Source organism: Plectropomus leopardus, chromosome 10, assembly GCF_008729295.1.
Source record: "Plectropomus leopardus isolate mb chromosome 10, YSFRI_Pleo_2.0, whole genome shotgun sequence".
Taxonomy (NCBI): Eukaryota; Metazoa; Chordata; class Actinopteri; order Perciformes; family Serranidae; genus Plectropomus; species Plectropomus leopardus.
The window spans coordinates 28930071-29002159 of NC_056472.1; the positions used below are offsets into that span (position 1 = coordinate 28930071).

General features: G+C 39.4%; 2 protein-coding genes across 2 annotated transcripts in view; both read left to right on the forward strand.

Annotated features, from left to right (window-relative positions):
• man1a2 (mannosidase, alpha, class 1A, member 2) overlaps positions 1 to 21410 on the forward strand; it is a 173657-nt gene extending 152247 nt beyond the window's left edge. The window contains exons 11-14 of the mRNA XM_042494453.1: positions 350 to 569; positions 4155 to 4327; positions 14675 to 14790; positions 19453 to 21410. Of these exons, the coding sequence (XP_042350387.1) occupies positions 350 to 569; positions 4155 to 4327; positions 14675 to 14790; positions 19453 to 19588 (645 nt within the window). The 3' untranslated portion in view covers positions 19589 to 21410. The remainder of the gene's footprint in view (positions 1 to 349; positions 570 to 4154; positions 4328 to 14674; positions 14791 to 19452) is intronic.
• Positions 21411 to 48968: 27558 nt separating this feature from the next.
• On the forward strand, positions 48969 to 54707 carry tent5c (terminal nucleotidyltransferase 5C). The gene is made up of 2 exons (XM_042494302.1): positions 48969 to 49115; positions 51040 to 54707. Exon 2 carries the CDS (start codon positions 51062 to 51064, stop codon positions 52211 to 52213), a length of 1152 nt encoding a protein of 383 aa, XP_042350236.1. The 5' UTR covers positions 48969 to 49115; positions 51040 to 51061; the 3' UTR covers positions 52214 to 54707.
• The last annotated feature ends 17382 nt before the right edge of the window (positions 54708 to 72089 follow it).

The window sequence follows — 72089 nt, forward strand, 5'->3', positions numbered from 1 at the left end:
ACCTTAACCCCATTAATACATTTACACGCACGTATACACTTAAAATTCCATTCATAACCTCCATTCACATTCTCTCTATAATAAACACTGTCATTCCACATTTCTGACCTTATCTCTTCCAAAATCCATATTCTCACGCAAACACACACATTTCACACAACTTGATGTGCTGTTTTAATCTCTACCTGCATACAAATACACACACACATACACCTAATATTTTATGTGTAACCTCTGTCCACATTCTCACTGAAAACATACTGCTTCATTCCAACTTATTTTCCAACAAACGTTCACACTTTTACCTAAATACATTCTCATTTAACCAACACACACTTTCTCCCTCAAGGCTATCGAGCGCCACCTGATTCGCAAATCTAATGGCGGTCTGACGTTCATTGGTGAGTGGAAGAACGGCCACCTGGAGAGGAAGATGGGCCACCTGGCCTGCTTCGCCGGCGGCATGTTTGCATTGGGCGCTGACGGCTCGCCCGACGACAAGGCCGGACACTACCTGCAGCTGGGAGCCGAGATCGCACACACCTGCCACGAGTCTTACGACAGGACGGGTGAGGAGGGAGACACACACACACACACACACACACACACACACACACACACACACACACACACACACACACACACACTTTGATTCTGAATTAAACTGGCATGATTGAACAGTACAGATCGTCTGTAAAGCTAAATATTTGGGAAAAAAAATACTAAACTTAAGATATTAGAAGGAAAAAATCGATCTTGAGGCACTCGTGTGGAGCAGCAACAAATGTACTTCTATTCAGTTTAAAAGCCTTTATTTAAAACATTGCTACTTGCATGAAAACACCGACCAGTTTCAACCCTAAGGTCTTCATCAGGGTGCAAAAAGGGGGACAAGAATAAAGCAAATGATTTCTAAACCTGGCAGGTCTCACCCAATCCTGACTGAAGTGAATGCAGGAGGTATGAGAGCAATGAATCACAATGAGGAGCCTATTTGAAGAAAACAAAGCTCCACAAGTGTTCAGAAAAACATCCTGTACAAAATGGGAAATAAATATCAAAATAACATCTATCACATTTATAAAAAATAAAAATAAAAATTTAAATAAATAAATAAATTAAAATTGCTTCTATACTAAAACATATCATAGATAAATCAAGGCCTATGTGTTTGACCATCTCTGTTCTATGGTGTTCAAAAATTGCTAATCTTTTAGGTTCTAAAATTAAAAATATATATTTATATAATAATAATAAGAATAATTTTTAAGGTGATAACAAGATGATATTATTTTACCTTTTATAACAGTGGTGATTCTTACATTTAAGCCGATATTGTTACTGCTATAATGCGCTGTAATTGCATGCCTGTGACCTCAAAACCTAATCCTCAGCCAAGCAGTGTGGTTTATATCAGTTCGTTACACTTTAGATCATCTATTTTTTTGCATTTCACAGTGTTTTCATTGTCAAAAGATGTGGATGTTATCAACAGAAACACTCTTTTTTGTCAGTCCTTGGTTTAAGTACCTAATACACTGATCTGCTGATTGCAGTTTAATGACAGAAGAAAATTCTGAAATTTGTCCTGGGATGTTTAAGATATTTAAGTTTCACATAAATACTAAAAATACAAACAAGAATCAACAAAAGTAATACAACAAATGCTGCAAATCACAATAAACATCACAAAAAGTGGGTCCAGTGCAGCATATCACTCACTGCCTTTTACATTCAGTGTCGACCAAAGCGATTTAGAAGCCACACTCTGATTTAAAAGGTTGACAGACTGAGGAACAAATTAATTTCTCAACCTGTTCAGCTGAGCCTGTGGGACTCTAAATCTTCTGTGTGATGGCAAAAGCTGATATTTTTCAAATAACGTGTGAGAAGGGCCAGAGGTAACGTTATCAGCCAGAAACAATTTTTGATGAAAACGCTGCATCAAATTAACTAGTGCTTCAAACCAGACTTTAGTTTTATTTGATTTATTTGAATCATACAGTCTTACAATTAAAACTATTTTTCCTTCCACTCTTCTTTTCTTTAACAACCCATCCCCTCCCACCCTACCTTGAAAGTCCATAAAAGCACAGTTCAACACTCAATAACATTGATTTGATATTAAAAAAGAGTTGAAAAAAGAGAATAAATAAACAAAAGAAAAGAAGGTTAAAAGGAGAGAAGGTCTTGTAGGTAAAACTTTTGAGAGTAAATAGTAATATTGAGTAATTACATAATATTTTCTCTGCCATTCAAGAGGGAGTGTGTAAAAGCTGTTGAAATAATTGTTAATTATTAAGCATTGACTTTTTTTTTTTTTTTTTTTTTTTTTTTTTTAAAATCTTTAGAGTCCCTGAGAGTGAATTTTAATTTCTCAAGTTTAGGAACTGATTTATTTTGTTTGATCCCCCAAAGTGATTTGTTGTGCAGCTGGAGTGATATTTAGAAAAAGCAATAAAACTACCTAAGGACAATAAATTCACTGCATCTGTCTCAGGAATACTATTTTTTCGAGAGCCTGGTAGGTCGATTGGTTATGTTTCTTTTCTCGTAGGTATTACATTTTCAGCTGCTGGAAGCGTAAATATCTCATCCATTTCAAAGGAGACCTTTAAAAAATACCTGCTCGGGATGTTTTCCCCGGCGAGGATCAATAAGTTGTCAGCAAAGAAACACCAGCGTGTGATCTTGCATCATGATTGTAAGTGCGTTAGACAGAAATCGTGAGGTTGCTGAGAGAAAGAGGAGGGGTTGCCATGGCAACAAATGAAGATGGAGAGGGGGGGGGGGGGAGGGAGAACTTTCTGGTTTGGTGGCGGGGAGTTTGATAGCAGCGGTCAGGCTGTCCAAAGTTGAGTTTGTTAGTTTTTAATGAGCAGTCATGGCAACCAGTGTGTGTGTGCGTGCATGCGTGCGTGTGTGTCAGTGTATTTTAGTCCTTTCAGTGACAGTGCTGTCTGTCACCACCTCCTTCATTTTCTCAGTAATTTTCCACAGTATTTTTTTTTTTTTGTAAGTCTCTTTTTATTGGTTTATGTGAACATGCAAAACAAAATACACAACCAAATGAACATGAAGACCTTTCAATCATGTAAAAAGGGAAAATAAGTAAATAAATAAGTTGATAAATAAAGAAAGAAATGAAATTTAGAAAATAAATAAATAGAAAATAAAATGAACGAAACAAATTAATAGATAGAGAAAAGAAAAAAAGGGTAGGGTAATTAAATAATAATAATAATAAAACATTAAAATAGAAAAGGGGTAGAAAATAAGTCAAGCAAAATTTATTAAAAAAAAAGTTCTGTAGACAAGGGTTATGAATCAAAACCTTCACAAGCAGACATGGGTGGCTATGAGTTACATCACAGTGTGCTCCTGATACTCACACACAGTCAGGTCTGACGCATGAAACATGCACTATCCATTCATTTTCCACAGTCTTAATGTCCATCGCACAATGGATACTTGGCCGATTTTCGACAGGCTTTGTACCAAAACTACGTGGGTAGTATGTGGTGATGTAACGTCATTTTATTTAGACAGGGACAATAAAACAATAACTCTATATAAAGCAAGGAGAGATGCAGTGTACCAGGTTTAAGCAATGTTGCTGTTGTCCACCCATAGTCCCTGGGCAGGTAGGTGGAATAAATAAATTAACGACACAATTTGATTAAATAAAGTACAAAACATCACTTCATAAAACTTTACAAACATTATTCTCCTGTATCCCACTTTACCTAAAAAATCTCAAATTTGTGCAAAATTGCTGCTATAAAATGATCAGGGCACAGTCATTCTTACATCCTAAAACCATTTTGCCCCCCTCCCACCCCCCAACATTCACAAATATGTGCACAATAAAAATTAAATATGTTACAATGCTGTACAATCCCAAGTCCTGAGCCCCATCTCCACTTAACTGGCAAATGTGTGCAGGTTTGCTGTGACAGTATCCGTAATCTGAAAGTTGGTACACGTTATTAGCTCTGTTGGAAGAGTAGATGAACTGTGGTAAACTTTCCTCCATCTAACCAGTGTCTTGTTGCCTCCGTTCCTTTCTTTTCCCTCCTCTGTGTCCCCTCTTGTCCCCTCCCCTCTTTCCTCTACTCTTTTGCACCTCCATCTTCCTCTTCTCCCCCCCAAAGTATTGAAGCTCGGCCCGGAGGCCTTTAAGTTCGACAGCGGCCTGGAGGCGGTGGCCGTACGGCAGAACGAAAAGTACTACATCCTGCGGCCGGAGGTCATCGAGACCTACTGGTACATGTGGAGGTTCACCCACGATCCCAAATATCGGCAGTGGGGCTGGGAGGCGGCTCAGGTAAATAACAGACATTTTATCATTTCAACTGCTGTAAAAAAATCCCATCTTCATTTTGTGTTGCTGAAGAATCTGGTGAGACATCTGTCGGATTTGCTCTGCGGCTCAAAACAAGTAGAGGTGAACAAGAAAAACGAAAAAAACAAAAAGGGCTTTTCAGAGTTGTGAACTAAATGAAAAACCAAAAGTCTAATGGAAAAGTTCACTCCATCGATCATCAGCTGTTGCTCGCATGTCACACTCTTGAAAACAAAGCACACAGAGCATCACAGGGGAGAGAGGGAGCAGGATTCAGTGAAGTTTATGGGAAACGTGGTCTAATAATAGTCAGAAATCCATCTACAATTAATTACACGGGGGTAAATGATGCATAACGGTTTAAATAAAGATCTTTAGGTACGGTAATGAGTGCTTTTTTAAAGTAGTATTTTATTTGCATCTCTAACTGAAATTTGAAGATCACTGACTTTATATTTTTCATTTCTTTTTATTCTTTAATTAATTATGTGTTTATTAATGTATTTTTTTATTTTATTTCTTAATTTATTATATACGCATGTTTGTAATGATCCAAAGGAAGCCTCCAGGATGGATCTAGTTTGTACATTTGATTTGTTGTTGTTTTTTGTTCTTTTTTTGTTAGTTTGTTTTTGAAAATTATATTTATTTGGTTTTCCAGAAATAAGAAAAACAGAAACATATACAAAGCTCTTACAAATAAACTGAAAAAAAGCTATTCTTGCATAGCTATTATGCTGAATAAATCATAGACTATATAAAATAATGGGCCGAGCCACTGTGACGTCCCCTGTTGGTTTGTGAACTTTTGTTTAAAGCCTTGATGCGACATTGTAGCTGTCGCCATCTTTGATTTTTTGAGCCAAAAGAGATAATATTTTAAACCAGTGTCCAGCTGTAGTTTTCTCTGTGCTGTTTCAGGCTGTTGCAGCACAGTGTGTAGCCTGAAGTGAGCGTAGAGAGTACATTTGTGATTTTTACTTACAGTGGGTGAATGTTGAAAAGTTCAGCTTTGGATGAATTCGCTGTTGATCTAGGAGGCACTTAGAAATATGAGAACATTCACTTTGCTTTGTGGCATTAAGTGATGTATTAAAAGCACAGTCGTAGATGAAATGAAAGAATCTTAACAGCTGGCAGGTTTATGCTCTCACCCGTTAGCGATTGCAGTTGCAGATAAAGTAATTTCATTTGCACCATTAAACTCTGGGCTTTATCATTAGAGAGGAAGTATTCTAAGGTAATATCCCCCTAAGAATGACTTTTTTTAAATATGATTCCGTTGCTTTGCGATCAAGTCAAATGTCACAGCTTCTTTATATTCCTTTATATGCTTTGTGTCCATTGAAAAGTATTGAAGCAGTGATCCAAGTCTGTTTTGCTGCATTTTAAACTGTGATTTAATATTGACTTTTGAGTCAGTAGATGAGTTTGAATCAGAGGGTCAGACTGCAGGTAATTGCAAGTCTTCATGTGTCTCTCTGGAAAAATAAAAAGCTGTTTTCATGCCTTTTCTCCCCCGTGCCCAAGACAGCCAGAGTTGTTTCCAGCTCCATTTGAGCTCAGAAACCAGATTTAGTGCAGGTCTCGTGAAGTGTTATCTTCCAGTTTCTTATCGTGTTTTCAGGTCTGTGTATGTGGAGACTGTAGCAGTGTCATACAGGGTTCATACGGTCATGAAAAACATGGAAAAGCCATGGAATTTGCTGGTAGTAATTTCCAGGCATTCGAAAACTAGACATGCCCAGAAAGTTTTGGAGAAGTCAGACTTTTGTTTCACAAACCTGTATAATAACACATAATGTGCTCAGGGATCACGGATTTTGTTTTTAGATTTTCTGGCTGTGATAAATAGTGTAATTTTTGTGATTTTTAAATAAAACATGCCTTTCAAAATTTAACAAAAAAGAAAAAGTTTCCTAAAATGTTTTCTATAAATACAGACAAAATATTTTAAGAGGAAAGAAGGAACCAACATTTTGAAAAAGAAGAAAAATAAATAAAAAATTTCCAATTTTTTTCCATTTCATTTTTATTTTTTAAAAAAAGGCAAGTAAGTAGTATAAATGGCTGTTTTAGAGAATTATTGGTATTTAAAATTTGCCTCAAAGTCATTAAAAAGTCAAAGAAATTTTTTGGTAAAAGCGTATGAACCCTGGTCAGAAGAGATTCTGACCTCACAGTGGAGCTCGCAGGTGAATGTGCTTCTTTCAGGTGTTATTAGTTATTTATTCTTCCCCTTGTGTTTAAAAATGAAATGCTTTCTGAAAGTAGAACAGAAATAAAAGCACTCTCTCCTTTTCACTCCTCTGCTCCTCTCCTAACAGAGGATTAGAGAGCTTGTCTTCTACACAGCAGCCGATGTGTCTGTCTAAATCTCAACCGGCTTGCTTGTCATCTTTTTTTTCTAACTCTCCTACTCTTTTCATACTCTCCATTTTTCCCTCTTTCTCCTGCCAATCTTCTTGTCACCTATTTTTCCTCCATTTCGAAGCAGTGAAACTACTTCTCTTTGTTTTTCTGAGTGGGAGTAAGTGCGTACGTGCTTGTGCGGAAAGCAAATACATTTGGCAAAGTGTGTTTACGATGCATGATTGTGCCGAGTATGAGTGACACTAAAGAGAGCCGCTGCTGAAGGGCTCAGCTTTGCCTCTGTTGCATTATTTAATTATGCACATACGCATGCATATTAATGAAGGTGACAGAGCCGACGTGTTGTGCTGATCTTATTTAATTTTTAGGTTGCTTTTTTTAAATTAATTTCACTGAGTTTAAGTAAAGTTCACGTTTCAAATTGTAGGAAAAGATTATGTCTGATAGGGTTTGTGTATTTAATCTTGTCTTTATATTATTTGGGTAAGAAAAAAAAAGCAAATTTACTTTCTGCAGATTTGGGATGCTGGAAACTTTTTTTTTGGGGGGGTCATAAATGATGAGGTATTTTCAAATCAGTTTTCAAAAGTTAAATAAAGACAATAAATATCTTATTGTTGATCTTACCATGCATGTAAAAGTTCAAAGTTACCTGCTTAACATAAGTTTTTGCCTTTTTGGTCTTGTTCAGATGATCTGGGTGGAAGCTGATTGCAGGGGAGAGAGAGATCACTGCTTTTGTTAATATGGACATGCATCACATCATCAGCTCAGTTAAAGTCTACAAAATTCAATGATTTCAGTGCATTTTACAGAAAACTAAAAGCACCAAATTAATTCTTTCAGATTCACTGGCATGGTAAAAGAGAGACAAAAAAAATGAATGGGAACTCCTTATCTTTGAAGTCCAAATATGTCCGTAAAGGTCGTCAGATCAAAGGAATCATGACTAATTTTGTCATTTAATGAATCCACGTTGAATAATGTCATGTCAAGTCCATTGCTAACCATGTACTCTAACTTTGAAAAAATATATTAATAATAATAATAATAATAATAATAACTTCAAATAAATATATATATATTTTTTTTAAATGTTGTGTTTAGAAACATTTTATTCAGTCTTTATTGTGAATTTGAATAATAAGGAATAAAAGTTAAGGGAAAATTTGTTCTCTTGTAGAATGGCCGGTTGTACAAGTTGGTGGGCTAAGGCCTGTTAGGCCCACACCTGAAAAAATACATTTGTAAGCATTACATAATTCTGGTTATCCAAATGTTTTAACACTACAAACGTGCAGTCTCCAGTAGGTTAAAACATCATCTTCTAGGAATTTAATAATGCTAAATCCTCCACAAAAATCCCTGGTTCTTCAGTTCAGAAGCAGCTCTAGATACACACCTTCACTGCTGTGTCCCCATTCCATACTGTATTAACTGTACACTGTATGCAGCAGATACTAATCATAATAGTCTACTGTTTTTTCAATTAGTGTAAAAACTTACTTACCTACCATTAACTGACTTTGTTCTAGTAGACTTTTATTTTGTGACTTTTTCAGTTTGCAAACTCAAAACCTGCCAAGAATTAGTATTTAGAATGGATTTGGGCCATCTCAGATTCTTAGCTTACTGCATGATCTCTGATAAAAATGATCTCTAAAAATCGTTCTTTTCTGTATTGGTTTGTCTTTTCATGTTTCTTTCTCGTTTCTTTCACAGACACACAGACACACACACACACACAGAGAATTTTCTCACACAACACCTGAGGCTCTCTCTATGTTCACACGAAGCTTGACGTCCTCCTCTCTTCTTCTGTTGTTCTCTTTATCCCCCACACACGCACGCACACATGCGCACACACACACACACACACACACACACACACACACACACACACACACACACAGGCACACACACACTCACACACACACACACTCACCATGCACCCCAGCTGCATCAATCTGCTGCACTGAACCTGCCTCTGTTTGTCACGCTTCCTCTTCTCACAGCAGCCATTATCACTGGCTCGCTTTCACTACTCTGTGTGTGTGTGTGTGTGTGTGTGTGTGTGTGTGTGTGTGTGTGTGTGTGTGCGTGCGTGTGTGTGTGTGTGTGAGAGTGTGTGAGAGAGAGAGAGAGATTTTGGTTTTTTGTATGTGCCACACATAGACCATGCGTCAGTTGTTTTTTGTTTGTGTGTGCAGTTTGTGTGTTTGAGTGTGTGTAGGTGAAGCCCAGCTGCTGTAATGTGACATGTGTCCTCCTCACTTAGCAGCTGCAGACACGCTGCTCCTCCTCCTCCTCCTCCTCCTCCTCCTCCTCCTCCTCCTCCTTCTCCTACAGGTAGACTTTTTATCGGATAATTTATTTAGAACAGATGGTCGTTGTGTGTGTGTTCGTGTGTGTTCGTGTGTGTGTGTGTGTGTGTGTGTGTGTGTGTGTGTGTGTGTGTGTGTGTTCTACATTTATGGGTACAGTTTTACTGGGAAAATACTGTAACCCAATAGGGTTATTTGAAGTTCCCACGCTGTATGAAATAATGGATGTTGCTACGGTGACATCACCCATTGGTTGGTTGGTTGACTTCTGTTCTGAAGCCTTGATTTCAGCATTTCGGCAGTTGCCATCTTGCTTTTTTGGGGCCAGTAGTGGCCATATTTGGACAAGAGTATGGAGCAGTGGAGGAGTCAGTAGTGCAGCATTCCCACCTTGAACAGGCGATGTAAAATGGGCTACAGACTGTGATGATGTCTCGTAGACAGCCTGTCAGTCAAAGCGGCGGTGACCTTAATTACACACAATTATAGAATATAAATAGGTGAGTTATATCAGATCTCACCATACAGTTGTCATGAAATTGGCAATCAGCTGAAGCGATCAAAACAATTTTCTCTACCAAGCTGCAAAATGTTTATTTCTTCTGTAAAGATGGGTACTTTGACATGTTGTTTCTGTGTGGATATAAGGCTCATTTATGCTCCTTTACATAAGGAAATAGATCTGTCTATTTATAATGTTGTAAACATCACCGCTCTCCTCCATGCGTCTTTTATTTTAGCACAGATATAGCCAATAGATGGCACGAGAAGATGGGGTGAAAAATTCACAACAACAAACGAGATTACGTTAATAAAATAAAGCCTTTTAACAGAGGTGGAGTTGTAGACAACGGAGGTCTGTGCAGCCGTTATATACATCTCAAAATGAGGACAGAGAATTCTTTACGCTAATTTCACCACATATTTCTATAAACCATTTTTTGTTTTTAATGTAAATCTCTTCATCATGCAGAAAATGTGCTCAAATGAACACAGAACAGACAAAAGTCTCCGTCTGTCTCCAGCTCCATGTGTAACATTGAGCATAATTGTGCCTTTATCTTTTTTTGTCTTTTGAGCCAGCCCCAAGTGGCCATTAGAGGAACTACAGTTTTTTGCACTTTTGCATTGGCATTGTCTTTTAAGCACCCAGACTTAATGAAGGATATACTCGGCTTGATACCGGTGTCTGAGTTTATGTGTGTGTTTATGTGTGTCTGCGTGTGTGTCAGCGTGTGTGTCTGAGTGTGTGTTGTGCAGGCTGTTGCGGGACATTGCAGTGTGGATCCAGAAGGGCAAATACACGTTGCACGCAGCAGCCCATGAATAACAGGCGTTAAGGTCCAAACTCCTTGCGATGGAAATCTGCTGACAGCAAAACGGTCACCCGAGGGCGGGATGGAAGGAGAAGACATTTATGTGTGTGTGTGTGTGTGTGTGTGTGTGTGTGTGTGAGAGAGAGAGAGAGACACTGAAAGACAAGGACAGAGATAATGCTTTCAATTACATGCGTTAATAGTGAAAGTCAATAAGGTATGAGCAGGAGTGTAATGCAGACAGAATTTTTATGGAGGCACCAATTTCACTGTAACAAGTTCTCATCGCAAATCAATAGAGCACACAGGTACAGTAATAGCATAGTGTCAGAGTCACCAGCTGGACGACCGCTGCATTTTAAATGAGGTATTGCTGACTCGTTATTGTGTGTGTGTGTGTGTGTGTGTGTGCAGAAGGAGGAAGCACCTGCTCACAAATTGAACTTGTTCTCTAGTAGAGGTTACATTTTTTTACTCCTCAGAGTCAAAACAGCCCCTTGACACTGAGTCAGTAGGGCATCATCGAGGTGTGCTCTCGGGGGAAAAAGTGCTATTATCTGTGAAGACATTTTCTTGCTTTTTGCTGGCGCACTCATTTGACACTCTTTTGGGGAAAATCCATAAGATTACTATAGTGCAGGGTCTCTAAACTTTTTACTACTTAAAGGAACAGTGTGTAAGATTTGGGTAGATTTTGTCATTTGTAATGTATTTGTTTAAGAAGGAACAATGTTAATCAATGTTAAAACAACATTAATCCACATTTAAATAGATGTAAATACATGGAGTTAGCTGGTGAGCTAGTTTTCATTGGTGGTCTCTTACCTGATGTTAATAGGCATCTAAACATTTTTTTAAGGCATCCTTAAATACTAAAAATATATATATTTTAAATAGGCTTCCTAAAATAATGATATACATAAAAATTAAAGCGGTGAGGTTGCAGATTGCAACAAGCTGAAACTTCTGGTTAGAGTTCACTCAGTGTTCATGGTTCAGGAGGTTTTTTATGGGTAGAAAAAATTATCCACAGAGGTCTCATCCTCTCCAAAACAAAGAGACAAGGTAAAAACTAAACTGGTAAAAACATGTTACAAATCAGTGTTTCCCCAATGCTGTTTGGCACAAACAGACAGGCGTTCACTCAGCGCCTCCTATTTGGGCTCACCTTTTTTCTCTGATAACTTTATGTCCTCACTTTATTTCGGATCCACACATTCAAGAGGTTTTAAGCCGGAGCAGAATTATCCACAGAGGTCTCTTTCTCTCCAAAACAAACAGCTCGTGATTCAAACCAGTGAAAACACTAAATAAAGCAGTCTCAGATTTTAAAAATCGTTGTTTTATGACACTCCTCGTTCCTTGCAGAGGGACTTCTGACTATGTTGGCCGATCTAAAAACACAAATCTATCTAGAGCCAGTGTTTGGTTTGTCCATTAGATGAATACTCACTACCTATGTAGATATAAACAGCTCATTTTAAGGTAACAAAAACACATCAATTCTGATTTTCAGGTGCTTATACACTAACAAAACATTTATTTTTTTTATTTATTTTTTCATTTCTGCCATTATATTCCCCAGAATCCTGTTCACTGGACCTTTAAGGCCCACTTCTGACTGAATAAATGATAAATAAAGCGTAACATAACATAAAAAAGGAGAAAAAATAAATATGCCACTGTTGGCTGTTGTGATGACTTCCTGTTGTGTCTGCAGCCCGTCCCTCTTCCTTTGGAAATATTCCCGTTGCTTCCCAGCACATCCCCACCGCTCTATGTTTAGGTGTCACTGGTACTTTGATGGTTTCAGCGCCTCATATGACAGGATTTCCACACATTCACCACACTGTATTTTCAGCTCAGCATCTCTGACTGCAGATATGAATTCAAATTTAATGTATTCAGGGTCATTTTTCCTCACCACACGCTTTGGAGCTTTTCCCGGCTCAGGGTTGCCTCCCACATCACTTTTACATTTCAGAAACTGATCCATTTCATGTCACTGCGTCTGACAGTATCAAAACACATTTGTCTCCACCTGATGATGTGTCCTGGTTGGTGTGGTGACATTTAAATGTAACAAACAGTCATTGAAGTTGTTTATTTTACTTTGACATTTTTATTCATACATCGTTTTTAGTACTTTTAGATTAAAAGAATTAGATTTGTAAATTACCATAAAATTAATTTTGAATTTGATCTGAACAACTGGCAGTACCTCAGTACCTCCACCGCTCGCCAGATGGCACGTTGAAAATCTTGCTATAGTGAATCTGTCTTGTAATCTGAATAGACTGGAGATTGAAATTAGAAATGACTCAATACACTCGGCTTCAGTAGATGCATCAGTCAGTCAAAATATAACTACAGTAAAGTGTGATCTTATAAGCTCCTTCAATTCCTGCATTGTAGTTTAGTATTTTATTTTTTATTTTATTGGCTACTTACATTGTTGGTGCTGCTCTGTAATTGTCCATGTTTCCAGATGGTTCTGATAATCTATGGTGATTTTGGAACGATTCAGCTGTAGTTTTGGGTACAGCTGCTTCCATTGTTTTACAGGTTAAATCCACCACATACTCTGTAAATTTATTGATGTCATGCCGTCAACAGTCTCAGAACGTGCTGCAGACTTGCATGGAGACTGCAGGGCGGCCTCTTCGTTTCCTGTCATTGGGTGCGTGCGTCACAGTTTGTTTACATACCTTGCAAGGTCACTCTTCCAGAACAAGGGCAACAAATTCACTCTGCAGCCGCCTTTGAAAGGCATATAGCAGTGTTTAGAGTCCTCTGCTCTGTCCAAGCGGCAACTTACGGGGCCAAATGTAGCCGAGGCGCCACGATTTCAGTTTCTTAAATGGCCACTTGAGGCTGGCTCCAAAAGGTACAAAAAATGTTTTGGCGACAATAGCTAATTTCCCCATTTGTGACAACTGTACAGGGGTGAATCTCACCTGTTTAAACTTTATTAAGGCTTAAACTTACGCATAATTAACAACGTGGTGGTCGGGATTTCTTCATGTCTGCCTCGAGGTTTGCTAAATCCTCAGAAATTTAAGTCCTCACTATCCGGTTAAATGATTGAATAATATATATATCTTTGATTTCTTTATCAAAATGGAAGTCAGCAGAAATAAAGTAATAATTTTCTAATTTGTGAAAAATGTTGTGAATCAATATCTAAGGCTAGTTTTGGTAGAGTATATGTGCTGTCAGTGCAGAATTTTAGTGCAGAGGTGTTTTCTGGATGCGACAGGTCAGTAACTTGCAGTTGGTCATTGTTGCTTATTCTGGATGTTTTTCGAGTTGCAATGAAGAAAATGAAACCGTTTGAATGGTCCAGGCTCTGCTGTTATCTGACTGTCTGGCTCTCCTCCATTTTTATTGTTTTTGTTGTCGTTGAAACATCGACATCACATCTGTCGCATTTGGGATCGGAGATAAACCCTCAAAAGCCAAAGCGAATGGACAGAGAGGGGATTTACATTACAATTCAAACCACCTACAAAAGTAGCTTAAAATTGTCCTGAAAAGGCTGGACACCATGTGTCTTTGTGTTGGGATTTAAAGACAATCTCATGTCCAAAGAAATCAGATTCAACCTCGCCCTGAATGTAGCTTAAAGCCCATGCATGCACAGATTACATGTTTTCTTTACTGCAGACAGCTGCTAAAAACTCAAAACTGAGAACTGAAGATGTGTTTAGAAAGCAACAGCTCATATTTTCCAATCAACTCTCATTTCATTGGAAATCTGCAGACAAAGTTGCAAAGACAACCTGATTGGGAGATTGTAAGAAGGCTCTGCATCGCTTAGAGGAAACTTTTACTTTGCCATTACGCCGCAGCTCCCTTCAGATCCAACGTTACGTGAAACAAATGAGCGTGTTCCCTCATTATGAAGCCGTTTTGTGTAGAGGAGGGACGAAACAGAAAATGTCAGAATAAAATGTAAATGCAGGGGAGGCGTTTGTGGTAATCTTCTTTTCCTCCCATTTTTCTACAGCTGCTGTTTCCTGTACGGGTCTCCCCAGGACCTGCTCTAATCTGTCACAAGCAAAGGAATTAATTATAGCATGCTTTTGTAAGCTTATTAAAATTGTGCTCTCCATTCCCCCCCCACTCTTTTCTCTTTGCCCTTTTCCTTCTTCTCGTTTTTCTTTCTTCATTTGATCTTTTGTCACTCTGTCGCCTTTTTTCTTTCCGCTTCATTGCTTTTTCTGTCTTCCTTTTTGTATTTCTTGCCATTTCTATTGCACTACTTGCGCATCTTTTTGCCTCCTTCCCTCTTTTCCTTTCCTCGTCTCCTCCAGGCCATCGATAAGTACTGCCGGGTGAGCGGAGGTTTCTCGGGGGTGAAGGACGTCTACTCCTCCAACCCGACCTACGATGACGTGCAGCAGAGCTTCTTCCTCGCCGAGACTCTCAAGTAAGCATTAATAGGTTGATTAATTTGCTCGATCTACGAATCAACAGCACCTTTTATGATTAATTAATGGCATTCATGGTGAATGCTATAATTTGGTGGGCAGGCGGTGGGGTTGGCTGATTGAAAGAACTTGTCAGTGACAAGTGATTGCAACAATTACTCGCTCATATTCTGTGGAATTTTTTTAAATAAATTAGCAGATTTCTTTTTTAAAGATAAAAGCAGCAGCATGTCAGTCACAGACCTCTAGCAGGCATCCTTTCAACATTTTTCTTATTACAGAAAATGAAAAATTAAATCAATTCCAACTTCAAAAGCAAGCCTCAAACACAAAATCTGGTTTAGTTTAATGTCCCAAAAACTGGTATGATTTCAGTCCCTGGCTGATTTCGAGATACAGTGATTACTGTTGGTGCTAGCAAGTACGGTCGAACACTAAACACTTGTTGAGCTGCTACTTTATCAGAAATCAACAGAACAATAGATTTATCTGTTCACAGCATAGACAAACACATTTAAGTTGTTTTAACAAAGAAGTCGATCAATAACTGGCCTTTTTCCATCGTGACATGAGCAACTGCGAACGGATTTGTTGCTGCCCGCCACATGAGCAGTTTTCCACACAGCAGCAGTGCACGGATAAAGGAGCGGGTTATGTAGCTGACGAGTTGGAGGTGTTCAGCTCTTTATTTAACAGTGGCTGCTTCCTCTCTGCAATATTTTAAAATGACCCACTTTTTAAAAAAGGCCAAAAATAAGCATTGTTTTGTAATGTTTCCACTTACCACACTGACAAACACACAATCCACTTCACGCTATGATTTTTGCTTTTTAAATGCTTTTTATAAAGAACAAGCAGCTATAGAAAATGTTTGGCTTTTTTGTAGCGGTGGAGGAAGTATTCAGATCCTTTACTTGAGTAAAAGTACCACCCTGTGAAAATACTCCATCACAAGTAAATGCCTTGTATTGCAAATGTTACTCAAGTAAAAGTCAGTAAGTATAATCTGAAAAATGTACTTAGTATGTATAGTACAGTATGAGAAATAGAAGCGCGCAATGCAGAAAAATCTTTTTTTAAAACACACCCCAAAAAATCAAAATTATAAAAAAAAATACATCCAAAACATAAAAAAACACCCCCAAAAAATATAAATTGTTTAATAAATCATTTTCCACGTACCTGAAGTGCTGTTATTCAGTCCATATAGTTTTGGTGTGAGTTGGCGAGTGTTTGGGACACGGTTGTAGAGATGTCAGCTTTCTCTCCAGTGTAACAAAACTAGATGGCTCTTGGCTTGTGGTGCTCAAAGCGGCAAAAAAAAAACTTTAAAAAACTCTACAGCAATGTCTCTTTCCAGAAATCATGACCTGGTTACTCAAGATAATCCACAGACCTTGTTGGGAGCAGTTTCATGTAGGAACTATTCTCTACTCTTATCTTAATGAAGCAGCACCTATTGGTCAGGTCAAAAACTTAGTGATTTACAGCTAAACAGTACACTGAAATGTTTCTGGAAACATCTGAGGCGAGAAAAAGGCAATGCAACAACAGAATCCTGCTTTATGTTTGATCGGCGCTGTCTAGTTTGAGTTCATGATTGACAGCTGTTACAGACTCCTTAGCTCTTATTGGACGTTTTCATTTAACAGCAGTAAATTCTAGAAAATGCCCATTAGAAGCACAAGGAGAAGGAGGAGGGACATGATTATTTTACAGATTATCTGTCTCATGTACTGTTGTGGGTATGGTAAATATGTAATGGAAATAAGATATTTTACAGTTTAATAATAACCTTTATTTTCAAACATTACACTGAAACAGTAAACTTTATATTCAGATTTTAACAATTATACATTTCTCTAAACATCTTTCTGCATTATGGTCTGTTATAAATCAACTTTTTTTTATACCATGCATATCGGATAACACATAAGGTGATTCTGATATATCTGTGATGGGTCAATACCGGCCGTTAAAATTTGTGGAGCTTTACAAAAGTTACCAAATGCAGATTTAAGAGCACAATTAATGTATATAAAACAAGTATAAAGTTGATTGTGCTAACATCATGTTACCACATCACAGTACAGTGTTATTTAGCTGCACAAGCTGTTGTTTACATACAGTCCCACACACTACAGCAGAAACAGGGGTGATAGAGGAGAAAAGGATCCTGTTGCTTAGTGACATAATGAACACAGATTTGTGAAAACTTTAAATTTATATACATGTAACAGAAGATTTAAAAGACGCATTATAAATCATATTGTCTGACAGTTTATTTTCATTTTCTGTTCATTTCTTCTCATTATGGAGGCAGTCATGTGACCACAAACACTTTTTGTGCAGCACATCAGCTTTACTCTTCTAAGGGTTATAATGAAAGTCAACACACTGGCATCTGTTGTTTCTTCTTTGTCTTAATTGCCACAATATATTTTAAATGCTGATTAATGCAAAGGGCAGCTCTGATGTCTCTGTGGTGCATCATCAGCATCATCACTGAAGGATGAAGAGTCTCTGTCTGCAGACCGTGACTCACTAATGTGGCTCTCTGACTCCCCCTGCTGGCCGCTCAGTGGATTTTTTTCTCCTGCTGACAGATTTAATTCATTGCACACAGTTGTTTCCATCAGTCACACAGTGTGACAGATCAAACATAATCATTTCCAAACCAAACTGGGCTTTATTAGCTGCTGTGCCAGCCCCTCTGTTAGCAGAAAAGCTGTTTATCAGGCCTCCGTTTTTACCTTGGATGTGTCTGAAATTAACACCCACGAAGCGTCAAACAGCAGTAAAATTTGTCTTTGGTGTAAAAGTCGTTAAAGGTCAGCTGCCACGCTGGCTCTCTGAGACGGTGACATTTGAATGTCTCGGTGTTATGCAGCCTTTGGTGTCCATCTCTGCCCTCAATATTTGTCCCCGCTGACTGCGGGCCGATCACATCAAAGCGATACAGCAACAGGCTGCTGATTGGCTGCCAGTCGCACTAAGGTGTAGCATCCAAACATCTGCTGATGTGAAACCTAATCACCTCAGCACTTTGTGTGTGTTTGTCTGACTTCTTTTGACGTTATTTAGATTTTATAAACCAAGTGAGCAGGTTTTAAATCAAAGCTCAAAATTTGAGCTTTACCCAATTTTTTATACACTGGAGTCTGTTCACAAAAAATGCATCAAATGTTTGTTATTTTTTTAATTATTCTAGCTGTATTAATGAATATATGTGGGGGGTTTTTTTCTCGTATTTATGTTCCATGTATAAAAACATTTGATATACCGTGCAAAGCATTTCAAGTTGCAGAAAACATCAAATACCTTTTCTCACAGAAGTGCGGACAGTGAGGGTCCTGTGTGGGCATTACTATTAGATGCAATCACGATGACCGCAGAAACAACACAAAGAAGTTAAACTGTGTTAAGGCGGACTCAAAGGACTCAGAATAACTGTATGTGTGACTAAGATAAACCCCCGAGAGCCATCTTTACACAAAACTGTTGATTTATATAGATTATTGGCTGAAATTCACACTGGACACAAATCTCTGTCTTCTTTGTCACTGGGAAAAACTGTCAGTTTTTTCGTCGTGCACGGACCAACACCTCACAGACGTCTGTAAGTCACCTCCTGTCAGCTCAGTCAAACTAATGAGAATAAAACGTCAGCACAGATGCTCATGTGGAGCAGAGTCTCCTATTTGGACCAAATGGTGATAAACTGGTTTCAGACCTGAAATCTGAACAAGGAAACAAACATTTTAGAATTTAGGTAAACAAAGAACATACTGTAAGGCATTTGCTCAAAAACAACATTCATGTGAATTCCTATATAACTACAAATTTAGGAAAAGAGGTCATTTCAAAATGAAAAAAACATTTTTTTTCTCTTACCTGTAGTGCTATTTATAGTCCTGTTGTGAGCTGCAGTGTTGCAGATATCTGCCTTCTCTCCAATATAAAAGAACAAGATGGCACTCGACTTATGGTGCTCAAATCGCCAAAAAAAAGTACATTTTCAGAAATCATGACCCAGTTACTTCAGAAATCCACAGACAGAGCTCACAGAGCAGTTTCATGTAGGAACTATTTTCTTTCTGCTGAACTACACCAAACAAATCACTGTGCAGAGGGAAGCGTGCATCTACTCACCTACAGTTCAGTCAGGGGTGTCAGCTGAGCTGCTGATACGGTTGGAGGATGTAGTTCGCAACAAAAAAAGTAGTTCCTACATGAAACTGCTCACAGCACGGTCTGTGGATTATCTTGAGTAACCGGGTCGTGATTTCTGGAAAGAAACTTTGTCGTTGAGTTTCACATGTATTTGTTTGGTGCTTTTAGCAAACCGAGTGCCATCTAGTTCCGTTATATATACATGTATATTATACTGGAGGCCGACATCTCTACGGCCGATACACACCAAAACAATCTAGACTGACAAATCACAGCACATTTTTGATTTTGGGGTGAACCGACCCTTTAAGCTGACTTTGTGCTCTGCTTTAACAAACCTGCAGAAATGATTTTTTGTTTTATGCTGCGGTGATTCACTTATTTCTTTTTCTTCACCCTCCTCACCCTCAATCCTTCTCATCCTCACCCCTTTTCCCTCCCTCCGTCAAACACCACCCCCACACATACCACTCACCCACCGCCCTCAGGTATCTGTACCTGTTATTCTCCAGCGACGACCTGATGCCGTTTGAGAGTTGGGTCTTCAACACGGAGGCTCACCCACTTCCTGTCCTCCACCTGGGCAACATCACCCTCCCAGGCAGCGAGCCGGCTCAGCGGTAGACGCACGCTGCCATCTCTCTCCGACACAACACCAGGGGGCGCCACTTGTACGCCTGCCTGCCTGTATGCCCAAAAAAACCCACCCGCCAACACTGGACAAACATACATTCAGCTCTACGGACTCTCACCTGCTTTTGGACTGCAGACATCAACGAGAGGAGACGGAGGGAGAGGACTTTGAGTCTCCCTCTCTTCTTCTATGTTTTACTCTCTGACTCTGTCGATCTCTCTGTCTTCTCTTTGAATCAGAGAGACGGTGGGTGTGCTGCTCAGCCTCACGACTGGCTTGAATTGACTCTGAAGGACTGAACTCCCAAAAAAAGGGAGGCTTGATTTATTTTTTTTTTATCATTATTTTTAGTGTTTATTTGAGATTTGACCAAACTTTCCTCCCATACAAACTCAAGCGGAGGCACTGAGAGTGCATTTCGGGGGTTTCTGTGAAGGATCAGGCAGTCAGTTTGACGCTGTACTGATGGAAGTGTCTTTTTTTTTTTCCCAGGCGGGCCGACTTAAGGACTTTACAGGGTCTGTTGGAGACATGTTTTGGGGGATTTTTTTGTTTGGACAAATCGTTAATGGGGACACAGGGTTGAATCAAAGCCCTTCGCTTCTCCCCGACCCGACCCCTCCCCGTTCCACCTCCTGTTTAACCCTCAGATGAACTTTGACCTGGAACTGTTAGCAGCTCGTCACATCATCAGTGCGAGGGCGGGTTACAGTCCCCACCTCCTCCTCCTCCTCCTCCTCCTCCTCCTCTAATCCTTTTTTTTCAGAAAAGTGGACCATTGTAAGTGGAACAGTAACGACACGGGGACAGCAGCAGGCCTCCCCATCCTCACCACTCGCCACCTCGACATCTTTCCAGTTTCTCTCCCAGTTAGAGACGAACCACAAACCCCAAAACATTCTGCTGCTACACGTTCGGATGCTGCTTTTTCTCTCCACCTTTTTTCAGATCACACACCGTTTCTCTCCAGCTTCTTCTCTCACCTCTTTGTTCTCTTATTTTCCCTTTTTGTTTTGTCCATAAATCATCTTCAGGTCAAACATTTTGAGATCAGACTAGGACCCAACAAAGCTTGTGTGTGAGTGTGTTTGTATGAGTGTGTGGTGGTTTAAGAAACCTGCTGTAAATCATAAATTTGTGCACTTTGTGTGGGAAGGCTATGAAGAAGAGGAACATAGGAGTGTAGCACTGAAAGAGCTGAATAAATGAAGTCTCCCTGCTGAGCTCTCATGACACATTCGCTCTGTTCATCCCCAAATCACCAGTTTGGACCACATCGACTGTAAGTCATACAAACTCACCGTGATGTTAAAGTTCGGTTTTATTTAACACTGTTCGCACAACTCCGCTCTCATTTTCGGCTTTTATCTCACATTTTTCCCCTCTGTGTGTCTGTGTTTTACTGGAATTTAAGTTTAAAAGTATGAAGTTTAATTTCATGATGTCCAAGTTTTGGATAATCTGTCAATCTCAAAACTATTTCAGATAAAAATGCGGAATATTTTCTTTTCAACTTCAGATAAACAGAAAATTCATCATTAAATCACAGCTGCAAACTTTCCCCTTTTTGGTTATTGTTTAGTGATTAATCGTGACTGCAGATTAATTTGACAACATATCAAACAAACATCAAAATCTTTTAATCTGTAGAAAAATTGAGTTCTGGGAAAAGTAAGAAATCCTGAAACAGAGCAAATTTGGGAAATTTATTGAATTTGCTTTTAATTTAAACTGCACATTTTTTTTCCTTTTTTCTCCTCTTTGTAAGAGTTTGTTATTCAGAATAATAAAGTGGCTCCGTATGTTGAGATATCACAAGAGCTCGGCCTCGTTGAGAGAAGTCAGAGTCACCACACACACACACACACACACACACACACACACACACACACACACACCACGCTGTCTGTTCAGCTCGGCTCTGCCTCCAGTTATCGCTCCTGACACAACTCTCTCTGTTACATCCGAAGCAGCGTGAGGGATTTACTGCTCCGCTTCCTCAGATAGGAGATAGTACAGTCTGTTAGGAAATATTATGTTAGCAAACAAACGAAAACATCTCGGCTTTAAGAACAGTCCAGACAGATTTACTGAACGTGGACTGACTCAGAGAGTTTCCGCTTCTCGCTTCATTGTGAACTTCTGTATCTCAGAGTTCTTCCTGCGGCCGATCCTCCACTGAAAGCCTGCGTAGAAGCGTTTTTGACATCCATCACCTGCAAATCTCGCCCAAAAAGATGCTGTTAGTGAAGCCTAATCAGCATTAACAGTTTGTCTAACCCTTTATTACTATTTGAAAATTTGCTTTATGTCTTTCAAAAACATGACGGTAACGAGCAACTAATCAAGAAATGATCCAAAAAATAATACATTTTTAAAAAAGAGTAAAAAGTTCGAAGAAAATTACCTGAAACTTAAAAGAAAATTAAAAAAAACAATGAACAGGGAAGGTAGTTTAAAAAATTGCCAAAATACATATGATAATATTCATATACTCTGTAACAACATCTTAAATACTTATCATAATACTCATAATTATAGTTTTTTGTACATTTCTCCTACATTTTAATAGGTATATTCTAATTTTCTCTCTCTTGAAAATAATTTCAGATTTTTTGTCACTTTTTTATCAGTTTCTTGCTCATTGCCTTTTTTCATGTTTTCATTTTAACCCCTGAGTTGACCTGCTCTTTTTTTTCTGTTTGGTTTTCAAAAATGAGAAATGAAAACCATCACTTTGCTTTTTAAATAAGAGCAGTAATAATAATAACTTTATTTATATTGCACCTTTAAAAACAGAGTTTACAAAGTACTTCGACAAACAAGGAAAAGCAGAATCAAAAAGAGTTTCTTGCAGAGGCAACACAACCATAAGAGCCAAACAAAAATGCCGAATAAATGCCAGACAAAAGAAATAATTACCAAACAAAAACAATAATAACAACCAATACCAATAAGAGTAGATATAATTCAAAGAATATAAGCAGCTACTTAGTTTTCTTTTAAAGTGAAAAATAATGATGCAGATTCAAAATGTTGTAGAGTGAGGAGGAATAATACATTCATAAAACCAACCACAGCACAGATGCTTTCACTACATTTTTCCTGTTGTATTAAGTGAGACTGAAGGAGTCCTGTCGAGGTAAATAATCCAATATTTCAACAACACTTTACTTTTTAGTATCGCTTTCTGCCGTTGCTGTAACACCATGTCAAAGATTTCACCTCCATCAGCCAAATATTCTTAATTTTGTCATTTTTTATTAAAGTCTGATCCTTTGTGGAATTTCAACAATGATGTTTTGTTCGTCAGAAAAAGTCACTTCATTTCTAAAAAACAGGCTTAATTATGGGCTCAATAAACCTGTGCAATGACTGCGTGTGTGACTGAGAAAGTGAGTGTATCTCGAATGTTCGGTCATTTTCTGAGTGTGTGTGAGCTCATTAATAAGCCCGTTTGTGTGACGTGAATCTGCAGTTTGTTCAAACTGCAAATCAACTGACTGGTTTAAGTGAAGAGAAGAAACTGAGTGGTGCGACTACTAAAGATGATTTTTATGCAGGCATTGAAGTTAAAAAAGTACGAATTTGCACTAAACCAGTAAGAATTTTTGCGTGAGTGTGCATTTAATTCTTTTTAAGCCTTATTGTCAAATGTGTGACGCCTTGTCCGATACTGTGCTCTTTCTCGACCTTTGCTTTGTGTTTTGCGGTGCGTCATTATGACACACACTTCTTTTTTATTTTGCACACACATTATCTGTGCAGACCGACGTGCACAACTGTGATGGAGTAGAAAAATAAAGTTCTCAGAGCTTCAAAATAAATTTGCTTTAACATTTACAAGGTTCTCTAAAAACGTATCAGTACGCTGACTAACAGCTCGCACAGTTTTAGCAGAAGTTTGACACAGTGCTGCTAACAACAACAATGGAAAAAGGCAATAAGGATTACATTCAGTTATTTAGAAATGTATAAAACGCCTCAAATTGCTGCTCGACTTAAGTGAGCACAAAGTGCGTGCACTATACAAAGACATAGTAAAAGTTAAGATTTAAAGGCTAGAGATATTTTATTTTTCTTGTCGTTAATAAATCCCATGAAAAGACCAAAACTAACAAAGATTTGATCCAAATGACAGCGTGGGTCCGAAGCCTGATATATCATATTCCTCCGTGCCACAGAGCTCCACTGCTCTCCAAAAACTGTTAAAAAAAAACACAACACTGTTGCTTCATCACTGTAGTTTATTTTGAGTCGATCCCACATACCAGGAATACTCACTAGAGCACCCAATGTGTATAAATCCGCATCGGAAAGTAGTCCTTAACAAATGTACTGTTATCTCCTGCTTGAGTAACTAAAAATACCGCATTCCCCATCTGTTTTTTGAAATTACGTCTTAAAATTTTGATTTTTATGCAGGGTTCCCACAGTCATGGGAAAGTCATGGAATTTAACAATCACACCTTTCAAGCCTTGAAAAGTCATCGAAATTATAAAAATCATTAAAAGTTTTGAGAAAGTCATGGAATTTTGTTGTGTGTAATGAATTTGTTGCAGTATTCTTTCATAGATAACCTTCAGGTTTTGTATAATAAAGTCAAATTTATTTTCGTAGCTGCTGACGTAACATATCTGTAATATGCACAGAAGTGTGACGTTTTGTTTTACCGTCACATACGTTCCTTCTTTTGCTCCCCCGCAAAAAAAATCATTATGATACCTTAAAAAGTCATGAAAACGTTTTGAAATTCTGTCCATGAAAATGTGTAGGAACCCTGTATATATTTTTGATCTGACTTAAAATATTAAATTAGATATTTTTATTATCTTCATAAGAAATGAATGGGTTTTGGGCTTAGAGCCACAGACAGCATAAGGAAGTCTTAAAGATAAAAGATTGTTGGTTTTGGTCTTTTCATGGAGTGACATGATAGAAGACATGAAAAACTTCACATATAAAATAGTATCTGCCTTAAACTTTAAAGGGATGGTTTACCCCAAAATCAAAAATGCATATCTTTCCTCTAACGTTTGGTGTTATTTATCAGTCTAGACTGTTCTGGTGTGAGTTGCAGTGTTGGAGATGTCGGCCGTAAAGATGTCTGCCTTCTCTTCAATGTAATGGAACGAGATAACACTCAGCTTGTGGAGCTTAAAGCACCAAAAATTTACATTTTAAAAACTCAATAGCAATGTCTCTTTCCAGAAATCATGACCTGGTTACTCAAGATAATCCTCAGACCTTGCTGTGAGCAGTTTAATGTATTTTCTTTCTATTGAACTACATCCACCAACTGTAGAAGGAAGAGTGCATCTACTCATGACAGCGACAGATGTGAACATTATTGGCGTCCTCCTCGGCTGAACTGTAACGTCACCTAGTTCAGTGGTACTAGGTGAGCCAACAGTAGATGCACAATTCCTTCTGCACTTTTTCGTGGTTTTAGTTCGGTAGAGAGAAAATGGTTTCCGTTCGTTTTTTTGGGTTTTGCACCACAAGCCTCGTGCCATCTAGTTCCATTATATTGAAGAGAAGACGGACATGTCTACGGCAGATGTCTCCGTCACTCTGCAACTCACACCAAAACAATCTATACTGATAAACAGCACTAAAGCTAAAAGGAAAAAATATGTTTCTGATTTTAAAATGAACTCTCCCTTTAAACAAATTTAAAAAAGTAAATACATCTTGATTTGACAAACCAGTGTGGGTTTATAGGGAAACGTCTTAATATCAAAATGTGATTTGGCTTTGACCAAACTTCTGGCCAACATTCAGGTCGGTGTCGGACTTTATATTTAAACCTTTTTTTTTAAATAAATGAAACAAATCATCATTATTTTTTTTGTTTTAAAGTCCTCCGCAGATTGAATCAGTGTACATACAGAATATTCCTCTGCTCCTTCAACAACCTCCGTACATTTCTCTCCGTCATCCATCCCGTATCATCTTCTTTCATCTCTGGTGGCAGTCGATCATAACAGTCCATTGATGCAGTACGGTCTCGGCTCTCGGTATATTTCCCCCGGTCTCTGACATCACGCTGACATCATCACCACCTCCTGTATCTGATAGGGAGGGGGGGGGGGGCCCAGGCGAAAAACCTGGGCGGCCATCAAGTCGCTGGGAGCGACGTTGATTTTGAAAATTGAGTGTTCTGTATTTGTATTTTTACTGAACTAAAAAAAAAATAAAATTAAAGTATCTGTAAATATGTTTAAAACTGAGACACAAATTCAATAAAGATGTTATGAAAAGTGATCAGAAACGAAGACTTTGTTCAGCGTGTTGTTTGTTTGAACTTCCTGTGATGCTTCATGCAGATGTTGCTTTGACTGTCGAGTTTGTTGCTTTGTAACAAAGTTGAGCAGCTGATTCACGAACATTGAACCTTAAACTTTTTCATCATTATCTGCCGTAGAACAGCATCGCTGACCGAGCCGGTGTGATCCACGCACAGGGACTCAAATGCACACGCCATCTACAGAGGTACGACTTCATTCTCTGCTCAGGACGCCGTCACTGCGCTATATATAACAAAGCAAACTGATGTTTCCAGAAACATATTTGAACTCACCGTTTATCTGTTTATCTATTCCAGCCTTCAAACTGTTTTGTTTACTGTGAAAAAAACAGCCAAGCTCCCATTTTGTCACCTATCAGCTGGAGCATTTATTGGTCCAGTGAAGCAAAGTGCATTCTGGTAGTTGTAGGTTTTCTATCTCTTAAGCAAATACGAACACCTGAGCCCCTTTTCTCTCTTTACTGTGGTCACCAGTTCAAACGTATTTCCGTCTTTCCACAGCATAGACAGTTTATGAAAACATCATCTTCCAGTAGTGAAATACTTCTTAGATAATCTGAAATTAATTCAATTTATTTTTAAAAATACATGTATATAGAAAACCCCATTAATGGGTCCTAAAACTCGGAAATTCTTTAGCATTTCTGCACCTCCACTTCCCTCGTCTCTAAATTTTTTTTTTTTTTAACTAAGGTCTGTGGTTAACACAAACCTAAGAGACTTTAACATTTTGTTTTACAGCATAAAATACATTATTTAATACTACGCTGTGAACCCTGAAGTTTGTATGTGTCTTCAACAAGGTGGTTTCTAACAAATGGCTAAATGATACTACACAACGTAATCAAGCCAAACTGCGCCAAATACGGTTTTCCAGCCTTAATGTGCCGGTGATGTTAAATCACGCGACTGCGGTGTAGTTCATTTATAGGCTAACATCAGCTTTTACTTCTGCCGTTTGCATTTAGGCTTCAAAAATCAGAAAAGTGGTGTTCATCTGTGCAGATTATCTGCTGAACAAAGCGTGTTTGTATCATGAACGTTCATTTACCACAGAGATGATTTTCCACAATGATCCAGAATCCAACTGAAAAATCCCATAGGCTTTTTGATGAGGGAACCAGGGCGACGCTAACTACTGACGCAGCCTGCAGAAAAACATCATCCCTGAGGCGCTCTGTGGTGGAGTAGAATAAGCAGAAAAGCGAATTACTCAAGTACAAGTGGTCAGGTCCTCTGTATTTTTTCTCGAGGTGTATACCTTAAAATAACTTTGCTTTCAAATGCAAAGAGAGCAACTTGCTCCTGTGGTAATAGTCATTGATTGTGTGTGTGGGTGATGAAGTGAATGCTCTTGTTGTCAATACGTAATATTTGGTAGACGCTGTGGTTTTTGGGTACTCCGTGGGTGTTTTTTCACAATATTCACGGTATATGGGGAACGTCAGGAAATCCATCAGACAGACTGGATGAGAGATCCTACAGATGAGGTGACGTAACTAGATGATTTTACTTGTGAACTGTTTGCTCTTCAGTGTTATTCATCCACAGTCATCTGAGCTTTAATAATTCACATCAAAATTAGTGGAGTATTATTTTAGCCTCTGTGCTGCAGCTGTGTTCATACAAGCTCTGTTAAAAAGTGACCATCCACCGACTGGAACGGCGTGTTAATTGTGATTAATGTAACTTGCAAGTTAGGAGCACTGATTCACCAAACCTGCTCGTTTGCAGGCAACCAAACGTTTTCTGTTTTTACTTTGGTACTAAGATGCTTCGGCGAAATGTAAAGGAGTAGAAGTACACATTTTATTTAGGAAATGTTGTGGAGGAAAAGTGAAAGTTTGCAGAAATACAAATACTCCAGTACAGTACAGATTCACTCAGAAAATACTTAAGTACTGTAACAAAGTATTATTACTTCACACCACTGATATAAATATCAAACACAAACAAAAACAGATTGTTTTTGCTGCTGCCCGGTGACATGGTTTCAAAGCTATTGTTATCCAATTTTTGCACATCTTTACATCAGGGAAATGAAAAAACGTTCAGGGGAGCATGACCCGAACCTCTCTAGCAAGCTCAGTTTTTGGACCTGAGTATTTCTACAACCCTGCGTCCAGCCCTGCGAGTACCTCAATATTGCACTCAAATGCAGTTCTTGAGTGATGTTTAGTTAGTTTCCACTGCTGCGGCTCTTCTGAGTCAGATTTGGTAAACTTGCTGAGTGGAGCCTTTTCGGCCTGTTTGGGCAGAGTTCAGTGATTCTTTGGTGACTGGAGCCAATGAGAGCCAGAGTCCAGTCTCTCGGCTCCAAATGAAACTGCCTGATTCAAACTAAAGATGTTCGTTCAACCTCAACACTGACCTGTAAGTAAGAAATATATAAATTCTTGTGCTTCATTTTAAATGAAATCGGTGTTCTCCGTCTGTTCGGACGTGTTTGAGAAGATAAATGTGTTGTGGTTTCTGCTGCTCAGCCTGCTGTCGCATCACTCCAGGATGCTGGCTGCGAGCCGCCCGACAATTTGGACAAAACACACAGCGGCTTCTTCCAAGTTGGCAGCTCACATGCTAATAAGCACCTTTCTCTGTGGCAGGTTTTGTTTAGTCACAGACTGCTTTGTTATTATGCTGAAAATGCATCGGCTCATGTTCACTTTAACTGAGGAACTGCAGAGTTAACCTTACATGCAATGTCAATGTCATCGCACATCATTTATGCATGAAATGATCTGACGTTTCTATTTTTTTTTAACATTGAACCCACGCAGAGTCAACACAAAATATTGCTAAACTCCACATAGATTTTTTTTTATAAATTGCTTATCTGTTATCTTGTTCTTATCAAAAAAAGTGTTTTTGTCTTCAGTCAAGTTACATCATTGGTGTTAAAAAATGTTATCTAAGTAAGTCTCCAGATTTAGAGAAATGCTTCACATATAGTTATTGTTTTCAACCAATGCAACCTTTTAATGGTAGTAGAGGAATGTGGGTTGGGCTGACATTTTTAAATAAAAAGATAATAAATGTCAGCTGGATGAATTAATTTTAACCACAGTATTATTGAGCTGTGAGTCATTGTCCACATGTGATATAACTTCAGTTAACTGAATATTTCACAGTCGAGTTTTGGCACTTTTCTTTCCATGACATCAAGTTTATGAAAGCTTGCAACAAGACAGTCAGAGTTTCAGTCGAAAAATAAGTAATTATGAGAAAATGCAGGCCCAAATAAAATCTTTTTTTATTTTCACAGCAGATCACATACTAAAAGTAACATTTTTTTTTTAATCAAAGGACTGCTGTCCAAGATGAAAAAACAACATAAATGGTTGTTTTTTTAGGTAAGTGATTTCTTTGTCTTCCAGCAGCTTTTTAGCCACCAAACATTATTATTATGTGTTTCCACCAAGACATCACTGCCCTGAAAGTGCCCCCAAAAGCAGATATTTTAAATACAAATACAATGTTTTTCTTATCATAATTTATTTATTTATTTTTTATTTTTTTCTAAACCTAACCGAACATTAACCCAAACTACAGGTGACTACTACTATAGGCTGAGCAGAGTAACACCAACCTCCCGACCGCGCTGGGTGTCATTAAAGAAAATTGCACTTTAAATATGTTAAGAGTCAAAAATAAAAATATGAAATGAGAATTGAGAGGCTTCTCTGAAACTGAAATTGGAAATGGAAAGGAACACATCTGTGTGTGTTCTGCTTTTTTGTTTTGCTTTTTTTCTCTTTCCTTCGCATCATCTCTTTTCATATGTCATTTGGCTTTTGGGGTTTTATTAAATTCAGTTCATGTGGCCTGATAATGACTGCAGAAGAATCTCATGTTCACTGAGGGAAGTCCGACCAGCGGTGGGAAAAGTACTTAGATCCTTTACTCAGGTAAAAATATAAATATCAGAGTCTAAAAATTCACAGTTACATCGAGGACGATGCTGCTGACACCATCTGACAAAGTAGAGGCTCCAACTTCAGCTCGCTGAGGACAAACTTGTGAACTATCAGTCGACTACATCAAGGAGAAAATAGTGGCACTAAAGAGTCTGTTATTCTGTATTAAATTTAGTAAATTAAAAGTCAAAAACTTCAAATTCCAATTAAACAGCAAGTCCCTTTTACTTACACATTTAGACAAATAAAGTTCTTTTGGATGTATGTTGCCGAGGGAGATCAATTTAGTTAGCTGCTTAGATCACGCATACAGATATAAATGGTTAAAATTTTGTCAATATGGACATGCCACACGGTTAGCTTGGTAAGATTTTCTACAGATCAGTCATTTAGTTGATTTTTAGAGAGATGGAAAGAAGAGGTTCGATTGAACAATTTCATTGTATTTCCATTTTTACTGAGGTACAGTTTTGTGTGAAAGGAAATAAAAGCATGTCCCATATAGATGCCTGATGAGTTTATGGTTTAACCCCTTGAGACCTGAACAAATTGGCTTAATCTCATATCAAAACATGAAAGGCAATGAACAACTTTGCAAAAAATTACCTAAAATTAACAAAGAATTTGTAAAATTTACAAAAAAAAATACTCGAAAATAACCACACACAAAAAGAAAAGACAAATGTAAAAGAAAAGAAAAAAAACAAGCAAATGTCTTGGAAATATAAAATAAAAATATAATTATTACTCAAGAATTATTTTCCAATATTTTCCTCTCTTTCTCTCTTTTCTGCCTCATTTTCTGTAACTAATATTGGATTTCCCACATTTCTTGCAATATGCAAAATATCTCTTGCCAAGTTGCCTTTTTAGCCATCTATTCAAAAGAAATCAAACAAATTTTCTCAGATTTCAGAGGTTTAAATGAACATAACACAAGACACTTATGTTGATCCTGTCTTCAAAGCAAATAAGCAAATAATAGCCCGGTCTATCTATGGAAGTATTACGATATAATGTTTTATTAACACAACTACCAATATGAACAAAATTAATGACATTTTCAGGAAAATGTCTCAGCTGATATTTTTCTCATCACCTTCATTTCTCACAGAGCTCTCGAGTGTGTCGGTGTTATCAGTGTTAGTGTTCTGAACCTGTAGAGCGACTCGGCGTGTGTTTATTTAATTAAACAGGTCTGTGTCTCTTCACTGGAATACAGTCTGATACAAGGTAAATAAATTAATTGATGCCCGCAGACAGTCTTACCATCATTTTTAATGGAGGCAAATATTTGACAGGTTTTTATGTCATGCTTTTGCTGCAAACCACCATCCTGTAAGTGCGTGCTGGTGTGAGTGAGCGTTCGTTCGTCCTGCCAGAGCTTGTTATTTCGTTTTCACAAGAAACATGTACTCAATGTCCCCAAAAACAAAACCAAAGTGACGTCTGTTCGGTTCCACGCAGGAAGCCACAAACACCAGATTTTTGTCATCAAACATTTTCTCTTCTTTCTATGTTAAACTTGAGTTTTGAGGATACTTTGAGTTAAAATGTGACTATCTGGAATTTTCTGTTGGGTTTATGCAGAAGAAATATGAGCATCAAGCATTTAACATAACCTTTTGGCAAAACTGTTTCATGTTTTTAATACTTTTTAACATAAGTTTTTAAACATACAAATAATTCTGGTATATTGGAGAGATACATACATTCACATGATTTTTAAAGAATAACTTAAATTGTATATAATGCTCACTTCCCCGGGCTCTTTATGGTCCCAGAAAAAGTTTTCCATCAAATTGCGTTTAGGAGAATGGACCGCCGGAAAAAATTAAAGTACGTCAGTGCAAAAACATTTGACTTTGCAGGGTTATAATGGTTATAAAACATTGTGTTTGGATTTCTGTGAGCCCACGGATGGATACAAGACACTTGGACAATTCAGAAAGTTTTTTTTAGACATTTTATAACCTTTTTGCTGTCTTTTATTTTGCACTGAATTGCCATTTTTCAGGGTTCTCTTTTTCTTGTTTGCCATTTACACTGCAGCGGTTCTTGCATGAAAAATTTAAACTTTTGTTGCGGTTTGGCCTTTTGTTCAAATGACAACAGCATTTTTGGGGACTCCGGAGAAGCTGCTCCATAGTCTGGTGGTTCGGCAGCAGATACTTCCATATCTTTTTCCAGATGGTAGCAGGGTGAACAGACTGTGACTGGGGTGGCTGCTGTCTTTCAGTATCTTTTGGGCTCTGTGCAGACACTTCGCTTCTCCGAGGTCACTGATGCTCTGTAGATGGGAACCAGTGATGTTCTGGGCAGTTTTATTCACCCGCTGTAGAGCCTTCCTGTGCTCGAACCATGCCAGTTTTGGGATGTTTCGAGTTAGTATGCTTTCTATTGCTCCTCTGTAGAAGTTAACCAGGCCTTCCTAAGTTTTAATAGGCAGTACGTAGAGGAAGTAGAGCCTTTTCTGTGCTATTTTAACCTGGGTGGTGATGTGTGATGACTAAGATAAGTTCTCTGATAGTAATTCTAAGGAACCTGCAGCTGTTCACCTGTTCCACTTCAGCTCCACTGATACAGACAGGGGTGTGTGTCTTTGCCTCCTTTCTAAAATCAACAATCAGCTCCTTGTTTTTACTGACGTTGAGCAGTAGGTTATTCTTCATGCATCACTCTGCAAGATTGTTGATTTCCTCCCTGTATGAACTCTCATCATTGTTGTGATATGACAAATGATGGTGATGTCGTACGCATACTTCACAATCAAGTTCTCCTGATGTTTTGGAGTGTACAGTGTGAACAGGAGGGGGCTGAGCACACAGCCCTGGAGGGCTCCGGTGTTAAACACAAATGTAGAGGTGTGACTGCCATTTCAAAATCTCTGGGGTCTGCATGTGGGGAAGTCCAGTATCCAGTTGCAGAGTGTTACACTGAAGCCCAGAGTGTTAAGTTTTCCCATCAGCTTCATGGGAGAGATTTCGTTGAATGCTGAGCTGAAGTCAACAAACAGCATCCTGATGTAGCTGTTCTTATTCTCCAGGAGTGAAGACTGAGTGAAGAGCAGTAGATATGGCATCCTCTGTGGATCTATTGGTTCTGAAAGCATACTGGTGAAGGTCCAGGCTGGCAGGGGTTTTGTCTTTGATGTGCAGGAGAACCAGTTTCTCAAAGCACTTCATCAGGGTGGGGGTATGAACCACAGAGCGGTAGTCATTAAAACTAGACACAGCAGACTTTTTAGGTACCGGGATGATGATGGCTGTCTTGATGCTGGAGGGAACAGTCTCTTGTAAGAGTGAGATGTTAAAAATAGCATTTATAATATTAACAAGCTGATCAGCACAAGTTTTTAGTACTCGTCCAGGAATGTTGTCTGGGCCGGCAGACTTGTTTATATTCACTCTGAGCAGGAGTTTTGTCACATCTGCTGTGGTCGCTGAGAGTGGCCGGTCCTCTGGAGGCGGAGTAGACTTCACAGCTGAGTCCTTATTAAGGAGGTCAAAGAGAGCGTAAAATGTGTTCAGCTCATCTGGAAGCGTGGCCTCACGTATGATGGGGGTGCTCCTACTTTTGTAGCCTGTGACATTTTGAATCGCCTGCCACATATCCCTTAAGTTTTGTGAAATATGTCATGGAAACACACCTGGTGAGGTCTGAAACAACCTACTGTTTTTTCATACAAAAAAGGGGGAAAAAAGAAAAAAATATCTGTTCTTGACGTCTTCGCCTTCATTGTGTTGCTGTTTAATTTGGAATGAAGCTTCTTCACTTTATTCTCGTACAGTAAACGATTTCACGCCTCTCTGGGCTGACTAGTTTAACATACGCATACGTAGACATACGCATACGTAGACGCATACGTAGACTGAGAGAGCTGATATAGTGTCCTGAGGAAGAATTTGAACATTCATGAATATATTTAATGCCTAATAGCTAATATTTAGACTGTACACCTGCCAGTGCTGTACACAAACTCACACCCAAGTGTATGTATATTTTGTGTGTGCATGTGTGTGTGTAGAAGGTAGAAGGATTTATTGGTCATTTTTAAACCAAGTTTAAAAAACGAAATTACTTTTGTCCTTGATCCTGCTACATCTTTGGAGTTGAAGGATGAGTTGATTTAAGTCTGCAGCTACTGTGAAAATTCCATCTGGTTCTTTGGGCACGTTGCTGCTGGTGGCATTATTCAATTCCTGCAGTGCATTTTTTGAATTTGCATCCCAGCTTTGTGTCCCTATGGCTCACAAGGTCAGTCCATCCAGTGTAACAGCTTGATCCGGGATGTTCGGGGTTTAACTATGTCTCTGTGAAGATGTGTGCAGAGCAGTCTCTGATCTCCTGTTGCTGAGTGAGCCTTAATCACATCTCATCCACTCCACTCACCTGTGTGTGTGTGTGTGTGTGTGTGTGTGTGTGTGTGTGTGTGTGTGTGTGTGTGTGTGTGTGTGTTTGAGTCAGTTTCTGTTACTTGTGGTCAAAAAAAGGTTTAGAAAACTTTCCAGGCACTTAGGGCATTTCGTGTGTGTGTGTGTGTGTTTGTCTGAGATAGACGGAGGGAAAGTGAACAGGTGCTTCCTGTTGCAAAGATCGCTGTGAACTGGAAAGCTGTGATCCCAGGACACACACAGGTCCCTGATAAGTTTAGTGCTTGTGCATACCATGAACATTGCACCGACTGTTACGTCACTGTGTGAGGAGTTTTATGTTGTTGAGGAGTTTTATGTTGTGAGGAGTTTTGTGTTGTGTGAGGAATTTTGTGTTGTGTGAGTTTTATGTTGTGAGGAGTTTTGTGTTGTGTTAGGAGTTTTATGTTGTGAGGAGTTTTGTGTTTGTGAGGAGTTTTGTGTTGTGTGAGGAGTTTTGTGTTGTGTGAGGAGTTTTATGTTGTGAGGAGTTTTGTGTTGTGTGAGTTTTGTGTTGTGTGAGGAGTTTTGTGTTGTGTGAGGAGTTTTGTGTTGTGTGAGGAGTTTTATGTTGTGAGGAGTTTTGTGTTGTGTGAGTTTTGTGTTGTGTGAGGAGTTTTGTGTTGTGTGAGGAGTTTTGTGTTGTGTGAGGAGTTTTATGTTGTGAGGAGTTTTGTGTTGTGTGAGTTTTGTGTTGTGTGAGGAGTTTTGTGTTGTGTCAGGTTCAGCAGGTTTAGGTCAGGCTACAGGGTACAGAGTTGCTGACACAAAAAATCAATATTAACTAATAATTTGTATGTTACTAGATATGATGTGAGCTGCAGGGTGTGAGTAAATAGATTTTTGTAGCTGCCTGCAGCTTCTTCAAATGGTTATAAGATGACACATCGTGGTGTATTGAGATGTCGCTTACTGAAACTGCATTTGTGGGATTTGAGCAAAATTTGACTGTTGAACATTTTGAAGGCGTCTGCGGCCCAGCAGATAGAGCGGGTCGTCAGCTAATTAAGGTTGGGGGTTTGATCCCCTGCTCCTCCTGTCAACATGTCAAATTATCTTTGAGTAAAATATAAACCACAAAATGCTCCTGATGGCTGTTCTGGCAGTGCGTGCGTGTGTATGAATGTTTAAAAACTGAATAGCAGGTGGCACTTTGTACGGTACCCTTGGCCTCCAGTGTGTGAATGGGGCTAACACCTGAGCGAACTGAGCTTGATTTCTTTCAGAGGCATGAGAGAAAGAAGGCAATGAGTGACCAAAAAATGGCCAAAGCAACAGAAAATGTACAAAAAGTTACAACAAAAAGTTGTTTTTTGTAGATTAACTCTTAATATATAATGATTAGATTTATAAAAACAGTTTTATGGTCATTTTTCCCTATTTTTTTGCTAATATCATATAAAGCCCCCCTCCCCCCCAGCTAAATTTGAGATTATTTTTTCATCACCTTATACCATGTATTTATTTATTTATTTTGCAAGTTGTAGGAAATGTCTTTCCAAGTTGCTCATTGCCTTTTTTATTTAAAAAAAACTAAATAAATCAAACCAGGTTTCTTAGTTTTCAGAGGTTTAGCCACTTGTGACAGGCATCTGAACACAGGAAACATATTTACACTGTACATGTTGTATGTAGACAAAGAAATCCATGAAGTAGGTTCTAGTTTCTGTATGTCTGCAGGTTTCAGCGTTCGTTTTCTGCTCATCTGCTTCACAAGCGTGTTGATAGTTTCTGTGTTTGTAGCTTCCTGTTCTGTTTAGGGAAACTCATCATTGACACAAAGCTTACGCTGTATTTCCACAGTTCAGGTGGTGTACCGTCACTGTTTGACATTTAGCACTTAGATCATTCCAGCTGTCCAAAAGCTGACAGAAAAAAAACACCACACTGTCTCCATCAGTCACAGGAAATTTATTAAACTAACCACAACGTGTTAGCTATCACATCACAACAAGCTATTTCCTCTCTGATTCTTTTTTATTTAGCTGCGACACGGTGATGTACACAGAACATCCATAAACTGTGGTTTTATTTTTTTATGGACATGTTTGCAATCAGTCCCATCATGCCTCAGTGTCGTTTCAGCACATGTTGTGAGGCTGGTCTCCAGACGCCGTAGCCTGCTGAACCAGAGCCGCTCTGTTTATAAAATTACTCATACCCTTGTTGTCTTTGGCCCTGCAACAGCGAACGTTAAACGTCCTCAGTATGTCCGGACAAAGAGGGAACAGAAGAGACATAAAGAGGACGGACGTTGTAGTAATCCTGGATTAGCTGGACTGTTTACATGAGGACGGAGAAAAGGAAAAGAACCATCAGCAGCTCTGAGAGTAAAGAGGGAGCGATGTGGTGATGAGTCAGGGCCGCCTCCCAAAGTCTGGATTAAATTGGGATGTTTTGGGTTTTATTTAGTTGTGGTGTGACCTGCATTTTCAAACCCTCGATGCCAACAAGTCAGCCAGCTTAACAACAAAATAGGTCATTTCTCATCACTCTCCAAATCGACCCAAAACTGAGCTTTTTCTCATCTTCTGCTCCTATTGGCAGGGAGACTTTCTTTTAAAACAAGGTACTGATAAAAAAATATGAATATAACAGTTTCATGATTCAGGTTTGGTTAATTGGAAGTCATCAATATGTTTACGTATATGTTACGTAAAACTCTTGTTCATCAAAGACTGAAAGACGAAACTGACAGGAAAGCAAATCAGTCACCAGAAAAATGTTGGCATTGTGCATTTCTGCAAACCACAGATACATTTCCTCATTATTCTGTTGCGATATGTTGAAAGTTGATGTTGAAACTTTAGAGCGATGCTGTGGTTAACGTGTGGTTAGGTTTAGGCACAGAAAGCACTTGGCTATGATTAACAAAAGATCATGTTTGGCATTAACCTTTTGACACCTGACCCTTTGAAAACTAAGAAAATTGGTTTTATTTCTTTTGAAAACATATAGATAAGACAATGTCCCACAAATTTGTTTTAAAAAGGAGAGAAAGATTGTTTGTAATGTAAAAACCTGGGGGAAATGTCCAGAAAACTATATTTATAAAAATATATTCAAAATTATGTTACAGAAAAAATAAAATAAATAAAATGTTTAAAATAGATACTTTTTCTCAGAACTTTTTATAGGTCGTTTTCTTATTTGTTTTGGGCTTTTTTTGCTTATTTTAAAGTATTTTTCTTGTTTTTTCTTATTTGCTAGATTTTCGGCTTGTTACCTTCCCTTTATGTTTCTTAAAGAACCGAAACAATTTGTTCAGGCTTCAAAGGGTTAAAATGCCGTGTTTTGGCAAAGCAAAGGGTCCCCGACCCACACCCACATTCGATTGCTGAAAAGCAAATGTGACAACTCACTCAAAAACAAATTACTGTCGTGTAAGAAGCAAAATGCAGAGAAGCGCGCCCATCTCGTGTCTCGCATTCATCTGCAAGGTTCTCCAAATGTGAGCTCATCTTCATTTTGGCTTCGACAAAATCAAACCTGTCTGTAAACTGTTGACGCATCTGGAAACAGGTTAAACGAGAGGATCCATCCATGTCAATTTCTGTGTTTTGCTCGGTTTATTTTGGTGATAGATGGTTAGAAAACAACACATTTATTGATTGAATTGATATTACTGACAACTTAATATGGTGTTGTACTCGTTCCATGTGCCTGCTTCAGCATTTTAATTCCCCTTAGATTCACTGAGTTCACTTCGGTTTGATTTAACTGATGACTAAGTGCGTGAGATCTCGGGACGGATCCTTCTCAGCCTCTTTGTCGTCCAGACAGACAGAGTGAGGTTATCGGAAAAACTGATTGCTCTGAGGTTCCTGAAGTAAATACAGCGAGTCGGCCAACACACAGACTCCCCCCGAGCACCACTGACGTTTCAGTGAGTGATCATTAAAAGCTTTGTCATCTCCCTCTCTCATGTCACTTTCTGTCAGATTTTCAATTACTCCACAAATTTCATCCCTCTGTCACAAGCTCTCTTTGCCAACGTCTCTCTCTCTCTCTTCTTTCGCTGCAGTGGAAAACACTCTCTGTCAATGATCACGCTCAGCAGACAGACGGGGTTTCCCCTCTTCCCCCTACGAGAGCCAAACACCTAAAAAAGCACAAAATGTTTCATACAATGTTTGAACAAAATCTACAGTACAGCGTGTTATCTTTTGCACTGAGGAGAAGAGCGCCAAGTATTGTTCAGGTCCATGATCCACCGGTGGGGTCAGTCCCAAAACGCCTTTTTAATATTCACTTATGCACATAACATATTATTTTGGCAGTAACTCTGCAGGGTGACATAAATCAATGCTGAGGACGGAGGAAAAGGGGAGACTTTTTTATTTTAACAGCTGGCTAGAGCGTAGTAAAGTGCACCAGCCAGATAAAGTCATAGAGCAGAGTGCAGAGCTTCACATGATCATGAAATAACGAGCATATGGAGCGGGCGAGGAAAGTAGTGCGTCCTCAGATAACCAACTAACTGATGTCAGAGAAAGCGCAGAGCTTTTAATCGTCTGACTGAGTCATTCTGAAAAAATTAGCACATTTTGACGTAGTGGAACCTTTAATGGCGCTCTCATGTGAGTGTGTTTGCTCACATGGGCGCAATACGTGCACCCAGGTACATGCAAATCAATTGTGTGTCTCAGTGTGTGTTTAACGTATTAATGGCGAGGGCTGTTTATCCATCCGTGGCCTGGACACACTGAGTCACTTCTCAGATGGCACGGTGCCGGAGAGAAGCAGGTGGTAGAGCAAAACAGGATGAACAACACACACACACACACACACACAGTTCAGGTAGTGTGAGCCATGTTCTCAACCACAACCTGCTGCTGTTCATCCGTAAACAACAGCATCATGATCAGTTCAGTCGCCGCCGCGCAGATACTTGATTTAGGGTGTTGTGACGGGGCCGCAGTTCCATACATACTGGATATTTTCACAGCCAGGAAGCAGATGGTTTGACAAAAATAACACCACGTAAACAGACTCTGGAATATTTGTTTCTTTGTGTTTGTAATAGAAATCTAGCAAACAAACATCGTGTAGCATCATGGAGGTCCAGTGGAAACCTATAAACACCTGAAAAACACTAGGCAGGGTTCGATTAACCCTTGAACTACACAAATTGAAATTGCGTATATAAAATATGCTTGATGGAAACACGTCAATTTTAAAAAAAACTACCATTAATACATAAATGTATATATATTCTGTACAGGTTGTGGTCTTTTCCTTTATTTGTACCTGTCAGAATGACCTACTGCACCTTTAACTACATTCATACAGGAGGTAGTCCACTCTGATAGATATCTGTACCTGATAAAATAACCCACGCCGCATTTATACAGGAAGTTTCCACTCTGATAAATGTTTGTGCCTGAGAGAATAACTAACTCCACATTTAATTTATACACGTACCAGTCCATTCTGGTAGATATTTGTACCTTATAAAATGACCTACTCCACCTGACAGAATGACCCACTCCCCAGCTGACTACGTTTATACCGGATGTGGTGTATTCTGATGGATATTTGTACCTGACAAAATGACCTACAGCACCTTCTACTACATTCACACAAGACATAGTCCATTGTTTTAGATTTTTGTGCCTGGAAGAATGACCTATTCCACATGTAACTAAATTTATACAGGTAGTAGTCCATTCTGATTGATGTTTGTCTCTGATAAAATGACTGACTCCACCTGACAGAGTGACCTAATCCATATTTAATTACATTTATACAGGTAGAAATTCATTGAAATAGATATTTGTGCCTGACAGATTGACCTACTTCAAACTGTGCGCCAGGTGTGCATTACGATGTTAGAGTGCGGATCAGGCTGCAAATTCCTGTCTGAACCAAAGTAACTGAGCCCAAGAGATTAATTTTACTATTTTCAACCGCTAAAAAACAAGTGTTAATGAAAACAAATAACACACCTGGCTGATCACACGGCTGATCGATAGATCGCAGCAGACTGACAGCACAGCAACAGTGACAAACAGATCTCAGCGTCAAAGTTTCTCAACAGTAAAATGTTCAGCGGTGTCAAGTGACTTCTTCAGACTTCTACAGAAGACGTTGTTTTAGTCTCAGTTTTAGTCAGACTTCAGATGAAATTCTTGATAAATATGATGATGCGTTGCTCCGTCTCTCAGGGTGCAGCCCCACTAGTGACAATTTCAAAAATTCAAACGGTGCTTACATCAAAACAGCCACTCAAGCTGTCGCTCCAGTGACTTTCTGATCAGTTTTGCATAAATCCACAAAATAACTTAAGTGAAACTTTCTGTGGTAGAAAAAGGGGCGGGGGGGTGTGGATGGACACAACCGGCGGGGTAGGGCGGACGTGAATTGAGGCAAATTGGTTGCCTATAGTGGGGATGCACCCTCATCCAGCTGCCCTCTGCTGCTTTCATTGGTTTCGGGGCAGATTTAATGATTTGGGGGCCTGGTGCCCCAGCCTAACTGCTTTGCTTTGCTTTGATTTCACCCTTTCTCTAATTCGGACATGTTTTTATCAGGATCCATGCACTCTCTGTGTGGAGTTTGCATGTTCTCCCCATGTCAGTGTGGGTTTTCTCCCGGTTCTCAGGCTTCCTCCCACATTTCAAAGACATGCAGGTTAATTGGCGTCTCTAAATCGGCTGTAGGTGTGATGAGAGTGTGAATGGTTTTCTGTCTCTGTGTGTCGGCCCTGTGATCGTCTGGCAGCCTGTCCAGGGTGTACCCCGCCTCTCGCCCAATGACAGCTGAGATAGGCTTCAGACACCCCGCGACCCTTATGAGGACAAGCGGTAACGGACAATGAATGAATGAATGTGGTCCAGAATCCTGCCTTATTTCGAGGTCTCAGCTTTGGCCAGTATGGCAGCACGTAATGAACTGTCTGTAACCGTCCACACTGTCATCTCTGTGTAGGTGCTTTTCCTGTCAGCAGTAACCATCCAGCCCACCACGACCTCAGTCCCGGTCTTTAGTTATCTTTGTGTCCTCTGCTCTGTCCGTCCCCCTGCTGCTCCACTGCCTCTCATTACACAGTCCCAGAATCATTAAAGGATCAGTTTGTCCATGATTATAAAGAAGACATATTTCCTGAATCAACCTCCAGTCGTATCTCGCCATTTAAACAATGTCTGCTTCCGCTGCGGCACAACTGTACTGAGATGTTTTAATAGTTTAACTTCATCATAATGACTAACAATGATGAGGCTTTGGGCAAACACTATCGTTACTTGGCTGTCCATGACGGTAGGTCAGGGAGACGTGGGCGTTCAATTTGCATGTTTTAAATATGGTGACTGTGACAAGGGGCTTGACTATAATGCAGACATAGAATCAATTAATAATCAATCAACCAATCAGACTTTATGTGTATAACACTTTAAATGAAAAAACAAATAATAAAAATAATAAAAATAATAAATAAGTAAAATGAAAACTGTAAATGAGAATTTAAAGAAAGGATAACAGCACAAAGTAAAATAATAAATAAATATGTAAAAAAAATATTAAAATGACATAGAAGGTAGTAAAACTGTGAGACTAAAATATATAAACAGTCAATATAATTAAATTAAAAGCCAATCTAAAAATATAGGTCTTGAGTTTACTTTTTAAAATATGCCTAAACATGCTTTCAATTGAGAAATTATGTAGTTGGCCAAATTTTAAAAACTAAAATTATTGAAAGAAATAGAAAAAATACTGTCTTGCAAAAAGGGTATTTATCTGTGCACTTTCTTGATGTTTGTTGCCCAAAAAGCTGCTGGAAACACAGATGTAATGTGTTAAATCATAACCATTTTGTTGGTTATTGGTTTTAAACAGAAGTCTGCACTGGTGATCCACTGGTCTTCATCCTGCCGATGTCAAAGTCAGCTCATATTTTACGTCATTTTAAAAACATTAACATGACACTTATGGAACGTGCAAATTTAACGTATCCGTGGTTTGCAGAAACGTACAGTGCCAACTGGGCTACATGTCAAACGCTTTAGTGAAAGTTGCTTTTGCTCTCAGTGCCTGTCAGCCCACTCGGGTCAGAAAGGGTTCAGAGGTCAAAGGTTAATATTCGTCCAGACAGTTCACCAAACACCCTGAGGCCATGTTGACAGTGGCCAACAAAACGTCTGGTCATAGCATCGCTCTGTCTAAATCTGGTGCTAAACTCACACAAAGGTGGACAATGCTGTAAGCAATCCAGCTGGATTCTGTTTAAACGGACCTGTGAGGCCACAATTCACCTTAAAGCTTTTGAACTTTAAAGTTTTTTTTAAATACAGAGCAAATATTTTATCTTCATGTATATGTTTATAGCTGCAATGCAACCAGTCTTATTCTTTGAGTCAGTTTACTTTAGTCCTGGAGGATGATGCAGACACAGATTTTTGGGAGTTTGATAGCAATGTATTGGCAGATTTTTTTTTTTTTTTTATCTATACACAAATATGAGCAGATTATGAGTCAGTGGGCCCCTTGGCACAGAAATAAAAAAGGCCCTACTTCCTCTCCTATATAGACACACAGACTTTGTAGTAGTTTTGTGTCTCTTTGTGGTCATTTTGTGTCTTTTGTGGTTGTTTTGTGTCCCTTTGTGGTCATTTTGTGTCCCTTTGTGGTCATTTTTTGTCTTTTGTGGTTGTTTTGTGGTCATTTTGTGTCTCTTCATGGTCATTTTGTGTCCCTGTGCGATAATGTTGTGCCTTTTCTGGTCATTTCGTGTTGCTTTGTGGTCATGTTGTGTGTCCTTGTGGTTGTGGTTTTTGTGTCTCTTTGTGGCTGTTTTGTGTCTCTTTGTGTATGTTTTTCGTCTCTTTGTGGTCATTTTGACATTTTTTGTTGCAATTGCGTCTTTTTGCAGTTCTTAACATCTCTTTGTGGTCGTTTTAAGTCTTTTCTTGGTCAGTATGTGTTAATATGAGTAATACTGACATAAGCCACAAAGCTTGCGTGTCTAATCCAAAGACATAAATACAAAACATATTTGGGATCCAGTGATTGAGATGTGAGCGGCATATTTTACAGCTGAAAAGTAAAGTCTAGCAGGAGAAATACGTTCCCATGTACCCAAATGGAGTTCTTTTGAAACCTGTTTTTTTAGGACCCTAATAGTGTCTAGTTAAGAATTTGCGTTGTTGTCAATGTCAGCTCATGGCCCCTGAGGTTTGTTCGGTGGCCATGTTGAATTGATGTCCACACAAATGGCAGAAAACATTAATATTCATAACTTTGAACCAGAAAACATACAAAGACAGATGAACTGTTTTTTCATATAATTTTGACACAAGAAATCAAAAAGAAGGGTCATTTACATGGTACAAGCGACCTCATCCATTTAATAACCTTGCAAGTGATGTAAGAGAGTAAACTAGTTTCATTTGGCTTTTGCAACCACTGCGAAACAGAATAGCAGACGTTAAATCGTTGTAGGCCTTAAATGTGTCATTTGCCTGTTTGTTCTTCACCAATAAAGAGCGGTTGTACCATGTGTGTCTGGCTCATCCCCTGTGAATTTGTCATTAAGGGACCAAAGCTAGTTTTTGTACCAGTTTGTAAACACGTTTATCTCTGCTGTAATGTTGGGCTTTTTTTTAGATTATTTTTGGCTTTATTTGACAGGATAAGCATGAGATGGGGAGATAAGGGTGATGACATGGAATCATACACGTAGCCGCTCCAGAGCGACCGCTTTCCCAGGTGAGCTACTGGGGGCCCAAATTGGAAATTTCGCCATTCATCAAAATTTTGGGCACTTCCATGTTTGCTTTATTTTTCAGTCCCGGAGGTTGAAACTTGTTAAAAAAGTAAGTCATAAATATAACCATAATTCGACTAATTCGTTATATTTTTGGTGTATTCTCAATATTTTCTTCTTATTGTCTCCAGAAAACGACAAGAATGTAGAAACATAATTGGAACAAGAAATTCAGTGAAAGAGGAAATCAGCTCGATGTCAAATGTGTAAAATGTGCCTCTTAAAAAGTAAAAAATAGAGTCAAATATTTTAGCATCGTCCCAGATAGGCTTTGTTTAGTTTGAGTGTTAGTATCTTTTTTAAAACTGTGAAACTGACCGTGAGTTTTGAAGAGTGTTTTTGGCTTAACTGGAAATGTGATAAGACAGCTGTAGGACACACACACACACACACCCACCCACACACACACACAAACACACACACAAACACAAACACACACCCACGCACACAATAAGTGAGTCAGTAAGGAGGAGAGTTTATGATCTGACTTGAGATGCAGTTTCCCGTATCAGAGATTTATCCTTTTCTCTGCAGCATAAGTGGTGGGAGGAGAAGATGAGATGAAACCTCTGATCGACAGCGGGGAGCTTGAGCCGTGTCAGCTGTGCAGATGTGGTTGTGTTGTTTTGCGGGGGAGCCCCTGAGGGAGCGACTGTACATCAGTTCAGTGTGAGTGAGTCAGCAGCAACACTGATGGGAAATTAACAGAGCAGAGAGGGGATTCCCTCCCTCTGTGTCTGCATCTTTCTTTCACTCAAACTGATATTAAACTGAAATTTACAGAACAGACACACAGCTTTTATTCCATCATCATCACGCACAGATACTGAACCCCCCACAAAGGACGAAGTTTTCATGAAGTTTTCATGCAGAATGTGTCCGTTGGTGTGTGGGGCTTTGCTTTGTGGCAGCACGTCTATGTGATGAAAACTGATGAGACAGGAGGGTTATAATGTGAATCTCTCTGAGTTCAGCTCTGAGATCAGGCCTTCATCATCCTTCTGACTAAAAAGGCACATGCGCAGTAAAGTCAAATATTGTTGCTGCAAATGAGAATCATTTCTTATTGTGTAATTTCTAAGAAAAAGTGTATAAAATGTCAGAAAATATTTTTAAAAATCATCCACATTTTTCCAGAGCTCAGCGCCACATCAACAAATCAATTGTTTTATCTGATGAACGGTCCAAAACCAAAAGATATTTAAAGCAGCAAATCCTCACATATGAGAAAGATGAACTAAGCAAGTGTTTGACCACCAAATCCTCTGGGCTAATAGTCAAATTTTAGTTTGTCAAAAAAATATCAAATTGCAGTATTGGCTGGTAAGTAACTGAAATGCTTTTGATATGACTGAGGTCATGTAGAAAACGTCACTATCACATACTTTTAAAGTTAATTTTACTAGTCTGGCAGGAGAAATAGGTTCCCAGGTACCTGAATGGCTTTTTTTAAAAAATGAAAATTAATGTTTTTCATCATATGTGTGGACGTTAGTTCAAGATCGCCACCAAACCAAGCGCACAGGCCATGAGCTGACGTTGGCAACAAGGCAAATTCTTAACGAGATACCATTAGGGTCCTAAAAAAAACTTATGGGAACTTATTTATTTGAAAATTACCTGAACGAAAAGAAAAAATAAAATAGAGAAACAAACAAGGAAATGCCTGAAATAAAGACAAAAAAGGTATCTAATATTAATTATAAAATAGTAGAAATATATTTATAATACTTAATTTTAAATATATGTGTGTTTTGATAATTTTCTAATAATATCTCTACCTCTCTGTTTTTTCCACCTTTTGCAAATTTCTTGCATTTTGCGGGACATTTCTTGTCAAGCCGCTGACTGCCTTTTCTCCAATGCTTCAAAAGAAATTAAACCAATTCGCTCACGTGTCAGAAGTTTAAATACTTGTGACAGGCGTCTGTATGCAGAAAACTGATGTCGATCCGGGTCTCCCCATGATTTTCAAAAAACCAAATGTGCTCAGGTTTCAAAGGGTTAAAAACCTGCTTTGCTTTGCACTGCACACTGACTTTAAGCTGTTCAGCTACTGTTAATCATCATATAAGGCAGCACTCTTTTTTCTGTGGCCTGTGTTTTACTTTCCGAGGAATCATCGCACTCATGCCTCTCGTGGTTTCCCTGCATCATTCACAAAAATACACCTTTGACTGAGTGAGGGAAAAACTCACTTCCAGCACGTCACAGCGGGAGGGGGGGTTCTCCACTGCTGTGTGTGTGTGTGTGTGTGTGTGTGTGTGTGTGTGTGTGTGAGAGAGAGTGTGCAACAGAAAGAGATTTACAGAGGAATGTTTTTATGTGTTCGAGTCTCGACTACCTTAGAAGTCTAAGAGAGGGATCCCCTGCTGCGTTGGTGGCATTCGCCCAGTACATGTCTGCCTGCTCTGTTTCCAGTGAACTAACGTCCTGTCGGGACCGTCGGCAGAGCGTCTGAGTCTCCTGCTCCCTCTGCTATTAAACAGCAGCCTGTTCTTCCATTTCCCAAACATACCACAACATTTTCACAGGCCTAAACTATGCAAAGGACTCTGCATTATACATTGAACAGCTGATAGCACTGTTGTGTGATGATAATGTTTTTTTTATAATTTCAGATATTTATCATGTACAAAATAATGTCTGGTGGCTTACTTCCTGTTTTGCAAGGGACATTTTCAACACTGAGACCAGTCTGATTGCTTTTGTTTTAGCTATTTTTATATCAAGAATCAAGGACGTATTCCAAACACTTAATTTCCTCCATCTGGAGAATGTTTATGCACCAGTGTTTCACTTTGCATCAACTTATGATGAAAAGGTCTTTCATTTGGTCAAAATATAAACTCAGTGCTACTTTCCTTTTTGTGTTAGGGCCGATAAAATGCACATGTTCTAAATATTGAGGGCGATGTGCCCCCCCCCAAAAAAAATCAGCACCTGTGTCTAAGAGTAATCTAAATAAACATTATAGGTCTACCAAATATTTTTAATCAACTGGCCATCAGTTCTGCAATATAACATACTCAAACTAGACTAATGGAAAAAACTATGCAAAGTGTAATGAATGACAATAACTCAACTATGGGGTTTTTTTGTTTGTTTTATTTTTTTTAGTATAACAGATTGGATATGTGTAAGGATATTCCAGATAAACAAATACTGCTAATACAGTCCAATTTATTAGGTACACTTATGGCAAAAATTAACAACATCTGTACAATTTATAAAGTTTAGTTTTGGTTTAAAGTGATTCAACTTAATTCGGGTAATGTGCTTTTGAGCTGAGCTGTGTTACACTGAGAGATGTTTCTTAAAGTTTGGCCTCATTTGATTTCAGTGCGGTTAGACTTGTTAGAAACAACCACAATACAATAAACTGACTTCTGAGTTTATTAAATGTTGATGTTAGAAAAATATATTATTATGGTCTACCTTGTCAATCAGTTGGAGATAAACATCAGTGGTAACAGCTAGGTTTATTTAAGAAATATAAACCTCATAATTGCTCATTTGTATTGGCATATTGTCATTTTTTGTCATTTTTGTTTTCTAACTTTGCATGCATGCTGGTTAGTTTTTGCAAATGGTTTATTTTTGGCTGGATTGTAAATGAGAATACAGTGACACGGACTGTCGGAAATATGAAAATTCAATGATTTTTTAATCAGTTTCTTTTTTTTTTTTGTTTTCCTGGTAATTTTGTCGATTATTAAAGAAAATATGCCTTTCAAACCACACCTAAATTGACGGTAAAATACATCAAACATTTAAAGATATATGCCTCTTCTTTAAGCAAAAAAAAGGCCTCCCTCCTCAGTGCTTAAAAAATATTTGACAGGCCTCCCCTTTTCTTCGCACCACCCCTTCCCCTGATAAATAAAGAACAGTCCCTAAGGTCTCAAAGTATGTGTGGGGTGTTTGCCCCCCTTTAACACTGTTACATGACACCCAAAAAAAGAGACAGAAATTCTTAGAATTTGGGCAGATATAGATGCAATATTAATGGCAATATATATCAACATTTTTCATACACCTCACCATCATGCTAGTATTTTAAGGTTCATAAAGTAGCACTGAAATAGTTACTCAATTTGATGATTTACAGGAAATAAAACATCAAATTAGATTTAATTTTATCAAGCAAAAAAATCCAAATATACAACCACTTTTCTGTTTCTTTTTCTTTCTTTTTTTTTTAATGTTTGCAATAATATATTTGCACTTCTGAAATGTTTTTTTTTCAATATTTGTTGACATTTTAAGAACTAAACCAAAAATCTGTTCATCAAAAACAAGCAAAGCAAGCAACCGCCCCAGAGTTTCAGACCCTCGGCAGCTTTAGGGTTCAAGGTTCATCTTGAATTCAGTGACACAGATGAGTGTGACACAGAAGGGGCCCAGCGCTAATAATTCCTGTGATAAAAGTAGTTGTTAAAATTACATTACATATGTGTGTGTGTGTGTGTGTGTGTGTGTGTGTATATATATATTGCAAAACACTTGTACACCTTTGGTGAAGCAGAAATATGAACATAATCTAAACATAACATTTAAAAATGCAATTATAACCAGTGGATTTTCAAATTATTTTGAAAGAACAGACGCGTGCTGCTTTTAAACTCCACTGTGCCACAGAACGTCGCCTGCCTGGAGACCGTGCTGGTTACTTGGCAACACAAAAACCTCGCCGGCCAATCAGATGCCCCGCTCGGCGCTCGGCGCATTGGTATATTCAAAGTCGGCGATTTTACTCCTGTGTGATCTCCCGATGATAAAAGTTGGAATTTTTTGGTAAGTAAACAAAATTAATGTTTTATTTTAATCACGCAACGCAATATATTGTTAATATTGTAATTGCGGTGTAATCCACGGTGTATATAGGCAGGGGGACTGTGTCGTGTCACGGCTGTGTATCAGTGTCAGTGGGTCGTGCTTCGGCTTTAGGCGTGTCTTCAGCTAGCAGTGTGGTTCAAATACTGAGTTTACAGCGACAGCGTTACATGTGTTTGTCTCCCAGGCTGTGGATTATGTGGAGGCGTCTGCACGAATTTAAAGTTAACATCTTCTTTTTCTGACTTTGGATGCTTTCACAGCACGCGTTTGGAAATGTATGTACCGCTTTCATCCCTCTTGTTCATTTCTGTCCAAGAACACCGTGTTTTTTAAACTCTGTAAGCGTGAACTAAGACTCACTAAAATTAAAGTTTGCTACATTGAAACGATAATTTAAAAAAAAATGAAATCAATTAGGATGTTTTAGCGTAAGAAGTAGGGTTTTTTGATAATTCAACCGTGTTGTACGTGTGTTTGCTGAATTATCAAACGGGATTGTCGCCATATGGACTAATATTGAGTCAAATTTAACATTAGCTTGTGTAATGGCAACGCAAGTTAGCGTTAGTTTTAAAGCTAACTTGTTAGAAAGGTGAACTGTTACGTTAGCAGTTAGCGACGAGTAAAGTTAGCGGTTAACTATGTTGCATTCGTCGCGGCTTAAATTGATCAGCTGGAACAAATGATCACTGGTGGTGTTTTGACGAAACGTGTGTAACTTAACGGTAACTTGTCTCGCTACTTTTAGCGTCGGATGCGTGTTTTTATTTCGGAAACGCAGGCTTTAGTGCACGTTAAACTAGCTTAGTGTTTGTCTCCGCCGTTCTGGAATAAAACCCAGGCTCGCGCAGTGAGGTGTTCTAGAAGCCTCACGCGCTGTGTCCTGTACTGTGTGTCTAACGGAGGGCGAGCAGGTTGTCTCGTGCTCGCGTTGTGCTGTGCTCGTGCTGAATGGGTCATGATGCTGCCACTGTTTTACTGAGATATTGTAAAGCTGTAAAGGAAGTTAAGAGTGAAGTCAGGTCATTTGAGATACTTTTTGGTAGAAGACCACTTAAAACTGCACACTGTCTTAAGCGTTACTTTATAACTTGTTGCAATTTTTGTTGTATTTATTTGAAGGAAATATGTTGCTGAGTAAAATATGTTAGAAACTTTGCGCCTTCAAACAACCTCGACCTCAATTTTATGATATGTTCAGGTAAAATGGGGACAGCTGGTAAGGTAAACTCTGACAATAATGTTTGTTTTTTAAATGGTTAAATGCATTTATCAGTTAATTAATTAAATCATGACATAATTGCATTGTTGCATTTTATTTAAAAAAAGAAAAAAAGGTTGGCCAACTTTTCTGCTATGCCTTCTCTGTGCTTTTGTTGCCTGTTTCCTTGGTGCCATGTCGTCTAAGATGGACATGCATATGTGTAACAATTATTCTGGAGTATTGTGGCAGATATGGACCCAAAGCATCATATTTAATATTTTTTAAGTGAAAAAATTGCAAAAAAATATCTGAAATGTCACAGGATGGCACACAATCGCGTAATTTGTGATTTTATGGCACCTGGTAGCCTGAAACATACTGGTTTCTCTTCAGAAAAATGTCCCATTTTAGCTGAAATTTTCAGCACATTTTACCTTGATACATCATGAACTCAATCAAAATCCTTTCCCATAAAAAGTAGAGTGTTGTGACAATATTTTGCTTATAATTCAAACAGTTACTAAAAAGCAACACCCTACAAATCACATTCGTGTTTTACCCTCAGTGTTTAGCTGCAGAACTCTTATTACTAACATGAAAAAAACAAAATGCCACATGGCTTTACTTGCAAGCTCTTGGACCAGATATTTTTTGACTCTTAGTTGTCTCAAACCAGTAAAAATGATATTTTCATGTAAAGCTTATTTGTAGCAAAAACTAAAGAACATATTTCGCGTTTGGCTGCTAATATTTATAGAGCCCAAGATGTAAAATCTTATTTGTGCCATTTTACCTGATGTCCCACATTACCTGACTTCACCCTAATTTATTACATTTATGTATGTTTGTATTAATTGGCATTGTTTCAGCAAAGTTCGATCTACTTTGTGTTGTTAAAAAAAAGAAGGGTTGAATATGTTGTAATTTTGTAGATTTGACTTGTTTCGTGTCATTTTAAAGCCATCACTAACTTATTTTCTCTCCTGTCACCTCAGTTAATCTGAACTTTTTGAGAAGATGGATAACAGGGAGGAATTGAAGAATTGTTCCGTCAGCGTCCTGACCTGGGAGCAGGTGAGCCGGCTGGATGAAGTTCTCACGGAGGTCGTACCTGTTCACGGGCGGGGGAACTTCCCCACCTTAGAGGTGCGGCTTAAAGACATTGTGGCCCGGGTGCGCTCCCGCCTGGAGCTGAGCGGCATCAGAGTAAAGGACATACGGCTCAACGGCTCCACGGCCAGCCACGTGCTGGTGCAGGATATCGGCTGGAGCTACAAGGACCTGGACGTCATCTTCAGGGTGGACCTCCCGCACGAGGCTGAGTTCAGGCTCATTAAGGACGTGGTGCTGGGTACCTTGCTGGATTTTCTGCCCGAGGGTGTGAACAAAGAGAAAATTACACCCATGACTCTCAAAGAGGCTTATGTCCAGAAGCTGGTGAAGGTCAACACAGAGCAAGACCGCTGGAGCCTCATCTCCCTCTCCAACAACAACGGCCGCAACGTGGAACTCAAGTTTGTGGACTCAATACGCCGGCAGTTTGAGTTCAGTGTGGACTCCTTTCAGATTGTACTGGACTCCATGCTCGCCTTCTACGAGCTCGCACAGACGCCCATGTCACAGGCCTTTCACCCCACTGTGAGTGGGGAGAGCGTGTACGGGGACTTTGGCATGGCACTGAGCCACCTGCGGAACAAGCTCATCGCCACCAAGCGGCCCGAGGAGATCCGAGGCGGCGGCCTGCTCAAATACTGCAACCTGCTGGTGCGGGACTTTCGGCCCGCCAGCGAGGAGGAGTTCAAGGGCCTGGAGCGGTACATGTGTTCCCGCTTCTTCATTGACTTCCCCGACATCGGTGAGCAGCAGCGCAAGGTGGAGGCCTACCTCCAGAGCCACTTCATAGGCGAGGAGAAGAGCAAGTACGACTACCTCATGATCCTGCGGCGAGTGGTCAACGAGAGCACGGTGTGCCTCATGGGCCACGAGCGGCGGCAGACTCTCCACCTCATCTCGCTGATGGCCTTCCGTGTGCTGGCGGAGCAGAACGCCATCCCCGATGCATCCTGCGTCACCTGCTACTATCAGCCGGCGCCTTATGTCCGAGACCACAACTTCAGCAACTACTATGTCGCCAACCAGAACATTCCAACATGGCTGCCGTGCAACTGACAAAAAGTACAACAAGTGGAAGGACGTACAAGAGGGCAACGCTGCCGCTGCTGCTTTTGAGAAGAGGGAAGGAATGATTGAAGAAAAAAACTCCCCCCCAAAAAAATTATTGAGGCAATAAATGCTGTTCCTCTCAAGGCACAAGTATATTTAAGTGGACATGTGTTTTGCTTTGTTTTTTTGGAATCCTTTCTCATTCCTTATCTAGAGTTGTCGAGGTCATTGAATAGAAAGTGATATTTTTAAGTGTTCATATTTTTTTCCTCATGTTTGGTTGTTTCCCTGTTTAGCAGAGTTGTTTTGTGCCTTAACCTGCCGATTTACCCCCCAATAATTTAAATATTTTTTGAAGACAGGGAGGAAAAAGATGTTGTTGCTTTAAATTTGGTTTTCTCCTGTGATTTAAAAAAAAAAAAAAGAAGAAAAAAGTGAAAAGGCGAGAAAAAAAGTAAAATATTGAAAAATAGTGTTATTGGGGCAGGGGTAATATAATAGGTGAAGGCCCCCCAAAAAACAGAGCACCAGTGTTAAAAAGTTAAGTTCACTGGGGAGGGATGAAGGTGGTACACTAATAACTTTGTTCTCATCTAAAATGAAGGGGAGGCTAGAGGAGTTGATTTGTTTTAATTCATTTGACGTGTAAATATCTCTCACAGACGTTTGTCTCCCCGATATGCCGGCAGTGCCTGTGATTTGTAAACAATGCAAGAGAAAAATGTGCGGATTTTTATTTTCCACTGTGAATCTCAGTGTAGGACGAGCTCCCCTCCTCCCCCTTTAACCAGTTTACTCAGCCCTGTACTTTTCAGTGGAGACCGGCTTTGAGCGGAAATCTGCAGCGAGACAGTTTGGGCCTCAGATAGACAGGCTCCTGTGTGTCTGAGGAGTTTACGCTCCTCTGTGTTTTAAGCCCAAAGCCTCACCAGTGACCTCCGCATGTCACAATCCTCTGGCTATTGTGGGAAGCTGAGTGAGTGGACACGGGCCCCGGCTCAGAGCATGGCCTCGTTGAAAGCTGGCTGGGAGTCCTGGAGTGACAGGCTGACTGGCTGTCCCTTCCCTTAAAAGGAGCAGCACATGGTGCGCCCGCAGGGTCGTCCCTCACAACCATTGCAGGCTCGACAGCAGCCCTGAAACGGGATCCTCCTCTGACGCAGCGACTGGCTCTCTAACTGTACGGGCCGTCTATAATTATCCTCTTTTTCTTTTTTCCTGGAGGAGGTATCTTCGACGCAGGGAACTGGGCATGGGTGTGCGAGCAGCAGCAGCAGCACTGTCACCTTACATGTGTGGGGAGCTTAGTCACTTCCTGTCCTCTTCTATCCGGTAACCACGCAGTGGTTTGAACCCCTTTTGTGGTCATGGGAGCACAGACACCAAGGAGTGCAACTGGTATGTTAAGAGAAATGCCAGCATGTCTGCCAGTGGGATGCCACTAGGGGTGGACGATATGTCCCATAAATAATATGATGATATTTCAAGGTGTTTTTGCATTAACGATATTCTTGAAGATATGACAAAATACAGAACAAATCATTGCAAGAACAAACAATTTCAACAAAATCTACAGTTTTACATGTCGGCATAAACAGTTTGCCTTCAAATATTCGGTAAAAACTATACAAAATAATGTGACAATATCTCACGATGTTTTTGCGATAATATTCTTAAAGTTATGACACAATACAGAAAAAAAATATTTCAAAAACATACAATTGCAACAAAATGTGTACAGTTTCACATGTCAGCATAACGACTGCCTTTAAATTTTTCTCAAATTATTTCTCATCATTTTAGTTTGTAAACAACAGAAATCAATACCAAATCCACCCTCAGTCATGCTTGTTTTTCCCTCTATAATAGTATGACAACATTAGTTGCAATATTACCATCATCACAATATGAATTTTTCCCATCATATCAATAATTTTAACTGGTATTATGGTGAATGATATGATATTGCACACCCTGAGATGCCACTCCCATTTTGGACTCTTTGGACTTCTATGAATCCTGGAAGCTACCACTAACTTGAGCCACGATCTCTCCCCCTACCGCTCGAATGTGACGGAGCTGCCCCCCTTAAAACCTTTTAAATTACTATTTCTAGCCGAGCCTATTATTAGCTGTAAGTTTTGAACTCTTGCAGCGTGGCATTACTATCACATGGCAGTGACTTTAACATACCATCTTTCTGTAGCGTCCAGGTTCAAGAGGACAAATGTTGCTCTTAAACGTCTCGTGTAAGCGACACCTGCTGTGTTTCTACTCTTCCCTCTGTTCCTGCACACTCCCGTGCTGCTGCTGCTGCTGCTCATCATCTGCGGCTCGTGTTTATACAGATAACCAGGAGCGTCTCTTATCTGGCTGCCCCACAGCTCCTGCCGACTTAAAAAAATTGTACGTGGGACGGTCAGCTCAGCCTGTTCTTCAGGTCACAGCCGGGGTCAGGGCACGCTCTGCTGGCTTAGCTGCTGAACTTTGGTATGGGAACCACCTAGGTCTTTTTTTAACAACATATGAGGTGCCACACACTGTCTCGCTCTGGACCAAAGTTAAAACCAGCAACCGAAGCACTCAAGTGCCTTTTGACGCTTTTTAAAAGTGTTTTTTAATGGTGATCATGAGAGAAAGCATTTCCTTCAGCCTCTTTAAACCTTGTGAACAAGGCAGCCTGGGGGAATACAAACATTTCTGGTTGGGGAGCAAAATAATTTTGGTTTGAATTTGAAGAATTTTTTTGTGTGTTTTATTTTTCTTTTACCGTTTTTTTTTCTCTTTAGTTTTTGTCTTTTAGTTACAGTCTCGTGTCTAGTCATTCCTGTCACAGCGTTCTCAGCCATTTCGTTTCACTCCTGTCGTCTTTTCCTTGGGCCTTGTTGTCACTGGCAGCCATGTTGACCTCACTCGTGCCTCAATGCCTTTTTGAAACTGATTTTCTAAACAGACATTATATATATATATATTTACACCCTTGATTTGACAGACTGCCTAGCGTTGTAGCTCCACGTAATCCGGAGGCTGATTTTGACGACAGTGTTGTCCCCATCCAAACCAAAGCAATACCTGAAGTGCACTGACGAGCTAAACTTTGGCACAGTAGCTGAAGGTCACCCAGCAGAGACCCCACTCTAACAGAAGCACTTTAAAGAGGCCTTTTTTTAACTCCAAACCCAGCCACCTGAGAGGAATGTAAATAAGCTAACATGGTCGATTGCTGGAGGGAGTTGAGCTGGTTCTCAGGGACATAATGTGTTTTTGAGAGCTTTGTTTTGTCCCTTTTTTATTTTGGGAGGATACATTGGTTTAACCTGCCCTTGACATTGAGACGTCCCCTCCTTATACTCACCTTCATTTTGTTCTTGTCTTTGTATTAATTGTAACTCTCTTCTTACCCAAACTGCAGGGTCTTATTGGAGTAGATCATGCCTAAAGGTGGTAGCCAGCAGACTTCAGCTTGCAGCGCCGGGTTTTATCTGTGCATCCATATTCTCTGAAACCTTATCATCACTCAGTGGGTAGTGCCCTCTTACGTTGTGTTCACACTCCGAGCCTCAATGCAAAAGCATGACATTATCGCCAACTCACTGGAGTGTTGCTTACGTCATGGGCTCCTGTGTTGCTGCAACTTGCCACAAAGCACCCCAACTGAGCGTCAGAAAAAGAAAAATGTATGCTTTTGATTAATGTCTGGGCCCCATTTTAAAGGGCAAGTTTGGATTTTTTGTATGGTGTACTTATCCATAGGCAGTGTATATACAGTAGATGTCAGCATGCTCACAGTTTGGAGAAGCAGCAGGAATAAGATACAGAAAATAAGGATCAAAAATTATTTTATCCATCTAAAGAAAACCCCACCTAAGAAACATCAGTCAGTTTAAGTGTGTGCTTCACTGAGTGTTTTCACTGCTTTAGCTTTCTGTCAGACAGCCTCTTCCAATGGAGATCAGTTCCCCATCCATCCCCTTGTCACCAGACTCCTTTGGCAAAACTGTAATTTTAGCTCACGGATCACAGGAGCTGCTGGTCTACTGCTGCTCTGATTGCTGTGTTAGTTTGTGTTATTGTGTGACTTTGATGAATCCAAACTAACCCTTTAAAGTGCCAAAGTCACACAATAACACCAACAAACTCACTGAAGGAAGCAGTGGTAGACAGGAGCTCTTGTGTTCAGCAATATTCAATCACTGTTTTTCTGAATGGAGTCTGGCTTTGAAAATAGCGATTTAACAGCTTCATTTTTACCAGCTGGAAATCAGTCTGACAGAAAGATAAAGTGGTGAGAATGTTGTTTAAAAAAAAAACCTACTTTGAAAGTGAAAAAAAACTTTTGTTGCTGATCCATCCACAGCAGTACATTGCTTAGCTTCTGTGTCGGCATTCAGCCTGCTTCTCCAAACTGGGGGCGTGTCGGGGCGTTTCTGTGCATACATACAGCATAAAAACCCACTTCAAAAAATCCAAACGATCCTCGTAACATCACATTTAGTCGCCAGATTGCATCTGATGCACACTTCAGTGTACAGGAAGCTAGTGTCAGCTGGTTAAAAGACACCAGCTCAACTTTGATTTCTGTTGGCCGTCAGTTTGCAGCTCTGTGTCACAGCTTCCATTGAAAATGACTTGTAGCCTGTTGTGACGCTCGTACTGTAAACGCAGCTTTATTTTAGTGCTAACAGCTGAATTTACTATCATACTGTTAACCCTAAAATTATCTTTGCCTTGGTTGAAAGCATGGGACAAACACTGATTTAGTGCTAAAATCCTTTTCTTAGAATAGCAGCACACAGTCTGAATCATTCCCCGTTTTTTGTATCCATCTGCGTGATGATAAATTGGTTTATTGTGGTGATGCTGCTGCTCACAGTTGCAGGTTGAAGTCTGCTGAGCGGGTGAGGACTTGTCCCTTCTTGGGCTTTTTGTTGACGTCGCTCACTAAAAATATTTGTGAGCAAGGTCAAAGAAAATGCAACAAACAAACAAAAAAAAGTGCATTTTCTAGAGTCGATAGTGAACGCAGCCTGGAATGTAAATCCTCTGCATCTTTTTTTGTGTCCACCCAACTTTCATGTGTTTACGGTTCTTGTGACGTTTTTTTTTCTGACGACTGAAACTTTGTGCCCGTTAATGAAAGCTTTACCTTCCCCCACTAGATGTGTGGGGTGCAGCAGGGCTCATGTTTAGTCACCTCGTCAGGGTTGGTGTATGTGTGTCGATGTATGAAGTTCTTGTGAAGGACGATATGGAGAGAGAAAAAAACAGAGGATGAAGTGTGTTTTGCCTTTATTATTTTCTGGCCCCCACTTTTTTTTCTGCTGTAAACTACTTATCGATCCCATCGCTTCTCTCCCTCTCCTCGCCTTTGGTCGTCCCATTTGTTTGGGCTTTGTATTAGTGCAGCGTGTTTTTTTCTTTACGGCGCCTGTAGATGTATTCTTTGCCGGAGTGTGTGCAGAGAAAGCCGTGGATCAGATATGTAGTGGTTTCGCTTGTCTAAAGTACAAGTCTTACACCATAGGAATGTGACGGAGGCTCTCCTGAAGTTTCTAGACGAAGAGTCGTGAATATTTTTTTGCAGCAGATTTGTGTTTACGTTAATGCGTGGAGGTGTGTGTGCTTGTTTGCATGTGTGTATGAAGGGATGCCTGTTGCTATAAAAAAAAAAATTAAAGTGGGGGTGGGGAATATGAAATTTGTCGCACTTATATATATTTTTTTGAAATAGTTAATGCAAAAGAGCTTTTTTGTCAGCTTCGTGATCGTGACGATGAGTTTGATGGTTACAACCATTATACTATTTCATTTTTCAGGACTTTTACCTCACTTGAGTTTTTTTTCTTTTTGAATGGAAATGTACATGTACATCAGGAAAATGTGTTTGAAGAGGAAATAGTGAATAAAGAGTATTAAATGCAACATCCGCTTCAGCCATTTAATTTAATTTAGAAATGATTATTGCTGACTGTTAACCCTTCAACACCTGGATCAGGATAAGTTTTCTCGTGCTGCATTCGGATGCCTTTCACTGGCATTTAAACCTCTGAAACCTGAGAAAATTAGTTTGTTTTCTTTCAGAAGCATGGGGAAAAAAACATGAGCAACTTGGCAAGAAATGTCCCACAAACTGAAAAAAAATTGCCATTTTTTTGTTAAGTTGCTCATCGCCCTCTTCCCATGTTTTTGAACAAAATCGAGCGGCTTTGCTCAGGTGTCAAAGGGTCAATCTTGTATTTTCTGTTTAAAGACAAACAAGCCTTTCAATGCCTAACTACCAGACCACAAAAATATTTAGACGTTTGCAGGTCCTTAAAACATCTTTAATTCCAGTTTATAAATATAAGCCTTTGAAGTCACTATACGGTCTCAAATTTAAACTTCTGAGGTTGTAATTGCCACAAACATTTTGTTTTCTATTTATCATGTTGTAATTTTATTTATTTATTGTAAAAATGAGTCAAGTCTTTGTGAAACTTTTCAAACAACTGAACTAAACTTGTCTGTCTTTTCATGTCACCGCGCCTGCGATAGTCGTGGCTGGAGGCACTATGTTTTCGGGATGTCCGACTGTCCGTCCCGTTCTTGTGAACGTGATATCTCAAGAGGGAGTTTCCTCAGATTTGGCACAAATGTCCACTTGGACTGAACTAATTTTGGTGGTCAAAGGTCAAATTCACTGTGAGCCCAAAAGGTTGTGATGTAATTAAGACAAAATTTCACACAAATGTCTTATAAGATATAATGAGGTCACGTTGTGAAACCCTCAGGCCTCGACTGATGATGTTCTATAACTAGATACATTTATGCTAAAATATTTTAAAAAACTGAAACATAAACTTAATTCTTTAACCGTAGTTAGAAGGAATATTTAATCTTTGAATGCACTTAAAGAAAGTGCTGTTAGTATATTTCTGACAGCTTTAGTTTTACCGTCCTGTGCAGTTTCGTGACCTCTTTACTCGAGTCTTGTGGGCATCCCGATGATGGCTTTAACCAGAGATGTTTTCCGTCTCCATCACTGGGGAAGCGGTTAGTGGGGAGATCAGTCAGCTCAGCATTCAGGACTTTAAACCCCGTTCCTGCTGATCTGAGTTCAGTGGAAAACGCTCCCTCTCTCTGCCAGAGTTTTACTGGATAATAAAAGTCTGGGCATTTTTTTCTGTGAACAGGAGGATAGTTCAAAGCCTATAGACCCATACATGTACATGTCCACACACTCACACTGCACAGTCGCTGTGTAGGTTTAGATGAAACCATTTTCTAATTCACAATAAAAATCATGTGTGGATGCCTAAAACAGCTTCAAAATAGAGCTTGTTTATAAAAGAAAGTGACAGTGGAGGATCCCCCGCACTCCCCAAAAGAGGCCCTAGCTAAGCCCCTGATGTCCCAAAATCCAAGAAATGTCCCAGAATCATAGAAATGTCCCAAAATCCAAGAAATGTCCTAAAATCTCAGAAAAGTCCTAAAATCATTTTTTAAAAAATCATAGAAATGTTCTAAAATCCAAGAAATGTCCTAAAATCTCAGAAAAGTCCTAAAATTATTTTAAAAGATCCTAAAATCATAGAAATATTCTAAAATACAAGAAATGTCCTAAAATCTCAGAAAAGTCCTAAAATCATTTTTTAAAAGTCCTTAAATAATAGAAATGCCCTAAAATTCAAGAAATGTTCTAAAATCCTAGATAGGTCCTTAAATGATAGAAATGTCCTAAAATCCTAGATATGTCCTAAAATCCAAGAAATGTCCTAAAATCATAAACGTGCATTTTTCATGTGTGTTTTTGTTGTTGATGTTTTTTTATTCTCTTTTGCTTGCCGTCACAGAAACAGTATGTGGTTCAAAGTGTATGTTTTCCCTGAGTCACAGTCTGCTCATCCGTGCTCTGATGCGGCCAACGATGCGCGTTATCTTCCATGTCATTTTCTCCTTTGACCCCCCCCCCCCCCAGCCCTGAGTCACTCGCTGCCATTCATAAAACACATTCACTTATCTGCACTGAATGACTCACCGTGTTGACTGAGGTGACACAGCACTGTGACCTCACCAACCTCTTTTTCCATCCGTCCACGTCCAGATGCTTCTTTAAAGACCGATTAACCTTTACATTTTTTATTCATGCCTCATTTTCCTCCCCCCCGCCCCCAACTTCTCAGTTCTCATCTCTTATCCTTTACAGCAGGGCTACTCTATTTGCTTTGCCTGGGGGACAGTTTTGCAAAATGACATGAGGCCAGGGGCCAGTAACTAAAAAAACACTGATAATATTTATCAGTACATATAATAAAAACTGTTTGCTCTCCTGATTTATCTTTGTCTAAAAGGCAAATCCAGTTGCAGCAGCCCCTCTCTGGTCAGGTGTACACTCGGGCCATTTCTAGGATTTTAGGCCATTTTGGGCTTGTCCCTGTTGGGGGACCAGAGGATCCTTCCCTGGCACTTTTTTATAAGCAACAACAAATCTATTTATTTTTATTGTGAATGAGAAAATGGTTGATGGGCCACCTGGCATGCTATCATAATGCCGTGTTCACACGTTCGATGTGACAGGTGTTTTTTGCGGCACAATTACGTATAAAGTCACTGCAAAGGTGCAAATTCACACCAGGCGGCACAATGGAAACGCTGGACCCGACAGACGCGATAGATGCAAAAGAAATGATTTAAGCAGCATGAAAGACGTGAGTAGTGCGTTTTCACAACACATTAATGCAAATTTCGCATCATTTGCTCATTTGCTAGAGTTGAAAAATTGGAATTTCCATGACCAATTCCACAGGCCAAATCTGGCCCCTGCAAGGGTGCCAAGTGGCCCCTCAACTACTTTTTAATCAACAATAAAAAAATAAAGTGATTCGCAATGGGAATTATTTTTGTTATTTTAGTATACATAAGGTGCCAGAGCACATGATACAGCATGAAAACAGAGCTTTTTATCCAAAAAAACCAAAGTGACAGAGGAGGATTCCCCACACAGAGGTCCTGGCTAAGCCCCTAATGTTCCACAGTCCTATAAATGTCCTCAAGTCCTAAAATCCTAGAGATGTCCCAAAGTCCTAGAGATGTCCTACATCCAAAAAATCTAAAATCCTAGAAACATCCTAAAATCCTAGAAATGTCCATAAACCATAGAAATGTCCAAAAATCCTAGAAATGCCCTAAAATCCACTTGTTACGCTGTTTTAACTCTTGCAGAGCAGCAGCTGTTCTCTGTGCTTCTGTCTGTCTGTTTTTTCCTTTTTTTAAATTAGACTAGTCTTCAGAGTCACAACATGCAACTTTTTTTCTTTGTCACAACATAGCTGAGGTGAAACACACCTTTGGTCCCGAGCCCACACAAACATCAATGGGTGAAATTTCGGACCGAGAGCATCAAGCTTGATTTCCAACAAAACTGGGGTCTTGCGTCGATGTTTGTGGATTCCACAGTCTGACTGACTGAGAGATTTGGTGACTCGGCGCACTGAGAGATCACAAGACAGACAGATGGCCTGGCTCAGACAGTTTTCCTTCCTTCTTCCTGTCCCTTCTACTGTATGTTTTTACTCTTTTTATTATGTGTCTCCTTCCTTCATGTTTTTATCCCTTCCCTCTGTCCCCGCTCCAACTGATCTTAAAGTTTCAGCCACAAACATAGTTTCCCTCTGACCTCTACTGGTGTCTGGTCATGCAGTGTGTTTTTTGGGTCAGTTCGTAAAAGAATTTGTCTGGTCAGTTTTGTTTTCTTTTCTTTTCTTTTCTTTTCTTTTATTTTCTTTTCTTTTATTTTATTTTTTATTTTATTTTATTTTTTTTTTATTTTATTTTATTTTATTTTATTTATTTTTTTTTATTTCATTTTTTGCATGGCAAGTCGATTTCTCCAGTTCAGACTACCTGCATCACACATCCTTGCGTGTGATTTTATCGTCATTTATAGTTCCATTAATATTGCTGCATCTGCGTCACATTTGAGACCAACAAACAAAAACAAATCCATTCGAATTTGGTAAGTCATTACAGATTTTAGCCACCAAATGAGGGTCTGATTTGGGAATCCAACGCTGTGTTTCCTGCAGCATTTTAGACCCCAGCTGTGAGAGTTTTTTTGGCAACCTGTCACTGTTTATCCACCAGGGATAGTGCTACGAACGCGGTTATTTGCAGGGACATAGCTGCTTTTTTTTTATCCAAGAAGATTATTTATTATCATAATGCACAGTGAAACACAGCGGTTTACATCATATAAGGAAATTCTTAAAATACCAGTGTCCTTTCATGCAAAACAATAATATTAAAATGATAAGTTAAATTTATTTTTGGGTTTAAAGTATGGTACACTATGCTGTGTGTAAATATCACAGAGCTGGCTAATTAAAATTCAATGACTTATGGAGAAGGGAGGAAAAGAATGGGCCCATAATAGATGTCACCTTTTCTCAGTTACGAGTCTCGTTTCCTGACTGTCGGAGGCGGAAACACTGAGTGATCCGATAACTGGCCTCCATGAGAGAGTTTCAGGGCCCCAACAAAACCCCCTCCCCCTCTGTACATGCAAAAATAACTCTACGTACCACCTACACACACCTACACACACACAAACACACACAAAACCCCTCCAGCAGTGTTTAGCCCGGTCAAACAATGCATGATTTCTGGAAAAATACTCATACAAGTATGCAGGGGAGAGACAGACAATAGACAGTTAGCACAGAGCAGAGAGCGTGGTGGGGTGATGGTTCACACACACACACACACACACACACACACACACAGACCTGCCACTGCAGCTGAGTTTGTTCCTCTCCCAGTTTTTATTGTTGGACTGTGGTAATTTAGGTTTTATCACCAGTTTATTGTCCGTTCTTCAACATATATTCGTTCAGTCTTTACGTAGACTCGATGGATCATTGGAAGCAAGCATTTACAATGACGTCAAAAAATACATCACACAAAAATAAAAAGCAAAAGTGCACAACAAGAAGACTAATTAAATAATCTAACCAATTAGAAGCAATTAAACAATACAGTTAAGATAAATTACAATAATTACAATTTAAAATGAGACTGACTGTGACAGAATTGTTGCTGCTCAGAGATCTGAACTATCTATCATTTTCAGCAGAGAGTAATTTTGATAAGTAGACCTAACACTGGACTGGTTATCTGCGAAGTCGTACTGTGTAAATACAAAGGAGAAAGCAGACATAAACATTCAGGGCTGAGCCCAAACCTAGAGAGGTCTGGGGGATCACGCTGCCCCCAGGGACATTTTTTCTGATTTTCAGCAGCTACATGCACTATAATTCAAGCCATTTCAGATAAAAGAATTCCTAAAAATCTGCACATCATCTGGGGAAACATAAAAGTTGCCAAGAAAAGAAAAATCACCCTTTGCAGCCTCTATTTTATTTAATATAATCAGTTTTCTGGACATTTTTCCTTTTTTTGTATCTAATAATCTCCTAACAGCTAATTTTCCAGTCATTGTCTTGTCACTTTTCTCTTCTTCACATTTCCTGCCTCGTTGCTGAGGTGTATTATGCTCTGTTTGTATGGGTCTTATCTTGAGCTCAGAGGTCTCGGGATGATTACGTCTCGGAGTCAGATGAGTAGAATATTGATACTAGGCTTAAATGACATGGACTGTGGCCCCTTGGGGGTTATTTTTGTGATTGAACACAATAGGTGAGGAATGTTTACTGATGAATGTGTAGATGCTTGTATCTATATAAGAGACATGCATGAGTTGTAAGACAGAGATTCGCATTGGTCCTGAATCTTCTCCCAGGCAGACCATGGTGCCTGGTGGATGCTGAACTTTGTTGTAATAAATTAATTCTTATGCAACCAAGTCGGTGTCAGCGGTGGTTCCTTTATCGTCTACACATCATTGCTACTTAAGAAACAACAAAATTGCCTTTCCACAAGTTTTAAAAAGAAGCTAATTTTTAAGGTTTCTTAGGTTTACATGCTTGTGAAACACAGCACAATAAAACTGTTGTTGATCCAGGTTCAAAAGGGTTAATAGTTTGTCGACTGGGGACAAAAATGTTTGCGGTGAACAAAATTCAGGCATTTATTATTTTTTCTTTAAAACAAATTTGGGGAAAGTGACACATTAACTTTTAATTTTCAGCACAGTTAATCTTACTCGTGCTACTTCAGCGGGATGATGGACTCCCACTGACATCCAACAATAAATACTGCTGCACGAACGGACGGCAGCGCCTCGCAGACAGCTGCAGGAGAGGACGTTTGCAAAGCTGCGTTCTCTTTATGCTTCTTGATGAGTGTCGCTGCAGATACTGACAGATCTTAAATTTTAATTTGGCCAACACTGCCAAGCAAAGTCCAACAGGAAAAGCTCTTGCACCTCTTAAAAATCAATTATTAGTTAGTAATGTGAGTTAGTGATCTGTTTGTGTGGCAGCAGTGTTTACAGAGTGGGTGATTGACTTTGCTGTTTAACAACGCCCACAGCTGTCTGACTGCGTGGGGCAGAGTAAAGTTAGCACGATTAGTCATTTCCAAAGCTGACAGACCTCCAGAAATCGTCATTATAACTGTGATGCTGCTGCGAGCCAATGTACTCTTAAAACTTGTGAGGAACAGAAACAATGTCAAATATTTCAAGTTGGTGTTGAGAAACAAACAGGCACAAAACGTCCCACAGCTGCTGCTCATTTTCACGTTTGGCCTCGCAGCTGAGGAGCTTGTTGCCACCAGTTAAATTTGTGTGGTAATTAATGTTGAAAAATGCTTTCATATCCTACCCTTTCCTTCCTGTTTTCAGTGAGACTGTGCGGGGTCCTCGGGGTCGGGCCAGATTAATTAGTGCTTGGCTCGATGAAAGGCTGATGTACAGTACAGCAGATCCCTGAGAAACCTCATCAGCATCCAGGCGAGCGATCCAGAAGTAATGAGCTGTGGCGTCGATAGCATCTGTTTTCTGGGATGATGATTTTGCTGATTATGTGTTGTGTGTGTTTTATGCGTTCTTGTGAGTGAGTTAGAGTGCAAACAGGGAGCATGTTGACAAACCTGCTTACTCATGATGGCTCGTCCTGGCAGGAGACAAACTGCTGTAACATCAGGCGTCCTTTTCACTGAGACAAGACGATGCCCTGAGCCAGGGAATCTCCTCTCGCTTTGCTTAACAGGAGGCCAGGGGCCAGTCGCAACAGCCCCACATTTGTAGGATTTTAGGACATTTCTCAGACTTCAGGACATTTTTAGGGTGTGAGGACATTTCCCAGATTTGAGGACATTTCTCAGATTTCAGGACATTTCTCCGATTTCACGACAATTTTAGGGTTTGAGGACATTTCCCGGATTTAAGGACATTTCTCAACTTTTAGGACATTTCTCAGATTTTAAGACATTTATCAGATTTCAGAACATTTTTGGGTTTGAGGACATTTCCCAGATTTTAAGACATTTCCCAGATTTTAAGACATTTCTTGGATTTTGGGATGTTTCTGGGATTCCAGAACATTTCTAGGATTATGTTTCTAGGATTTTAGGACATTTTTAGAGTTTGAGGACGTCTCTCGGATTTTAGTATATGTCTCAAATTTTAGGAAAGTTCTCAGATTTTAAGACATATCCAGGATTTTGGGATGTTTCTTGGATTTCAGGTTGCCAACAGGAATGCCCTCCTGTCACAGGTTAGATTTTCTAAAGCCTAAAAACAGAGCCAAGAGGAGGTGTAGAAGTCTACTTTTCTCTCAGTTCACTTAGAAACAGTATGATCATTTTTTTGATGATGATCATATTTTTGCCCACTGATGTCTCCCTACCCGAGCTTGAAGATATGCAGCAGTATATATAAAGTAATTAAAATTATTCCCAACTTCACCAGCTGCAAAAAAACATCAACAGGCCTCTAAAAATTCAGCAGTATAATATGTAAATCTGAAATGGATCATTCTGCATTTGTATGCTCTTAGCTTTGGTACTTTAAGCATATTTTGTATGCTCTAACTTTAATCTTTATTTATTTATTTATTTATTGCTCTTATTGTTTATAGGACAGCTTAAGCATGAAATGTAGAGAGAGAGCAGACGACACGCACCAAAGGGTTGGAATCGAACCAGCAGACGCTGCAGCATGGACACAACCTCTGTGCGTGGTGCATGGGGCGGCCACTCCACCAGGTGAGCTACTGAGCGCCCCGCATGGCTTTAATTCATTATAGAGTTCTTTAAACTGAATACTTCCTCCACCACTGCCCGAGCCAGACATCCAAGACGTCCACCGACACCCTTCAGAGCTTTAATCTTTCAACAATCAAAAGTCATCTGATGATTCATCTTCACTGGGCTTCTTCTTCTTGTTATGACATCAACAACATGTTCTCCATCAGTCAGTAACCTCACATGCGGACACACACAACACACAGGACAAACCAACATTATTTATTCAGGTTTTTCCTTTAATTTGTCATCCATCTGTGAGTAATTTCGTTAATCACATTGCATGTAAATTGCAACAAAAAATAAATAAGCAGTAAAAAAATGTTATTATGACACCGTGTAGTGCAGCACGAGCATTTGGTTTATTCATAAATCAAATTGATGCATCATGTCACAAACATTTAACTGATGATAAGGTGTCCAAAATTATATATATAAAATTCTTGTCTCAGGCTCTCCTCTCCAGCTCTTCTCATAACCTTTACGTCATGTCGAGTTTCACTCCTCATAGGCAAGAATCCTTTAAATAGCCCTACTGTGACCCATTAACAACAAACTGCATTTACTCTGCATTACTTTTACAGTGATTTCCTGCCACTCAGAGACCCATTTGACCTTCTGTCTATGTAATATGGAATTATTTTTCCTAATTTGTATAAGTTAAATGAGATAGTTTAGATACTGAAGTGAAGTTTCACTGCTACAGTCATGCATGACAGGCCCCACCGTCTGAAACACATATTCAAAACACCGTCACGGTTTGGACGTCTGTACTCCGAGCTGTCCGCATGCCCAGCTCTCCCTCTGCTCTGCAAATGCTGCTGCTGCTTCACAGCTCTGTGAATATTTCCACAACCATTGCTGCTGCTGCTGGCTTAGCTCTGATCAGCCTCAGCGCTCCACCAGCATCCGCCTGTGGACTCCCGACCCACAGAGGAGTCTGACTTCCTCTTAACGATGACTTACAGCTACAGCTGGCAACTTTATTTTGAAAAAATGTCTTATTTGCTAAAACTGTCACTATATTGACACAGATTCAGACAACTGTATTTAAACCATGCTGTTCCCCAGGGTTTACCATACTGGCCCATATGACCATCAATTACTGCTGTCAGCCGAATTTAAAAGTCTGATGGCAGAAGGATTAAAATAAGTAATACGTGAGACAGGAAATCTGTGAAAATAGTCATGTTCCTCTGCCACCTCATATAGTGCCTTTAGTGGTATTTTCTATGATCCACCGGGGCTGACAAAAAAAAAACCAACATTTTTTTCTTATGGCGGCAGGATCCCAAACTCTCATTTTACAAGAAATTGGCAATGCAATAACAGAGTCTTGATTCATGTTGGATCAGCGGTGCACAGTTTGACAGTTTGACTGACATGATTGGCAGCTGCTTTAAAGACTTCTTTTTTTTCTTTCTCTTCTTTATGTTTCTGTACTGCTGACACAGGCAGCAGACTTCTGCGTTTTTAACTCTTTACAGCTGTGAGACCCTGAGCTACATCAAACCAACACACAGTGATGCAAGAACAAGTGTAAAACAACATTGGATTTGTGACTATTACTAACGAACAAAAACACACTTATGATGATCATAAGTCTATGAAACATGACCTTCATGTATTCCATAGTCTTTCTTAGTCCATAACTGTTCCCTGTCTAATGCCCTCAAACATAAAATAATGTTTCAATAAAAAGAGAGAAAATAAGTCAAACATTGTTTTTCTTTTAGTTCAAAAATAAATATCTTACCCAATGAAATGGCTGTATTTAAAAAAAAAAAAAAAAATTCACCAAGTATTGTTATTTAAGGGCACAATGTTAATAGTAAAGACTGCTGCGTTGGTTGTTTTTGGTGAGCAGATTCCTGTAAATGCCATCAGAAACACTACTATGAGGAAGAAAATGTTTTTTTCAGACTGTGTAGTAGTAGTAGTAGTAGTACACCTGTGTCATGTACTATTGTGGGAATATTGCGACAATTTCAGCACATATGACAAAACGGTTTCTTTTTTAAAGTAAGCAAATGTAGCTTTAACTGTATGCCGCATGGGAGGTCAGAGCCAAAACGCCAAATGATTTTTTTGTGCAAGTTCACGTTCTTGATTTATTTCAAGAAAACCCATTTTTGCTAGTAGAGAGTAGGAGCAGTCGACTCAAATGTAGAGTTTGAAAAGTTAATATCAAGCCCTGATTTAAGATAAACAAAGTTGTTTTTTGAGTGTTTTACCCTTTTGTTGTTGCACTTATCTTAATTTAAGTCACCTGTCTAATGCTGCAAAGACAAGAGCATCAGATCCCCAAAACTTCGATTGTGTGCAGAAATTAAGCTTAAGTGTTACATTTTTTTAAAGGCCTCTTCCCAAAGGACATGACAAATCAACAAACTCAAACCTGCTTTTGGTGTCTGCCATATAAAAATTCTCAGCAGTGCCCTGACAAAGCTTAATTTAGAGATTGAGGTTTAACCTTTTTAATAAGACAAATGTCTGTTGTCGCTGCTCCACCCCAACTGCCAGACTAAATGTTGTTATTGTATGTTTCTGCAACTGTGAGTAACGTTGTACGTTGTGATGAAATGGTTACATTTTGCATTTCAATAACGCTGTGGTTAATGTGTGGTTAGGGAGGCTAAAGACAAAAAAAACATTTGATTATGGTTCGGAAAAGACTTGTTTTGGCTTGAAATTCCCGCTTTTAGGGGCACACGCCTATCTGGAAACAGCCGGATGGTTCAGTAAAAAAACATTTGTTTTCGTCACTCTATCCTTAGTGGTAAAAGAGCGATGGGTTAAACACAACCAGTGTTGCTGGTCTCGAACAGAGCAGCCTGGCAGGCATTTCGACTAGGGGACACGCCATTGGACCATGCCCTCCAGCTACCAATGACAAAGTTAATTCATATTCTACGACACTTTAGAAATGTTAATCTCATAGGTATGAAATGCTGAAAATGTAACGTATTCCTGGTTTTGCAGAAATGACAATGGCAACGTTTATTCTGGCGCCGGACTGAGTGCTCCTATAAAAAGTTGAATCATAAAGACATACTCAAAACTTAAGGTATTATGTTCTTTACAAAGCTGCATTAATACCGTTACACTGCATTACCAAAAATATGTGGACACTCAAACATTGCAACCAATCGGCCCCATGTATGGGTCTCATTCCCAAATCATGAGCATTACTATGCTGCTACAACAGCCCACACAGGGCAGAGAAGATCTTCCCCCAACTATTGCCACAAAGCTGAGCGCATACATTGACTAAAATCATCACTTTATGCTGTAGTATTAAGATTTCCCTTAATTGTAACCAAGCACCCGGCTCTCCCAAATCACAAAAAACGGCCTCAAACCAAAAGGACAAGAAAGCGTGTCCAAAAAAATAAATAAATAAAAAATAAAAATAAAAAATCTTTCCTCAAGATAAATTCATAGTGCGATTTACCGCTGATGGAAAAATGCGTTTACTGTACAAAGAGAAGAAACAAATGATAGAATTTCTTGAAATTTAACACCTTTAAAACAATCTGCGTTCAATTGCATGAACACACTGAGGTCAGCTTGCACAAAATGCACAAAGGTTAAAAATCAGCTCCAACTAAGAGCTATCCATCACAGCCTGAGGGTCCATTAAACTCTCCAAACTTCCTCTCCATGTGTTTGACTGCCTGGACTTTGACCTGCAAAGGAAACAAATGAACATTAAAAAAAAAAAAGAAAAAAGTGTGAGAAGTCAAGCAGCTCGTGTAAACTCTCCACGCTTCTCAGGAATCAAGCAAGCTGCGCAAACATCAACAGCCACTCCTCCTGCTGTGCAGGACCCCAGAGGAGTGCCATATATAGGAGGACGTCAAGGTCCCGAGAAACAGGTGATGGGTGGTGTGTGGACGGCGAACGAGAGGGGACAGACCTGTGGCTGAAACAGAGAGAGAAAAAAATGAGTGAGACAGGATTCAGCTTGTTTTCGTGTACCTTTCCACGCACTGGTGGCTTGTTTCCCAGAAAGATTTGCAATAAACCCCTTCAGCGCACACACACACACACACACACACACACACACACTACCTTCCACTCATCAATCTATATAAAACCTACAGCAGCAGCCCCACAGATCCTGCGCCAACCATTATTGGATAGGCGTGCCTGCATGTTGAGATCCCACCACCAGATTTATGTGACATAACATGTGTGTTGCAGCAGAGTGCAGAGTGTGTTTGGCTGTAAACGCTGAACAACCTCACAATCCCTCTGACTGTCCGTCTCCCTCAAACTCTGTGAACATTTGTTGGCCGAGAGTTTGTTTCTGTACTGTTACTGTACGCTGACATGCTGTTCCCATTATATCCCTCTGCTTTCAGTGTGTTTGATCCCCGTCCAGACCAACAAGAAAACGGGCCTTTTTCTGTGCACTCTGTCAAGTGGCACGTCACTTACACGCTGCCAGGACTGCACACTAAAGAACAGGTCAAATAAGGTAAAGCCTTTAAACCTACAGCTTATATGTATGTATTTAACTCTGCAGTTATTCCTATGTGACTGTATTAGGGGATATATTTTTGTACATTGACGAACATGTTTTGATATGCACTTAAAATTTCAATGAAAATATTGTTTAAAAAATATATAAGGACACTGAATATCCAGACTATTCAGAGCCTCTTTGAAACTTTCACCATCTTGTTCACCACAGCTGTTTTTAGGTGTAACTTTATGGAAGCTGTGTTTTTTTTTTTTTTTGCAGTGTCACTGGCGTGACTAAGTGTTATTCTCTGTTCTCACTTCACTTTTTAGTGGAAAACACATTGACAAAAACCTCACTTTGATTATATTCTGAGAGGCCCCGCCCACAAACAGGTGATGTAAAACGTGACGGAGCGCGCGCCCCCGCTAGAAGGCCACGCCCATCGAAGAAAATGGCGCCAGAATCAACCCGCAACTCGATGTGAAACGCAAACAAAATGCTAAAAAACGTTGGATTTTAGCATCAAAAACGATTTTTAAGCGCTTTGTGTCTACCAGAGAGGAAGAGCTACACCGAGAAACGCGGTTACGTCCGTCTGTCGTCGCGTTTCTTCTCCTCACCGTGTTTGTCCCGGAGAAAAGATCCCGCTAAACAACTGCTCACAGTCACCAGGTAAGACCGTCATTTAACCGAATAATGACCGAAACACTGCCTTCAGAGTTTAGCTAGCTTCAGCTAACACGGTTTGTCCGGACACTTTGGCCGCTGTGACTAACTGAATATGCTGCGTTATGTCGGTACGTCCTAGTTTCCGAGTTTGGGAGCAGTTTTCCGCATCGGTGTTGGTTAGCTTTGAGGTCTTAAAGTGGGATTAACATAACAGCTACAAAGACGATGGGGCGCGTTTTAATGCTAAATGCTATAAGCTGTTTCCTGTTTATTTATGTTTTTATATATTTTTACATTTAATATGGGTCACTATACATGGACAGCAGTTAACATTAATAGCACATTACACTTTATATGTGAAATATAATATGTGAATTATTAAAAGTAAGTTTCTTACCACTGACAAAACACTGACATTAGCATGTTTATTGGCATTGGCATATTTATTGACATTAGCATGTTTGTTGACATTGGCATGTTTATTGACATTGGCATGTTTATTGACATTAGCATGTTTGTTGACATTAGCATATCTATTGACATTAGCATGTTTATTGA

Bases quoted from the DNA above. Each gene is read 5' to 3' on its own strand.
- tent5c (XM_042494302.1), top strand. From the start codon at position 51,062: ATGGATAACAGGGAGGAATTGAAGAATTGTTCCGTCAGCGTCCTGACC.